Below are 57,792 nucleotides of genomic sequence, written 5' to 3' on the forward strand. Positions count from 1 at the left end.
AGATCAGTAATAGAGGAGCTTTCCAAAGCCACCCTGCCCCAGGCGCTCCCTCCCTCCTCACCACAAGGAGCAGCAGTGACCTGTGTTTTCAGGCTGGCCAGCACCTGCAGCGGTAGGTTTTCCCTCCTCCAGAGCAGATGATGATTTTACCGTTCCAGTATTCTTACCATTCACCGCAGCAACCTGGACTGTAACGGGGTGGTTGTGAGGCAGGGAAGTGCCCTGCAGCACAGCTGTGTGTGAGCCGCTGGCCTCTCTCCAGGGATCAGTGTAAATCCATGTGCCAGGAAGAGGCCAGAAGCGTAGCCAGAGCTTCCCCAGAAGCCGAGAGCAGAAGCCTTTCTTTACAGCACCATGCTGGGAAACCTCTAATTTGTGTGGAACCAAGGTGGTGCTCAAGAGGAACGGCCCTAAATCTCCACCTTTCCTGTGCTTAGCCTTTCCAAGAGTTTGCCCTCAAAAGAGTGCTTTCCTACTTTAGTTTCCCAAGTCCAGCCACCTACGTGGTGGGATATGTCCATCCCTTCCTGCCCTGCCCTGTCTGGGTCCCAGCCCGTCAGCACAGGGCCGTGAAGCCAAGCAAGGTGATGCTGAGTGTGGTTTGGGGGATAAAAGCTCACTCCTTACTCCAGCTCCTCATCTTCGCTTGGGAAGATGCAAGTATATATGTTTTAACTTTGTTCATAAGCTCACAGAACAGCCACATCCCTGCTGAATCTCTGGCGTGCTCACAGCCTCTTCACGTCCCCCTCTTGGGAGGAAATCACCGCTGTGTAAACTGCTGTATCAGACAAAGCCACCGCTCTCACCGCGCTGCCGCCGCTCCATCCCAAGCGCCTCCGCTTCCACCGACACCCCCGCGCAGCCGGCGGCTCCTTGGGGGCCGGGCCGGGCCGTGCCACCCCCGGCGGTGTCCCCCGGGGGCCAGGAGGGGTTTCCAGCCCTGAATTTCCGCGCCGGGCCCTCTGGAGGTCAGTGTTTGCCCGCGCTGCAGCGGACCTGTTGCACCGGCGGCTCACGCCGCGTCGCGGAGCCCCGCGGAGGCTCCGCGGGCAGGGCCGGGAGGGGCCGGGCAGGAGCCCGCCCGCTCGGAGCCTCCGCCAGCCCCCTCGGCGCGCAACCCCCGCGCGTTTCACCGGCCCGATCGGCCACGGGGCGCGCCGGGGCACCCCGCGCTGCCTGCGCGGCCGCGGAGCCGCCAGCGGGGCGCTGCCCTCCTCCCCGCCCGGGGCGGTTCCGCACCGCGGGGCGGGTCGCGGCGGGCGCGGGTGGAGCCGCGCGGCGGGAGGCGCCGTACGCGCCCCGCGGAGCGCCCCGCGGAAGATGGCGTACATCCAGGTGGGTGCGGAGCAGCAGCCCCCGGTGATCCGCGTCCCGGGGGAAAGGGGGACTCGGGGGGGGGGGAGATGTGGGGATGGCGTGTGGGGGGGACCCACTGCTCCGGCTGCGGGACGGGCGGCGGCCCCCCCCGTGCTCCTGGGCCGGTGCGGGTGCGCAAGTTCGGGTTAACTTCTGGGGAGGAGTTGGTGGGGGCGGTAGCAGCCCCCGGGCAGGGGGCAGGCGGGGCCGGGGCAGGTGCGGAGCTGGCAGCCCGCTGTTGGCGGGGCACCGGGGCAGGAGCGGGTCCCCACGGGGGACGGCGGGCAGCCCTCGGCCCTCTCTGACGGGGGGAGTGGGGGTCCCGGGTGCGGAGGCCGCATACGGACTTACTGGAGGGAGGAGGATGCTGAACCCCGCGGGCAGGCTGAGATGCGCTGGGGACTTAATCGGCCCCTCCAGCCTGGGCACAACCCGGCGGGGCGGGGGGCAACAGGCGCCCTGGGCGAGCCCCAGCCTTGGCCGTGATGGCTGGGACCAGCCGTGCGGGGCTGAATTGATTTGGGGGCTGGTTTAAGCCCCGAGTGATTTTCCCCTCCGGCCCTGCAGTTCCCAGCTGCTCGTTTTCCATCTGTAGCTCTGGGGGCTGTCGCCCAGTTTTAAGATGAACCCGAGCGGAGCATTTCCAGCTGTGCGGGGACCCCGGGCGCCGGGGCGTTGGTGGAGACACCCACTATCAACACCCCCCGTCACCCCTCCCCGGCCGCCCTGCCGTGCCCCCACGGCCCCCACCGACTCGGGCGCTCCCTGCGGGGGCTCCCGGGGCCCTTGGGCTCGGCGGGGATCTCGAGTGGGGCCGGGCGGGCCCCCCGGCAGCGTCACGGTCAGGGCCCCCGAGGCTGGGAGGAGGGCAGCAGGGACACACGCTGTGGTGCTGGTCACGTTGTGGTGGGAGGGGGGGCCACCCACGGGGTGTGGCTGGGGGTTCTGCGCTGTCCTAGGCTGTGGTGTCCGCTGGCGTGGGGCCTGTGAGCCTTCCCTGGGGGTGTAGCTGCGGGGACACAGCACAGGCTGTCACTGCGGGGGGCCCCACCCTGCTTCAGCATTCCCAGGAGACAGCAGTGTGGTGGGTTGTTGTAGCTGGTCTGTTGCCCAGGTTGTGGTTGGTGGCAGTGCTGACTCGGAGCAGTGACCACCCCCAGGGTAGTCCCAGGCAAACTGGGAGGACTGGGCCCCTGCAGCAGGGTAAGAAGTGGGGATGCAGCCCTGCCTCGCACCCAGCCCTGGGTGCTGGGACAGCTGCCTTTGGCCCTTGGTGAGGGTTCACTTGTGGCTGAAGGCTCCCAGTTGGGATGTGGCAGGGCATGATGGGGGTGCTGAGTACCTCTCAGCAGCTGTGCTCCCTGGGATCCCCCAGGCCTGCTGGCTTCTGTATCCTTCCCATAACCTCCACCCAGCCCTCCTCCCAGTGTGAGCGAGGGGGATGAACACAGCTGGTCATGTTTGCTTTCCTTTCATGGCCCCCTGCATTTAAGCAGTATGTGGCACTGGTTGCTTGTTTACCTCTTCTGCACTGTAATACTTAGTTCTTATTTCTGTCCTCCCGTTTCCTGGTGGAGATTTGTGGGTGGTCACGGCCTGACTTCACTGTGGGACCCTGCTGTGTGTGTGCCCTTGGGGCTGGTGGTACATAGTCGTGGTTTCACATCCCTGGTGCCCCATGGTGACCAGGAGGGCTGTTTGACACAAGCTGACCAAGTGTCCCTGTGGGACATTTGGAAATGCCCCTTCCTTCACCCAGCAGGTGCTGTGGTGTTGGATCGGGAGGCGCTGATCCAGCCGCTTTATTTTAGAGCCATTTAAATAGTCTTGTTGCAGCTTCTGCTGAACCACTGTAGCTTTGGCTGCTGGGCTTTGGCTGCAACTTTGCATTAATAAGGAATGATAAAGCCCTTTAAACCGTTTAGAATTTTCCTAAACACTTGGTCCATGGGTATCTGGTAATCACTGTCTTGTCACATTGCATTGCAGAATTTCCAGTCTCTTAATTTGTGCTTCTAACAAGTGGTGGCCTTTTCAGCAAGCACTGGTTTCTGAGAAGTTGAAAAGGGAGACTTGCAGCAAAAGGTGGTCCATGGGAGAGTTCTTGGAACTAAAAGCAACTTCAGTGTCCCAGCTTCTATATAAAAGGCTGCTCCTGTCCCTGTCATGACCATGAAGCTAGAGAACGATTTCTACGTGTGAAAGAGTAGAGCAGTGTTTTTTGGGGTGGGTTTTTTTTAGAGATTGCCCCTGTAGAAAGACAGCAAGGACAGCTGGGAAACTCTTAGGCATTATCAAGGGAAAGCAACAGGAAAGACATTTCAGCAGGCTTCTGAAATGCTACTAAGCCTCAACTTATAAAGGAAGTGATTTAACTATAATATTCCAAGGGTGGCCTTTTTTTTTCCACTGTGGCATCTAACTGGAAAATGTGGATAAGGCTTGCTGTCAGCAGCAAGTAGTTGCTGCAATTAGAGACAGGTTATTAAAGACAGTAAGTGGTTATGTGTGATGCCCCATTAGCAAGGGACAATAAACAGGATTTTCATGCTCCAGAATGGGTTTGGGAATTTTGGTCCTGGGGAAAGAGGAGCAGAGGGAGCTTGGTGGGGAAGGACTGGAAACAGCAGAAGCTGATGCCCAGTCAAGAGACATCTTCTTCTTCTAACCTCTACAAGGTACTATTGTCTTGCCAGAAATTTAAGCTCAGCCTAGGCCAGGGCATGTCATGGCAGAAAATTTAAAGTTATTTGAGCACTGCTAACCTGTTTTTGTCTTTTTAATTTTGTTCCCCTTTGCTTCATCATGGATGTCTAAAAGGACAGTTGGAACCAATAAATGAGGTGAGTTAATCTGATGATTCACTCTCTGCTCTGTCTCCTCGCTCCATCCTGAGGGGTTTGTCTTGTCTTTTCTGACTCTTTGCTGATGGCCTAGATATAAGTACTGCACCACATTTTGGGCTGGTAGGTTTTTTTATTATTATGATTTTTGCAGTGTTTTTGTTTATGGAAAAAAACTGTGTGTCTCATTGGAACAAAAAGAAACATTCCTGTGGAGTGTTTGCTGCAGATCTGCTTTCCTCAGAGGAAACCCCTTTGCATGGTGTGTTAGTGCCCTTGTATCTGCACACTTGTGAATACAACAAATGTCTCAAGTATTTTTGAGGAATATCTAGGGAGAAAATCTCACATGCTTTCAGCTTCTTAGGAACATTTCAAGGTCACATACAATTGTAAAGTGATTTGACCCTGATGTGCACATGCTGTGCTCCTGCAGCTGCATGTCTCTCCCCTGAGGCTACGGAGCAATGCCCTTTATTAGCAGTGTCCTTGTGCTGCTTAATGAGCCTTCTCATGAACTGCAGAAGTTGACACTGGTGTGGGTGGGAAATGGGCTAAGGTTTGGCTTTCTGCTCCTCTTGAAGCAAGCAGAACTTTCAAGTGGAGGGGAGGCTGGAGATGGCGTGGGAACAGGGCAGCAGCCTGTTGCCCTTCTGCTGGGTGCTTGCACCCCGTGGCTGTAGCAGCAGGGAGCACTGTTACAGGTGCTGCTGCCAGTGCCACCTTGGAAACCTAAGGAATGAAACACTTTTCTGGGTTAAGTAACTTCTTTGCAAGAAAATCACTGAAGATTCTTCATTATATTAATAGTCATAGCAGAGAGGAGGCATGTGGGTAGTGGGCTTCTGCTAATCCATTTTAGTGGCAAGTTTGTTGATGCTGTATGTGTATGGGTCATACAAATACTATATACTGATGCATCTGCAAGAAGAAAATGTGTTCACATTGCTGTGTTAATTAAATAGACCCATGCTGGATTAAATTGGAGCTTTCACTTACCTTCTGTTTTTAATTCCCTCTGTTCTACATTTGCCGATCTATTAATTTGTTGATGTGTGTGACAGAATAAGCATGTTTCCACTCTAGCATATTGCTGTGCAGTAGTGTTTTGTAAATCACCCTCTTGCCATTCTACATAATAATACATTGCATCTAGAGGGAAAATACCTGTGGTGAATGCTTATTTTCCTGCCTTGTTATGACATAGTGAAGTTGGGCTGGTAACTGCATAGCACTTTGTTGATATAGATAGAATAAATATAGTTCTTAGTGTTCTGTTGCAGAAATACAAACATAAATACAGCTGAATGTTATTTCTCTATAGCTATTGATGGGTTGTAATCTTGTACTTTGGTTTCCAATGGCTTCAGGGTCTACTCGCTAGAATCTCGGATCTCTTGCTGTGCCGGTGGACTTGTAGAAATTGTTGTCAGAAGTGTTTCGACTGTAGCTGTTGTCAAACAAATGAAGATGAAGTTGAAATCCTGGGACCTTTTCCTGCTCAGACTCCAGCCTGGCTGTAAGTTTAGATGCACAACTTGCTAGCTTCAACTGAGGAGTAGGGCTGCTCAGCTGTGATGGGAATACGGATACGAAATGGTGATACAGGGCATTTGGAGGGTGCCACATAGAAAGGAAAAACCTCCTGGTGAGTGTGGGAATGTGGGCTACTCAATTGCAAAGTGGAAAAGGGCAGCTCAACTACTAAGGTTAGTCTTTTGTCAAACACTTCTCTGATGGGTAAGACAGAAGGTACTTTGTAAGCTAGCACAGCAAGCTGGTAACTGTTTTAGCTGTGCATCCTTTTCTAAAGATGCTTTTTATCTTCCATCATAGAATCATAGAGTCATGGAATGGTTTGGGTTGGAAGGGACCTTAAAGATCATCTAGATCAAATCCCCCTGCATTGGCAGGGACATCTCCCACTAGGTTGCTCAGAGCCCCATTCAACCTGGCCTTGAACACTTCCAGGGATGGGGCCTCCACAACTTCCTTGGGCAACCTGTTCCAGTGTCTCACCACCCTCATAGTGAAGAATTTCATCCTTATGTCTAAGGGCAAGAAGGGGAGATGAACAGCCTCTGTTACACCCATTTCACAGGTGCAGAAGCAAAGCTGACTGAAGGGACCTGAGCAGTGCCAAAAGGCAACAAGGATAGGAGAAGGGACACAAGCAGCAACATCTGTCACTTTGGTCTCTCAACAAGCAACACCTATTTCCTCTTCAAATGGATCCATCCTTTGGAGCACTTCAACTTAGCTGAAATGCTGTGAGGTTGTTTTGAAAGATTTTCCTACCCTAGTGTGGAGGTGGTTATCATAAAAGCAGATGAAAGGTGTACCTTGTAAGTGCTCTAAAGGGGAAATTAATTTAAAGTTTAATTTAGCAAGACTTGATCTCCTGCATCATCTTAGTACTCTGCAAGATTTCCTCTTGAATCGTTAAACAGCAACAGTGACAGCACCAGGTTTTATCTGAGGCTTCGATTAGTGCATTTGTAAATCTGTTACAAAGAAAGTCAAAGAAATCTTCCCTGTTTAATTCTCTCTCGTTTGGGAATCTGCACCACAGAGATGACCCCATGGAGGCATTAGGAGGCATTAGCGAAACCAAGAAAGGAGCAGAGGTCTCTGTCTTTCAGTGGATGCTCTGTCAACTGGGTTGTCTGGCTGGGCAGATCATTTGATGGACACAGCTTCAGTGTATCCAGAAGCTGTGGTATAGGAGATGCCTATTTAGTGCATGCTGTGATGCTCAGAAGTTGGTACGTAGGCACTGAGACATTCAGTTAATTTTATCTACTCCTGTGAGTACCTGCTGGTGCTCTGTGCAAGGTCTGGAAGGTCCATGTCTTGGTGCTGCATGAAATAAATTGTCTCATGTTTAGGTCGCAGCCTTGTCTATATACTCTTTTGAATCCAGGCAGAATAGGATGGTAATTAATACTGAAGCAATAAAAATAGAGATGTTCAAGATGTGTTAGAGTGGTTTTTAAATGTGGAGCAGCATATTTAAGAGTCTGATATATGCCCAGAAATGGATTCACCTGCAATTAATGGGAAATGGAAACAAAATCAATGCTAAATAGGAAAGCATTGCACACAGGAGAACACAGGGATGAGGCTGCAGGATTGGATTTAGAACAATCACTTACTTGGGAACAAGGAGCTAGGCTTGTTAGGAGAGCATGCTTCAGAGTTCTCTGGTGTGCTGCAGAGCAGAAGGAACATCATGTGTATTTGGGAGCATGGGGTGATTGTCCCGTGGTGTAGTTTTTGACTACTGGATCCTTTTGTCTGGCTAAAGGGACATTGTGAGCATTGAAGCTCTGTTCTTTTGATCTCAAAACTCAGATGTATGGTGACTGCAGGTGAGCTGGACTTTGCCATGGGCAGAGAACATGGAGACCTTTGGACTCATGAAATGCTCTCTGCAGCCTGTATTGTTTTCCCCAAGTCCTGCTCCCTGTGAAAGCCTCCACAATTAACTTATTGGAATGGCCATAAGCAGAAGACAGTGCACTCTGGGGGAAAAAAAAGAAAGAAAAAAAGCCAAGTTCTTGAGCCATGTTGCTCTTCATGCTGCACTGCTGCAGCTACTCATGCTAGCAGCCCTGGGTAGGGTCCCCAGGACCCCAGTCTAGGTCAGGTACCCATCTTTCCTTCTGGTTTCAGATGATTTGGTGCAGTTAGTGTCTCCCTGTTCTGCTCTGGTGCTGAGAGAAGGTAAGTTCCCAGAGGTAGTGCCTGAGAGGGGCAGCAGGAAGCAAATAGAAAGATAGACAAGTGGACCAGCTTTCCTTTGCTAGGAGACATGGATGTTGCCATGCCTTGGGATCACTGAAAGCACCATCTGCTCTGGCATTGCTGCAAATACTGTGATCTCCAAGGACACCTGTTAACCACGTTGATGTGAAAGCTGGAGACCAGCCTTTGCTGGCTTGAAAAGGCAGTTGGCTCCTCTTCCTGAGCTGAGATGGGCCCAGGGCAGTGCCAGGGAAGATGGTGATGTTTTAAGGTTCCAGAGAGACTTTGTTGGAAAATGGTGAGGGACCCCAGAAATTAGTCAAGTGAGGAGGGCAAAGAGAGTAGAACCATCCTTTACAGCCTCTGTTGGCTCAGAATTCAGAAGCCAAAGAAGATTTATGTTTTCACTGCATCGATCTTACACTCTTAAACCTTCCTATGCATTTTTGGAGGTAGGAAACATCTGGAGTTAGATGTGTGAGCAGAGTAAGAGTTTGGAATTGCTCGCAGAATAAGGTGTTCAATGGGTGTGGTTTTAAGTGCTCAGAGATCTGTGTATGCCCATTGACTGCCTTGTCCTTTTTTTTACTTTAATTTTTGAAAAGCAGGATTTTGGATTCAGTGGAAACCACTGAAATGGAAGATGGATTTGACACCACCATATTCTGCATTTAGATACATGCATTGAATTTGTGAGCAAATCTGTTTAATGAATTCCCCGCTCACAGCTTGAATGTTTTTTAGAAGTAGATCTAGGTTTTCAGATGAGAACTTTCCATCTTGCCACTTCTTCATGGACCCAGGACACTGATGTAATGCAAAATTCAGTTTGCTTCTTCCTTACCACCCTCCCCCCCCAGGGGAGATCTGCTTCCTGTGTTCTTCATTGCCCTACTAGCAAACATCTGAATGTCTGTGCTTAATAATCCAGCCTTTATTTTTTGTCTGTAGGTTTTGCCTTTGGCAGCTCTGAGACACCTCATGGCCCTGGAAATTCAAGCAGGGACATTAAGCTGCAAGTTTAAGCCCTGACTCTTGGGAGACTTGATCCTCCTCATTTTCTGTATTTTTTACAGTGGCAACTTAGGAAAAAAAGTCTTACTGAAATGGGTCTAATTGTATTGACCTGAATGCAGGGCAGATTTTTGTTATTTCTTCAGGAGCCCTTGCATCCTGGCCTTTGCAGAAACAGGCTGGGAATGAGGGTGTGTGTTGGAGCTGTCCATTATGGAATATTCTACACAGACCCCAGAGATAAATGGTGCAAACTTGGTGAGATAGAATTGAAATGAGAATGTGATTCCTCTTCCCAAAGGTTTGGATTAAACAGAAACAGAGCTGCTCTAACCAGAGCCAAAGTTTATTTGAGGAAAAATTATTGTGGCTCAGCAGCGATTTCCTTACTAAAGGTCATCTGTGTGTTATTAACTCACTATTACGTTTACTCGTTGTAGAACATCCTTAATGCCTCTCTTCCTGATTCCCTTTTCCCCCTGCCTGCTCCTTACTCTGTGCATTTGCTGCTCAAACACAAGCATATCCAAATGCTACCTATGATTGTGTAGACCCACATTTAGGCACGAAAAAGCTATTTGTGTTCCCAGTACTGATTATATGTCAGACCACATGATTTGGACTCCCTTTAATGGGCTGCAGGGTTGAGCAAACATTGTGTGCCTCTTTTAGTGGAGGGCTTGGGTTTGATTGTTAACAGACCTTTATTTATTTTTTTTTTAATGTGGATGGGTTGTGTGACTGACTTGATGAGATTTGCATGGATCCTGGGTGAACTTTGTGGGTTTGGTTAAGAATTCCGTTTAAAAGCTATTTTATATTGGGGGGCCTTCTCTGTGAGTTTACTGCTTTTTGTAGAGTGTATTTATTGCTCAGCTCCAGTCATTGGTCACTAAAGCAAATGATTCAACGTATTTGGTTTATACCCAGCAGAGCCATGCATGTAGAAAGGGTGAATGAGGAGCCCCTTGGCTTCATTCATTTCACGATGACACTTTCCTTGTGAACTGCTGCTGTTTTTTAGAGCACTCTCTGGTGGATTAACCAAAAGGCTTGTTTTGCATGATGCACTCGTAGCACTGTGTGATTTCATTTCCAGCAGCAGCCGCTGCCCTCAACATGCAGTTGGAGACTTTATCTCCTGTAGTTATTACTGTCTGCTCTTGCTCTTCTCTCAGTCAAGGCTGGGATGTCTTGACTGCTGTGTGAGCCACTGCAGCTGTGACACATTGGAGTTTTTAACCAGAATGTTGGTTTATATGAAAACAATATATATATATATATATAACAAATAGAAATGAGAATTACACATGGACTTCTTTGTGATGCCAGTCTTCTGTTGAGTCTTGCCAAAGATGTTACAGCTCTCATGGAAACTTGCTTAGACCCTGCCAGCTTCTCTGCCCTCACTGAGATCCCTGGGCAGTAAAATGACTGTCTGGTGAGAATCACCTCTGGTTTATAGAAGTGGATAAAAAACAGCCAGTTATTTGAAAAGGCATGTCAATAAATAGCTCTTATTGAATTGTATTTATAAGATCAAGTTTTGAACTTAAGTGGCATACCTGCAAAGCAATATTTTACTGAGAGAGGTGTTTGATAGGTTTGAGATGTCTGAGCATGGTGGTTCCCATGCTGGTTTGTTCCTAGTGAAGTCCGTGCTTCCAAAGCGTAGCTGTGAAGTTACAGGAGTAATCTGCTGTTTGGGGGTTGTTTTTTTTTCCCTTTTTTTCTCAAATACAAATATAATACTTCTGATCAAGATCTGAGTCACCTGTGCCTGTGGTGGCCTGTGTCGTGCTCTAATACTGATATAACTGTTTGAAAGGCAGAAAGATAAAGAATCTGTTTTTTTACATAGATCCAAAGTCAGTTGCTCAGCCTTTTGCTTGCCAGATAGATCAGGAGATACTCTGCAGCATCCAGGGATGTGCTCCCAGGATTAGACCCAGAATACCAGAATGTCCTTTTATTCTGTGTGTACTCCTTTTACTGGCTTGAATCACCCAAAGATCTCTCCTTATAACAGGATAAGCAGCCAAAATGAGGACAAAGGTGGAGACTCTGATAATACAATCAGTGAGCTGCCTCCCACTCTTCAGGATGTTTCCCCTGACAGAAGGCGGTCGTCTTCAGATGCATCACGCTCCGCTTACAGCCTCACCAGGCGGATTTCAAGTAAGGTCGTCCTTCCAACATTAATGTAATTCTTCTGGGGGAGAAAATCAAACTGTAGTGCTTGCTCTTTCATCTTTTAGACAGGGAATCAAGTCAGGTTGAAGGTACATTGATTAAAATCCGGTTCTGCAGGAGCACAGTGGAAGGAGCCGGCCCTGTAGCTGTAGCTTATGCATGGTGGCTGCACGTGAAAATGGATGGGGTTGGGGCTGGAGTGTAGCTGAGCTTGGACTTCAGCATAACTAAGGATGCTATTAATTGTTGGTAATGTAGTGGTGAAAAGTCTCCCTGGGGAGCCTGCTGTGCTGGGCAGTGCACAGACACAGAATGGCTGTACCCGAAGAAGCACAAGTTGACTTGCACCTGTAATATCTTCAGCTGAGTTTCTAACAATTGTATTTTTTGCATTTCTTTTGTTTAGGCTTAGAGTCGAGGAGGCCAAGTTCTCCCTTAATTGACATTAAACCTATTGAGTTTGGAATAATAGGAGCTAAGAAAGAAATAGTTCAGCCAACTATCCTGCGAAAAACCTACACCCCAGATGACTATTTTAGAAAATTTGAACCAAGACTCTACTCTCTTGACTCGAATAGTGATGATATGGACTCCTTGACTGACGAGGAGATCTTGTCCAAGTACCAGCTGGGCATGCTGCATTTCAGCACGCAGTATGACCTGCTGCACAATTACCTAATAGTGCGGGTGATTGAGGCTAAAGATCTGCCGCCTCCCATTTCTTACGACGGCTCAAGGCAAGACATGGCTCACTCCAACCCCTACGTGAAGATCTGCCTTCTTCCTGACCAGAAGAACTCCAAGCAGACCGGAGTGAAACGCAAAACGCAGAGCCCGGTGTTTGAAGAGAGGTACACATTTGAAATCCCCTTTTTAGAAGCCCAGAGAAGAACTCTGCTTTTAACCGTAGTGGATTTTGACAAATTCTCACGGCATTGTGTTATTGGCAAAGTGTCAATGCCCTTGGGCGATGTAGACCTTGTGAAAGGAGGACACTGGTGGAAAGCCCTTGTGCCTAGTTCTCAGGTAACAATTTATCAGATTATTGCCACAGTTTTTCTCACTGTTTTTTTTTCTGTGCAATTCCTTTGGTTGTTGGCAAGTAATGTGGTTCCCAATTAGTCGCTGTCATCTTGTTAGTATGGCATCTGCTGGGTTGAAGTAATGTGGGCCTATAACTGGTCTTATTACTAGTACTGTGAGGTAGAGGAGCTTTCTTCCTTCGTATTAAAAGGTGGTGGCGTGACAAAAGATCCTGTGTCAGCTTTAATGAGAACAATTCCAGACTGCTTTGGAAATCTGAACCTTTTCCATGATCTTCCTTGTCACTGCAGTGACCTGCATCCCTGCCCAGACACTGCAGTGACATGGTCCCATCTGGGTCACTCCTGTGGTTGTTGACTCGGGGACTTGAAGGGAACCACTGGTGTCAGTTCAGCAATAATTTGATTCAGGAAAGAGTATAGAAAATAAAATCTCTACAGACTTGTGGCATCATGCATAAGCAAAACAGTGGCAAGGTGAATTTCTTGTCATCATGTCCCTGAAGGAAATAAACTTGCCATAGTTTTTTTTTCTGATGTAAGTGGCATGTTGCATGCATGCAAGTTTGAGCATGAATTTTGGGCTAGATTCAATGGTCCGATGGGATGGGGAGAGACTGTGCAGAGGGTCTGTGTGCTTCCATATCTGTTCTCAGGAAAGGACCCTGGTTGGTGCCACCTCCTTGTCAGCCAGGAAAAGAGCTGTTCAATGGGAAGGTCTAAGTTTTGCAACCAGGAATGGCCATTAGCTGCCAGAGTTGCTCCTAGCAGTGTCACCCACATTGCTACAGCCATGTACAAAGCCAAGCTGAGAGCATGGCATGAGCATCTCAAGCATTTTTGCTAAGGACAGGAGTACCACTCAAGGTTGGTAGAGCAGGGTTGCCTCTTCCAGTTCCTTGCCAGCTCTCAGACTGCAATTTCTAAGTTTAGAGCCTTTGATGAATGAAAACCGTGTGTGAACTTGGATGGTTCACATATTCTTTGATTTCTCTGTGCTCAGGGAAGGGTGGCATAGCCAGAGGTATTGGATGAGGTGAACAGAAAATCATTGTCCTCACTGCTGATTTGTGGTGTGGGTCCAAGAGTCTGATTCGGAGCGGAAACTTGTGATCAGACACTTGTGGAAGTAAAACCCACTGAGCAGTATTTATACATTAAGGGTCTGTGACTATGCTTTCCTCCCTCTCTGTGAGCTCTTCTACCTGTTGCTCAGGCCTTCTGTGGTGTGTGAGAGGGAAGGTCAAGTCTCCTGGTAACTGTGAGAGCAATTACTAGATGTGCTGTAATAGAAGTAGCAGCATTGTGGGATTAGCCTGAACAATGTCCAGGCAAAAAGGAAAGTTTTGAAAGTTGAATACAAGCCAAACTCATGGGGTCCCCGAGCATGTCTGTATGCAGGACATGTCTTTACAGCAGTGGGATCTGCTTTGCTCAGTAGAGTGGCTGTGGGGACTGAGGGGACAGCTGTGTTACCAAGTGGTTCATAAAGAAAATGAAGGAGGACAGATATTCATGGGCTTCCCTCACTGCCTGAGCCTTTCCCCTAATGCTTGTGTACAAATGCCTGTAACAATTATTTTTTTTTTGGTATTAGGGTTTCATCCTGGGCTCTGTGTTACCTGAGGCCAGGGCTCTCCTCTTAACATCCCCCTATCCTCCAGTGATTCACACCATGCAGCCTTGCTTTTTTTTATTCCCCTCTGCTTTTGCATGATAAATACTTCTTTGTATTATGTAGCTCTTTATTAGTAACGTGGATTCATTCCACAGCTAATACAGACCTTGATTAGACAAGATCATCTCTGCCTTTGTGTGCCAAGCTTAGAGCCAGCCCTTCCTCCCTCCTTCTCCAAAGTTTCACTGGAAGCTGCTTCTTTTTTCAGCAGTGCTTCACCAGGATTCAAGAGAAATTATTTATGCAGAAATTGGCATTTCTGACGTTTATAAAGGGAAGGAGAAAAAGAGAAAACTCCCTTTGAATGGGTAGGGCCTAACCTTACAAGCCTTTTGCATTTATCTGCTTGCTTATGGAAAATGGAAATTAAGCAAAAAGTCCTTCACACCTTGATTGCTGAAGTGCCTTGTTTTGGTTTTCTAATACATCTTTGTTCTTCTTGGCTGGGCCTTAGCTGCCAGACTGCAACTGCAAAGAAAAGCAGTACTTGGCCCCAGGACATCCAGGGAGGTCGTTTGGTATCATCTTCCCATGTTTTCTCAGTGATTAGATTTTTAAAGTTCATTGAATGAGGTGTTTTTTCTGTTAGCAGTGATTAAAATTAAATGCATTGAGCAAAAGGTTGAAGTAAGTCCTGGAAGAAGTAAAACAATAAAGATTATTACTTTGAAAAACCGCATTTTGATGTCTTTCAATAACAGTGATGCCTGTGCTAGAAATTTGTGAGGTTTTTTTCATAGCTAGTTGGAAGATTCTGCCTGTGGAATTACAGTTTTGGTGTGTTGACAATTTTTTTTTATACTTCTCACATTTTTGCTTGATTACTTGAGAGACAGAGACCCCTTATTATAGCTTATTGTTGGATTGAACCCGAGTCTGCTGAAGTGGACTTTGTTTTGTGAGATTGTCTTAGATGGGGATGAAAAAAATCTATGAGCAATAGCATTTTATTTTGCAGAAGGTGTCCTGGGATTCTGGAGGGGGATGCAAATCTGCCACGGCACAGTTCTAATTGTTAGTTGATGAAAATTTTCCAGGCTGGGTTGGCTGCCCTGGGGCTTTGACATGGAGCAGCAGCTGGCAGCAGCAACCCCCAGCGATAAAGATTGTGTTGGAGAAACTGCTGAAGCAGGTGCTTGGAAAATGAGTAACAGGAGGGAGAGAAAAATAGACAGTCATAGACGTGATATGTAAAGATGAAAGGCACAAAATACGTAGCTTGTTTTTTTTTTTTATTGGTATTTATAGACAGAAACATGATGGGCTGGAGAGACAGAGAAAAGTGAATCCAGATGGCAGGAGCTGTGGAGAAGGTTTTCTCTTCATACTAATGGGAGTGGAATTGGGCAAAGTTTATGGAAGAGCAGAAGTGGCCTAAATGGTACTGGCTAAGATGAACATCCATTTTGCACTTGCTGTATCCACCTGGAAGCTATTGCCATGGAGTGTGCTGATAAAGGCAGGTGCTGGATCCTTGTTCCGCTGCCATGCTGAGTCCTGTTAAGCCCAGAGCTGGGACACTGCCTCAGTACAGGACTGTGTCACACAAGGGAGCCTTGCTAAAAATGAAGGGAGATGCTGGCAATCTCGTGGTGTGTGTGGTGTAAGCAGGGACAGGTGGGTTTCTCCCAGTCTGAGACATAGTTCAGCTTCTGCAGCTGATGATGCCATTGACTCCTTGATAAGCTCCTTAGACCTGTGGGTGGGATGTACAGTTTCTTGGTGGGTGAAAGCCTGTCATCATAGCAGAATGTCTTTGTTACCATCTCATGGAGTTACTTGTTAACTAACAACTGAGAACTTGTCTTGGGTGTAAGGAGGTGGGCTGTGCAGCATTGCCATGCTGGTTACATCAGGAATGGGTCATCAGAGAACCCAAATATGGGTGAGTAGCATGTTGTCCTCTCAGCCTTGAGGGATCAGTGCAACAAACCACTTGATGCTGAGCATCAGGCCAAAGGCTGTACCTGTCCAGAAGTGCTTTTTTGTTTGGGTCATGCACTGAGCACTCAGAAGGATGGAGTCCAATGCAGAGGCACAGGGGAGCTGCCATCCAGTGTATCGTCAGAATCAGCAGCTGAGCAGAAGGACTTAACTCCTTGTAGAAGATGTCAGGGCAGGTAATGCCATATTCTTTATCCTTGGTAGTTTTGGAAGGCTTTTTCTTGCAGGGTAATTGATGTGTTTCTGAAGCACAGTAGCTGCTCATGGAGTGGCTCTTGAGTCCAGTCCCCATAGGAACACTCTGCACTCCTCAAATATTCCCTTAAATGTGTGTGGCTTTGCTTAATTACCATGCATGCAGTTGGCAGCCTTGCTGGAGCTGGGCTCAGATTCACACATTTCACTGTTAAGATTAATTCTGAAACACATGTTCAGGACCCCGAGTTTTATTGACATATGATTCATTTCTCTTTTGGCAGATTTGAGTGGGCAGGAATAAATGTTTTAGACCAGCAGTAATGAGAGTTTGGACATCATTCTGCAAAAGGAAAAAAAAAAAAGCCTGGTTGTGGTGAGAAAATGGCATAAAAATTCATTCTCCTCTCAAATTAAGTCATTTTTATACTAGAGGGAGTGTGTATTGCACTTGCCTTTTTAACTTTGTACCACGAGTGCAGTAAAAGGAGCTGTCAGCTTTGTATGTTCAAAATGGTACGTGCTCCACGGGTGGAGTGGCTTTGCTATGGCAGCTCTCTGCAATTTTTGATTCCCATCGCAGGGATAAGCCTGCAACATGGACTGCACTGTTGTTCCTACTGTGCTTTGGTTGGGAAGGAAAAGGGTGAAATGAGCCATGTTGGAGGGAACAGTGACAGGATCCTGTGCTGGGAGTTCATCCATCCTGCCGCCTTCCCGAGGAAGGTTCAGCAGCAGTGCAGCAGGCTCCTGGATTTTCACAATTCTTCCCCATGTGGCCTCGTCTCCTGACATTTTTTGCTCTTAACCTATGATTTGTTGTTGTATTTTGGCTTATGGCATTCTACCATCTTTCTTTCACTCTATATCTTTATTTTTTTTCCCAGGTCCATTTCAGTTGTGGGTTTTTTTTTCTTTCTTTCTTTTTCCAGTCTTTAAAGCTCCAACACTGATAAATTTTTCTTCTTGATAATTTTCTCTCCTTTATCCTTACCCTTCTCTTCTGCTTCCAGCTGTCATCTTGGTCACCTCATCCCTTATCCTCTGTGGTCTTCACTCCATGCCCTTTCTGCAGAAGACAGGGATGCTGTGGGGTTTATTTTGCTGAGGGTCTGTGAGCAGGATTTCCTGTGTGTAGGAATTCTTCTTCCCAAAGATCTTTGCACAGGAGAGACTTTCTCATGGCCATGCAAACTGATGCAAAGCCAGTTAGCTTTAGAAGGGATTTTTTTACTCTTTTTCACCTATACATCTACTTGGTGACTGTTATGTAGGTAATACTGTTCTTATCCAGTGGTAAGTATATATTTTTTTCAGGTTTTGGTCCTTAATAGCTCAGCTTTCCTGCAAAGATTTCTGTGTGCCACAGGATGCTGTAGAGAGCCTGTTAGAGCAAACTGTTCTGAACCATCAGTTTTCTAATGTGCCTGGAGGTACCATCACAGATAACCTTGAGGAGGAAAATCAGTCTGAAACTTCATTAGGAGCATTGCATAGATGTCTGTGCTACTGTAATGGGCTCTGCTTCCCATCGGGAAGGGTTTCAGCTGCACAATTTTGCTGATGTTGTAGCACTGCACAAGGAACAGTCTTGTGGGGGGGCTGCGAGGAAAGAACTGCCCTGATCCAAACAAGATGTGCAGATGGCATTCATTAAAACCTCCTCTTTCCTTGAGATAGCCTCTGTATTTCAGAGATGGCAGACAGGAGAAAAACTTCTTAGGTGTGTCTGGTTCAACCCTAAGGGTGGCTGCAGAAGGTTCTGGATGGCAGGCGAGCCCAGACGGCTGGCTGTGTCATACAGCTGCAGCGAGGAACAGCCAGGAGTGAAATGTTAATCAGACCTTCAGGAGAGCCTCAGACCTCCCGGACTTGGTGTCACTCCGGCACCTCATCAAACAGGAAATTGCTTTTCCAGGGTCATCTGGGATCTGAGCACAAATCAGCACATCATCAGCATAATAATGGCAACTAAAATGATGCCTTTGCATGGCAGTGCCAAGGGGCACCTTCTGTGAGCAAACTATTCCAGGCAAAACCAACAGCATTTTAGTTTCCTGACAAGAAGACCTAGGAAAAGTAAGGTTGAGGCACTTCCTTTCCCTATGGTGAACAACAGGGCAATGACATCTCTTGTGCAGAAGCCTCCTTGCACAGAATGTTCCAGGGTGCAGGTGAGCTCAGTGGGGCTGGAGGAGCACCTGGGCAGCCCTGCTGGCTCCTCTTTGGCCACTTGTCCCTTCCAGAGCCAAGTCTCCTGTCTGACCTGTAATGAGAAGGGTCACATTTCTCTTTCTCACAGTGCACCCCTCTGTGCTCCCTCTTTACCTCTGCTTTTTCTGCTGAGCCAGCAAGTCCACTGAGCCCCAGCTCTGTCTGCCCTGCCTTTGTCATCTCTGGCACAAACTGTGCCACCAGCAAGACTGTCAGACCAGCAGAGGGACAGTGAGGAGTGCCTGATGGCTGCTGGCCACTGGTGGCCACTGGTGCGTTTTCTCGAGTGCTTGACATCCCTTTGGGCACCGTGGCAGGAGCTGAAGCATGTTCCCTAGATGCTGGTGGCTAAGCTAGCAAGAATGCATATATAAGATCAGAGGCAGTTCAGTGCTGGGGTTAAGGGCATTGAAAAGGCTGAGTCACTTGTACAGGGAGGGGAACTATCCTGGGGTCTGGATTTCCTTCTGAAAACATCTTTTGTTGATCCTGCTGGTGCTCGGCCTTCAGCGGGGCTGCTGCTTTCTTGCTGGCTTTGAGCACACGTGTCCTGTCACGGCCTCTGTGAGTTGGATTCTATGTGCCTGCTTTTAAAATAATTAACAGAAATCAGGGCATGCTTGAAAAGCATTATGAGGCAAAAGGTGCTATTGAAATTTAGGAAGTTAGGCCTGGTCTGTGGCTCATTAAAGCAGGTGGTATTTTGTCTTCTGACTAGTGGATCACACTCAGAGTGGAACATTTGATGTCTCACCTCACTCCAATTTAAGCCCAGTTAGTAAAAAAGGTTTTTCTAGAGGTGCCAGTATCCCTGTGATGTTAGGTCCTATGGAAAATCAGGGATGCAGCTTTACTTTTACCTGTTGAAGGCTTGTGGGTTAGACAGCTCCTTCAATAACCTCTGCAGGGGTTACGGGATGTGGTGCCAGGAGGGTTCAGGTGGGGGCAGATGCCTGGCTCTCCTGCCTGTGCCTCTCAGGGTGTTACATACCCAGTCTGATATTGTCAGTGTGCAACGTGGGAAATTTTTTCTTTTAATGGAGCATAAATGTAAATGTGTCAGAAGCAGGGAGATCTGCCTTCCTTTGCTGAGCTTCCCTGCTCCTCCCTGACCCAGGGAAGCCCCTTTAATTCCTGCAGGTCTTGGATAAGGTCGACAGGTTCTACCAAGGGATGAATCCAGAACAAGTTACCCCAAATCTTAATGTGGATTTTTAGCACTCTAAGCTTGAGGTGTCTTGCAACATCCTAAATCCCTGCCCAGTGCCATCCTGTCTCCTGGTTGTGCCAGTTGTTTGGTATTTGCAGCTGGAGCTGTTTGATTGTCTCTTCCCAGCAGGTAATAACATCACTAATTAGTTTCCTAGTTTGTGCTGGCTAAATGTACCTGAATTTCTAGGAACTAAAAGCCTGCATGGAACCTGATGCAGCAGCAATTCCGAGTGGAAGTAGGACTGGTTATGTTAAAAATGTTGTTGATAAGTTATAAAAAATTATCTGGGGTCTAGGGGCACCTCGGGTGGATCCTGCTCTGGGTAGCACCATGGGTGCTGGGTTGCTTTGTTACTGTCCTGGTAATGGATTTAGAAGTCACTGACAGTTCCCAATGATAAAAGTATCTCCAGGCTGTTCCAGCCATAGACCCTGGGGGAGCAGTTTTGGGGAAAATCAAACCAAAGATGGTTATTTAAATTATATAGGTGTCATTTAAGTCACCATGGATATGAGAGACTCTTAGATACTTACATCGTTTAACCATTGGGCACAATGGTGCATGTAGATATGGCTTGACTTTGCAAGAGTCATGAGCATCATGTGCACATTGGGTCAGATTTGAGTTGGGAAATGCCTTTCTGGTGGAAAGAATGCTAAATACCTTGTATTGAATGGAGCTGGAGTGTGGGAGTTTGCAAAGCTTGACAGAAGAGGGGTGCCTCCTAAGTGAAGCAAAAATACTGTAACAACAGAAGAAAATGCAGGTGGTGAACGTGAGTGTTTGCTTTGTAATCACATACTGCCACAGCCCCAAGAGATGCTGTGAGTTTGAGGTGAGATGTTGGATGCTCTTTCTCACAGGGAAGAGGAGCTGTGGGCAAGGTCAGGCAGAAGTTGGGTCAGCTGGTGGTGGATGCTGCCAGGTTGGCTCTGGAGCTGGCCCCTGGGGTGACAGACCAAGTGAGGAGGGTACAGGGGTTTGCCTTAGGATCTGTGATGTAGATCCACACTTTTCACCCATGGGCTGAGTCAGGATGCAGCTGTGCTTGCAGCCTTCTCCCTGGTGCATGTATTTGCAGCCTTTGTGTGTGGTACTTGCCTCAGCCTTTGCTCATTAAATGTGCAGGGTTAAGCACACAGAGGCTGCTTTGCCAGCTCTTGAAACACAGAGACCTTAGATGTGAAACTGGGCAGCCTGTTGCCATATTTTCTGCAGAAAGCCAAAAAAAAGGATATTTGATTAAACTGAATTGTATTATGTAGCAACAGAGGTGCAGGACTTCCTCAGCCTGCCACCTGCTCCTGCATGCCAGGCACGTCCTGCTGCCTTCGGGAGTAGTTGACAGGAACGGGAGAGGAGACAAAGTGCCTCAGGGAGAACTTTAATGCCATTTCCTGACGTCAGCTTCAGTGCTGGCTCATGGGGTGAGGAGGCCAGTGCTGCCCTTGGCAGGAGATGCTCTCTCTGCCAGCTGGGCAAGAGCTGCTGTGCTGCTCCTGGCAGAGGGATGGGACTTGTCCCTCGGTGTCTCCTGGAGCTTGATCTGAGCCCTCTGGTTCTGCACTTGGTGGAAATGGTGCTTTTCTATTTGCAGCTGAATGGTTGTGAACTGGTTGGTTTTTCTGGCAGTCCTGGGCTCAGTTTCCCCAGCACCACTCGAAGCTTTGCTGGGAATGGTGCCTGGTACACTGGCCTGGCTGCTGATGAACCTGGTTCCTTGGTTTGATTCAGGCTGTGATGCTGTCTCAGAGCTTTTTGCTTTATTGTCTTCCCAGTCCTGTAGTCTCTTGTTTCTGTAATCTAGTATTTGGGGCATCAGTAAAGATATTTAAGCCTTTTTACTATGATTGCAATACTGCTGCAGCTCCTTTTCCTTTTGGGAATGGGCTGTGACCGACCCATCTAGGCTTGGTTTGGAACTGTTGCCTGTTGAGGATGAAGAACTAGCTCTGCACTCCTGCATGGACCTGAGACGAGGCAGATGGATTGATGCCCTTCCCAGGCTGGTGTGTTTTCAGTCTCCAGATTGTTGTTTCATTGCATGTATTTTGCATATGAGAATAAGCATCTCAGAGCCAGGTCATGCTTGGGGGGAGAGGTTATTTTAAGCTGTCACGTCTGAGGAGCAGTGATGTCAGTTCTCTTTAATTACTAGTTTTCAGCATCGTTAAGTAGAAGGAAAAGAAGTAATGATTGGACAGCTATATTGCTGTGGAGCTGTGGCTGAGGTGCAGCTGGGTGAACTGCAAGGGTACAGTTAAGCTGCAGTTTCTGAGTCGGACAGGCTGGATTCAGAGGGAATGTCTCCTCTGAATTGCCCTCCTGTGACCTGGATGCATTTACCATCTCGTGCCTGAGCTTCCCAAGTGGTTGATGAGGTCACTGGGGGCTGGGTAGAAAAGAGGATGTCTTCTCCAAAGGGTCTGTGTTTTGGATGTGAGATTGGCAAGATCAGAACCACGTGGAACTGTTCAAAATGGAGCAGGTGGAAATTGCTGACCTTGTATTCATTCCTCCCTACAGGTCCTCTTTGCACGACTACTGAAAGGCTGGTGAAGGATCAGCAATTAAAGAGTGATCTTACCTGGGGACAGTTCTTTCTTGTTCCTGCTCAGCAGGAGTTACCACCAGATGGTTCTTGGTTGCAGTTTAGAGCGTGACTAAAAATTATTTTTCAGGCACTTAGACAAATGAGATTTATTTAATTTCTCTTCCTGCTCTTCCCTTCCCCTCTGAGCTCTGTTCTGAATTTCCACACTCCCTTTTCCCTGCAGAACGAAGTGGAGCTGGGAGAGCTGCTGTTGTCACTGAACTACCTACCGAGTGCAGGGAGGCTGAATGTGGACATCATTAGAGCAAAACAGCTTCTTCAGACAGACATGAGCCAAGGTTCAGGTAAAGGGCAGTGCATTTCTCACATTACTCATGCACAGTTTATGTGTGTTTTTAAAGTACATCAGTAGTGAGGCTGCAATTTATGGGGGACCCAGGGGGTTTGGATGCTCAGTTCTTGTTAATACAAGGCTCTGGATATTCCTTTTATATATATATATAGCCAACAGTAACAGAAGTATTTGAAACACTTACCCTGAGATAAAATGGAGGGTGTGAATACCTTTGTCATATTTAAAGTAAAAATTTCTGGACCGAGGTGAAGTGGGGACCCAGGAGCTGGGTGGGGCAGCCCCTTGGGGGCTGTGCTGTGTTCTGCAGATGCTGCCTGTGCTGCTCGAGTGTTCCTGTTGCAGTGGTTCCACTCATGATATCTAGCTGCTCTGTGGATGGGGTGAAGTTTTTCCAGTGCCCGTGCATTGCTCCCTGCTGTTGCTGGGTGTGCAGGCTGGTAATTGCTTCACATGGATGTCTTCAGGTGTTTTTCCCATGTTCCCTGCCCCAGCCACTGCTGCTGCCAGATTATTGGCATTTTTCAGAAAGAACAGTATGCCTGGCCTCTGTCAAGGCTGCCATTAATTGGGGTTTTGGCAGGGAATGTTTTTAATTTGGCTGCCAAACTCTTGTCTCCTCTGCCAATCCCTGGGAGTGGCATGTCAGTCCCAGTCATTTCCAAACACCATTTTCCAGCATGGTCCATCCCTGAGGTCCCAACCTTCACAGGGTGGAATACTGACTCGGGACAGCTGCAATGCAGAGCTTGTGTTTTGTCTTTCTTCTCAGATCCCTTTGTGAAAATTCAGCTTGTTCATGGATTAAAATTAACAAAAACTAAGAAGACCTCCTGCATGCGGGGGACGATAGATCCCTTCTACAATGAGTCCTTCAGCTTCAAGGTTCCACAGGAAGAACTGGAGAATGCCAGCCTTGTGTTCACAGGTAAATGTGGTGGTGTTACCAGCTGTTCAAGGTTGTGGTTTCCTCCAAGGTGAACAAAGAAGCAGTTGTGGGTGTGCAGACAAGCCTGTGCAGGACTGTGCCTGTCCCAGTAGCCGCCCTGCAAGGGGTGACCATCACTGGGGTCTCCAAAGAAGTTTCATTAGCGCTCTGACCTCCGCAGAGGCTGTTCCCAGCGTTGCCACATGATGGCTGGAGCTGGCTGGGAGCACACCTCATCAGTCCCGTGCTTAACTGGTGCCATTGGGAACGCTTTTGTGTGGAGGAGGAGACATTAATTGCACTTCTCAGCAGCAACCAACTTGGGCATAAAGTCAAAAATTAGAAGAATGAAGGGGAAGTATTAAACGATCCCAGAGCCCAAGCACTGGCAAAGGTAACTTCTGGTACTTGACATACTTTGCTGGTGAGGTGGTGCAGCTATAGGTGTTGGACACTGATGTCACCTGTTCTGTGGGCAGGTTTATTCATGCCTGTGTTTCCATAGGGCTGGGTGCCAAGGCCTGCATGGCACAGCCAAGAAAGACCACAAGACAGACCATGCGGGCTGCAGGCCAGGAGTCCCACAGCTAACCCAGCTTGAGAACTTTGTCAGTGCTGGAGATACTTGGCTGGGGTAGGAGTTCTTCTTTTTGAACCATTTCTGAACCTCCTGTTTTTGTTCCCTGCATGGCAGCAGCCAGCAGGAGCTGGGAGCTGGGCGTGCTGCTGGGAGCAGGGCAGCAGAGCCTGGGATGGGTCCTGGCCGTGCTCTCGCAGCGCTGGGGCTGAGCTGAGGCCATGCACCTGCTGTGCTCATGGCTTTTTCTGCTGTTCCATGGCATGGAGGTCTTGGGCAGGGCTTGTAGGGACCCTGAGGAAGTGGTGGGGTTCCCTCCTATGCCATGGCTTGCCCCAGTCTGTGTGTGCTGTGGAGCTCCTGGTCCTCAGGCACTGTGAGGAGCTGGGTCAGACCTTCGTGCCCTCTGCAAGGGCAGAGGGGCTGGGCAGTGGGACCCACGCTCTTCTGCCTCACTGGGCTCTCATGCTTCCCGTTTTTTGGCAACTTTCCACCCATTACTCACAGTCTTTCAATGAAGAGAAGGGAATCTGCATCCAAAAGAACATATTGTGAAGTATTTTTAAATTTTATTTCTTACATGGCAGATACAGGTGTCAAAGCTGGTACAAGGAGCCTAATTCCAACCCATTCATTTGTTTCCAAACATGTTACAACAAAAGTGGTGCTGATGAGCAATTTAGATTTTGCCCTTCATGCTCAGAAATTTCCAAAGCAAAAAGTCTCTAATTGATCCCTGCTTTGCATTCACGTCACCGTGACTGTACCTTGCATGTGCAGTGATGAATTTGTTCTTGGAAGCTTCCGTCAGGTGATCTTGTGGCAGGAGTGAAAGACTCTTGTTTTCCCCTGTTCCCCATAGAAGAAGGAAAGACAAGCAGAGCAGCAGCTGACAAGGGTGAGGGGAACAGGCTGCTCCTCACTGCGGCTGTTAAAGTTAGTGTTAATGACTGGATGTCTGATTATGTTCTTCTGTGCAAAGGGATGTATTCTCATGTCAGTCAGTGAGAAGTTACCTGATTCATAATCATATGTAGTGCAGTCAGATTTCAATGGTGTGCCTTTTAAGTGTCAGAAATGTCACCTGCAGCTCCAAAGCTTGTTGCAAGGACCTTTGAATCAGGGCTCCTGCGTAGGCATCTCTAGTGTCACCAGAGTGAGGTGGCTCAGGGGATGTAGTGGTGGTGGTGAAGATGCTGAGCCATGTTTTGTGTTCACCTCAGTGATAGAGATGCTCTGGGTGCTGGTGGAAGCGTGTTTCCAGCAGGGAGTGCAGCACCAGCTGCTTCTTGTGTGCATCTGTGAGGTTTTAATAGAATTATTATCAGTGTGCAGCTTGGCTGAAGTTCTGGGCTGGGGATGGTGGCATTCCCCAGTAGCTGCCTTCCTGGATTGTTAGAATATTGCACAGCTTAAAAGCTTGTAAAGGGTTTTGGGATATTCTATTAAAAGATGAGAAAGAGCAAATGGTTGCCAGCATGGAGGAGCTATACCTAGCAACATGAGCATTTTTAAATTATTTTGCATCTTCACAAAGCAGGAGCATAAGCCACTTTTTTTTTTTTTTTAAATCTGCTTTTTTTGTTTAACTTGGAGTTTTTTTGGCTACAATGGTGGTTCCTTCTGTTGTGTGTTTTGTGAGAGTTGGTTTATTTTTTTTTTTTTTCAATCCACAGCTCTAGTCCATTAGGTCAGTTAATTAAATTTGTTGTTGAGTCAAAGTCCAAATGAAAAGGAAAATAATCCTGCTTGAAAGATGGGTGATGATACTTTACTTGGAGAGAGAGCTGTAAAAGCAGTCATGGGAGCCAGAAGTGAGTGTTATCTTCAATAATTTAAAGGAACCTTATTTGTGGCTTCATATTTTGGGCCCAGTCTGCAGCTGTCTTTACATTGGCCTGGCTTCACTGGAAAGCAGTGGAGTGGTGCCAGTCCCTATCAACTGAGGCTCCCGGCTCCCTCTGGGTGGCTGGTACACACTGCAGAGTGAGGCACTGTCTAGGCAAAGTAAGATTAAATTTTTTTTTTTTTTCCCTCTGTGTTTTTTGCTCCTGTGCACCTCGGATCCAGCTGCCTGGGTTCAGTGCACTGTGGTAAGACGTCATGCAGCATTTGCTGTGACTTTAGCAAGGGCTGTGTCTGGAAACCCTGCAAATGGACAGTGTAATGTCCAGTTCTGTTCCCTGCTTTCCTGGTGGTGCCCTGGAGAGCTGGACTTTGGACCAAATGCAGGGTTGAAGTGCAGCTGGACCAGGAGAGGGGCAGTGGATGCCTCCAAGATGAGGTGCACAGGCTGAGCTCTGTGTTAGCCAAGATATGGGGCGTTTGGGCTGGTTCTTAGATCTTTCCTCCATCTTAGTCATACTAGGATTCAACACTGTACATTACTGGCATTTACAGACCTAAATGCTTCTCCTTCCATATTGGTGCAGGACACCTGGTACAAGCTGTCTTTTGCATCCCCCTCTGTTCTTGCCTCAGATGCTTATTGGAGCTGTCACTAACTCACATGTCTCAGGTTAGTGCCTACAATAAGGTAGGATGAGCTCAGGTGGAGGTGTGCTCACCAGGAGGAGTCATCCAGGGTCAGGATCACTGCTGCAAGTATTGTCTGTCCACAGCTTCTCACCAAAAGAGGATAAATCAGGAAAGCAGCAGACACTCATAACAAGTCAAATGTCCCAACTGAAAAAAGATGGTGGGTGAGTGTGGGAAACTGTTCTTTTCTTCCCCACATAGTGGGGAAGTGAGGAAACAAAGAAGATGTCTGATTTTCATTTACTCCAACAAACGTGTTGGAGTTATTCATATACATATGGAAACAGGAATACTCCTTTTGTTGGCTCTTTTTTCCACTTTTTGTTTTTTAGCAACTTGACATGCATCCCCCCTGTGCCATCTCCTGCTCCAGTGCAAGCAAGTCCTGCGTTCACCTCTCGCAGAGAAATGGGGCAGGCTTTAAAAGACAATATGTTCTCCTAACCACATACACCTATGAACAAAAGTGTTAATTATTCTTTGTCCCATGGTCAGGGGAAGGTGGAGTTTGGCCCTGGCAACAGGGCTGTCAGCCACTGCCTGAGGTAATTTCCAAGCAGAAAAAAAGTGTATTTGAGGTGCAACCACAGCTTCTCTAGGTGGGAGGGCTGGGTGCAGGGCACCTGGGGACACTGTGCTCTCCTGCTGGTGGATCTTGGGCAGGCTGTCCTCTAAATCCCAGCTTCAGAAAGCCTGGGCTGCACAGCACGAGGGGAGGTGACACCTGAAATCCGAGCACTCTGGTATTTTGTTAATGATTATAATGTTGTTAATAACAATCCCTGGTAATGCTGTTTGCGTTGCAGTAAAGCCCAGATGGCCCAATAAAAAACATCAGAACTCCAGAGCAAACCACATCTTGGTGACTCGTTAACATATTTTGTTCACTTACCATAAAAAATAAAATTTTCAGTGCTCATAGTTAGGGAATATGTCTCCCCATGGTCCTGTGGTGACTGTGTATGTCTCCTCCATCTAAATAAACTCTTGTGTGTGTTTACATGACAGGATTTTTAGGGCTTGTGAAGCAAGCAGGGTCCCCAAAGAAGGAGGAATCCTTTTGATGCTCTGGGTACCATCTGTGCAAAGGGATGCCCAGCTGGAGCTTGGACAGTCATGAGGGCTGATGGAGTTTGATGGGGAGCAGTGGTGGGGTTTGTCTCACCACACTGTTCCCTGTGAACAGTGGCGATGGCTCCAGCAGGACAGGATGATCTGCCTAGGGAAAGGAAGGGGGCTGGGGCAGGGTTTGCTTGCTGATGGAGAGATTGGCCTCAGTACATGCATGACAGCTGGTGAGATCTTCACCAGAAGTACTGGCTGAGGACACAGCTCACTGGCACTCTCTTCTGAACCATTTGTAGGATTTTATATGATTCTCTTAACTTTTCAGTATGTTTTAAAAATGGGCCCTGTCTCTGTTTTCTGTAGAGATGTAGGACCAATTTTTTAATATTATTGCTTTCTTTTTTTAAGTATTTGAGTTCCTGGGGGAGCTGAACAGTGAGACTTTGCACACCCACACCTGTGGCTGCACTGGCTGCAGCAGAGGGACAGTGCCAGTGCTATCAGGTGTCTCCATGCGCCCTGTGCTGTGATAGTGCATGTCTTCAGACCCCTGGATTGTTTTGATACTTTATCCCAGGGCTCTGATTAACTTCCAGATTATTTGATTAAAATAACAGATTGCTGTTCAATAGCAATATACCTGGTTCCTCTGTTGGCTCGTTTTCCCTTTCCCTTGGCCTTTGGGAGAATTTAAGGACCATTTAATAACGTTTGAATTTTTAGAGAGGGAAAGACATAATAGCTGGTGTGTGCTGCTAGTGGTGCAGTTCTGGGTAGTTTAGGTTGGTTTGCTTTCACTGAAATACTTTCTTTTTGAAGAAATGCTGCCTGTTTGAGCATATTCATTCCTTTAGTAGCATTACAGCTTGAGAGGAGAGGAACTGGGTCTTCCTTGAAATCCTGAATTCATGTTGGAGGTGGATGTTTCAGGATCTTTCTGTACCTGGGATAAATGGTCACTAATGGCACAGGCAGCCTTGGTGAGCACAGCTCTGGCCTGTTATCACCCTTCACTCCCAGGTATGTTGTAGATGCTCTGGTGCAGACCAGGTTGGTTTTGTATCTTGTCTAAAGAGATTTCTTGGATGTTCAATAGAAAATGTTTTGGGGTGCTCTTGATTCTTATGACAGAGTTTCTGGGGCAGCTGGTGGTGGTGGAGACTGGGGGGAGGAGAGCAGCCCTGACCTGGCAGAATAGGCTGTTTGGAGATGGGCCAAAGCTGAAGGTGGCCATCAACTCCAGACCTGGCCTTCCAGGTGAGTCCCAGAGGGACAAACTGTTGAGCCAACAGCTTATAGCTTACAGACCCACACTTACCCATTGCAGCTGGAAATAAAACTTACTAGGATTCATTCTGGGTGAGTCTTAAAGTTGAGCCTCCAGGTACTTGAGTTCTGGTTGAGTATAAGATGGCTGAAACTCCTTAGAACTCTTTGTTTTCCCCCTGTCAGCTCCTGTGGCCAGACTTCTGTGGTATAGACACTGGAGACAAGGTGATGCTTTTGGTATTTGCTTTTGTACTACAGGAGATTTATAAGAGTCCCATGAATGGGATGTAGTGATGGTGAGGCTTTTCAATTTTATTCTTTTAATTAACAGGCGGATTTCCACATGTCCCAATTAGCTGAGCAGGTCGAAGGCTGGTAATGATTTTGTCCTCAGGCTTCTCCAGAAATACACCTGAATTTTGATTTGCCTGGCTGTGTGAAAGCATGACCTTCAGATGCATGCATCATCTTCAGGTGCCTGTTTGCAGGGATGGGGTCATTTTGACGTGCTGCTTTAGGTGCTCATCCCTCCTTTCTCCTATTGGTATTTCTTTCCCCCAAACGATATTCAGGCAGTTTGTCTTTTGCACACATACATGAGGAAAAAATATGTGAGGCAAATGAAACTGTTTGTTTTTTTTTTCCCCCTCCTGGAACACAGGAGAAAAAAGTGATTTCTGTTTTGAAATGCTATCATATTGGGCACTGTAACATCTCTTAGAGGGATAGATAATTAGGCAACTTGGTGCTAGAAAATTGTTTCTTGTTGTCTATTAGATGTGTGTTTTTGAAGCATTGGCCTGTCTGTATATTCCATGTATCTGGAGCTCAGAAGCAGAATCTAATCTCTGCTTAAACCTGTGTAATCCTATCTTAGCCAAAGGGGAAAAAAAGAAAAAAACATTGATGTCAGCACTGGGTTTTCTGGGGATTTATACCTGTTTAATTTAGATCAGAATTTGGCCTTTGTGTCTGGCATTATAAAATATTTCATGTATTTATGCACCAGACACCATATGGTCTGTGCTTGGGTCTGGGGAGAGCAGAGTGCTCCTGACCTCTGCTCCTGCCATCCCTGCTGCTTTGCTCCGGGTCCTGTGGCCACGTGAGGTGACCCAGCAGGTCTTGTAAGGACATCTCCAGCTCTTGGGGTGCTGGGAGAGGCATCTGGGGAGATGTGCTGGCAGCAGGAGACCTTGACCTCCTGGAGACTACCCTGCCTGGCAGAGACTCTCTGCAAGGTGTAGGCTGCACAGGCTTCCAAAGCCTTCTGAGAAGAGGAAGGTCTCCATTGCTTTCCATCTTCCAGGTCCCTGTCTGTGGCTTCCCGGTCCCCACAACAGGTGCTGTTTGTCAGCCTGGAGCAGTGGCAGCAGAGCAGGCAGTGAGGGTGGGTTGGAGATGCCGAGGAGGGTCCTGCAGACCCAGCCTGGCTCAGGGTCCCTCAGGGAAGATGCTCTGGGATGGATTTGGCTTTTTGCGGCAGACTTGCTGCTTTAACAAGGAGGAGTGAACGCTGTTAGTCCTGGTGAGAGCAACAAGATGCTGATGCTTCCTGAGCCAATCTGTTGCTTGCTTAGAAGGCAAAATTAGATTCTTCAAGTGGACTGACTTAGATAATGATCATACCTCAATGCAGACATGGCAGAAACTGCTTGTCCTGGAGCTCTCTGGAATTTTTGGGCATCTTTTTCTCCTAGAGAAAGGAGCAAACTCTGCTCTCTCCACGCTGATTGTCAGTCCTTGCTCATTTTGCCAAGCCCATTAATTTAAGCAGTGTCATGCCTCTCTCGACCTTGGAGGTTCATCTTGTCTGGCTCATGCTGTGGTGAAAGAAATTGTTCAAACGTCTCACAAAACCATAATCTTTCTGTGCATCAAATGAGGAAAAACCTCGGTGACAGTCGCCGCTCTGGGTGGTGGAGCAGTGTCTGGAGATGAAATGCCTGTGCCTGGCCCTGTGGTTGTTGGAGGACACGTGTGAACGTGCCTGTAGAGGCTGCCTGTACCTGTAGGGGCTGCCTGTCCCAGGCAGGCTACCTGTCCCACGGTGCCCTCTCTGTCCTCCTGTGCCTGCACTGCATGGCGTTGGGATTGAAGTCTGTTCCTGTGGGATGTATGAATGGGCACGGAGCCCTTCATGTGCTTTGTTGGATCTGGGGTTCACAGCGTGGAGAATTGAGATGAAATTTAAAAAAGGAAAAAAGAGAGGAATTAGTTATGGGAAAAGCTGCAGGTTCTTTTCAGTATCTGCTAGGCTGTTGCAGTAGGTGCATCCAGTCGCTATTCCAGTTCTTCCTGATGAGATAATTTCATGAGGTGGCCTCCCTGTGTGTCCTCAAGGCCTCTCCAAAACACCCTTGTGCATTTGTGTTTCCTCTTCTTTCTCCTACAGGACTTTCCCTGTCTGAGGCCAGATCCCAGTCAGCCAAATGCCCAGCACCAGGTGTATCCACAAGGTCCCCAGCCCAGTCTGCCTCAGCCAGAGCACAGGGGCTGCCCTGGTGGGAGGTGCTGGAGGGAAAATGCTTTTCCAAAGACAATTTCCTTGGTGAGGTGGCATTCTCCCACGTGGGGCAGCAGCAGGGTGCTGGAGCATGGCAGGGCTGTGCATGGCCAGGATGTGACCATGTGCACAAGTGATTCCGGTTCCCTCTGGAGCTGGGCAGGCTCAGACACTTCAGGGAGCAACCTCATGGAGGAGATGCTGGGAAGTGAATTTTATGTGCACATCAGAGCCTGATGGAGATTAAATTGATAAAAGTGAAACCACTGCATCTTCTTCCGTGCTTTTGTGTCCTCTCTACTTAATATTACAGGCCGCACTCAAGGAGCAAGGGGCAGAATTTGATCCATTCCTGTGACCTTTGCAGCATACATCATTAGTCCTGCTGCTGCCTGCTCCGAGCAGCACCCTCTTTGTGCTAAACAGCTTTTTAATATTGATGTCAAGCAGTTCAGAAGTAGTTCTCAGACCTGCTTAACCTGGCAGTTCAGCCCCACTGGCTGGTGGCTGAGCTCAGCAGCCAGCACAGAAAGGCTGGGCACTGGTTTCTACCCGCAAAGGATGGGGGACAATGTGTTGCCTGCCTCAGTGGTGCAAGTAGGGGCAATTGGGCAGTTTTGGAGACCTGGGGCTAAAGTGGGGAAGTGCAGGGTCAGTACTACCAGGATTGTGGTTCCTGCCAGACCCCATGGTCTCATGAGACCTGTGCCCCCAGGGACGCTCTGCTGCTCAGTGGTGCAGCCCTGGACACGTGTTTGCCTTTTCTCCCTTTTCCCCTGGTTTGGCTGTAACCCGAGGATGCATCTGGGCATGGTGTGCAGTGTGGCAGCAGGAGCAGGAGCTGATGGCTGAAGGTTTCTGGGTAGGGGTTTTGCAGCTCACAGCACAATGTGTGGCTGCAGGGGTACAGGGGCATCTCTGGGCCACCGGGCCAGGTGTGCTGGCTGTCAGGTGGAACTTTTACAGACTGTGGCAACAGCAACTGCAGGTGTATAATAGTGGGTGGGATTTTTTAAAATTACTTTCATGTTTGATGATTGACCCAGGCAGCCAATATTCTCCCCTTAGCCAAGCTATAAAAAGTCAGCAGTATTTTTGCTCTCTAGTATTGAGGATTGAACAGCTTTATTCTGTAGTGGAAAGGAAAAGGGCAAGGCCCTCTAATTCCTTGGGGGTTTCTTCCACTGGTGGCTGAGCTGGGCAGTGCCCCTGCAGGCTCTGTGATGGTGCTGGCTGGCTCATTGTGCTGCAGGAGGGGTGCAGGTGTGCACCAAGGGGTGCTCCATTATTGAAGACCTTGTCAAATATGCGGGATGCAACCAACTTGCATTAAAACAAAACAAAACAAACCACAAAACAAACCAAAAACAAAATGAAAAAACCCCCAAACAACCACAAACAACCAAAAAACCCACCATAATTTTGGTGGCAGTTTGTTGGAGGAGGGGTGGTGGTGTGCTGTAAATAAGCTAATGGCAAACTAGTATAAACCGGGGGCAGATGTTTCTGCTTGCTGTCTGGCCTGAGTAAGAAGGCAAATGAAAAACAGAGGCACATTCCTGCTTGTTATTTTTCTTCTCTCAGAGTTAAATGATTTTAATTGCATTGCCTATAACTGATGTAGGTGACTGGCAAAGAGTTAAATGATTTGTGTTGGAGTTCCCACCCACTCCAGTGGCTGAGATTTCTCTGCTGGTGATGGGGAAGCTGCAGGAGAAGCAAAACTGCTCCGGGTGCTGCAGGCGGCAGCAGAGGTGCAGCGTGGCCCTGACTGCTGGACACATCTGGCAGAAGGTTTACAGGAGATGCAGGGGGTTTGAGACCCCAGCTGAGCAGGGTGGTTCAATGTAAAGCTTTGTCCCCCATTGCATAAACGGTACTGATAGCCTTGAAATTAGCTTAAGGAAACTTGCTGGATTAGTGCTCCTTCCTGGTCCCTTCAAAGCTGCTCATATGTTCAAAGGTTGAATTAATATTTGAAGTGCCAGCTTAAATTCTACTATTGCACGTAAATCATAACTCAGGAATACTTTGCAGTCATGCTCTTCACAGGCACTTGGCTTGCAAGTCTCAGTGGAGAGGCAAAGGGAAGATAACCAGCATTTTGGCTGGATCTGGGACCAGGGCTGTTGCCTCCCAGGCAACCTCATGGATCAGAGGCAAGTGCCAGATTATGTAGCGACAGGCAGAACTTTCAGGTGGTAAAAAGGAGTTCCACATGACTGAGGTTGGCAGAAGACATGGGAAAGCTCAGGCTGGAGTTGCATCTGGAGCCAAACATTGGAGCAGCAAGTCCCATCCCCTCCCCTGCAATCACTGCGCCCGAGGTGCAGCTCTGGGCTCTGCAGTGCCTGGAATCAGCCCCCCGGGGTGCCACTCAGCCACCCCTCCTGTGCAGGAGCCCTGCACTGGGCATGGAAACACTAAAGAAGTTTTGTGTAGCACTCAGGCCCCCATCAGTTTGATAATAATAATTTAGGAGCGATGCATCAATAAGTATATAATATAAAAGGGTTTTATTTATGTCACATTGCTTGTCCTCAAGAATTCAGTCCTTTTAATGGACATGAGCAAAACAAATTTTCTTCCGTATTTCTACATTTCTATTATAAAGAGTTGTGGTTTTTTTCAAGCAGCCTTTCTGTTTCCAAATGCAGCCCTCAGTAAAGAGCAGCTGTAGAAGGAATTGGTCTGACCTCTGCTTCCTTAATAGCTTTTTGCTCTATGTTGGCCTGGAAATGGATGTTGCTATTGTGTAAATTACTGCAATGGTGGAAAAGAGATAATGAGATCAGGTGTGTAAAGTTGTCAGGTAAATAGGTTTCTTAAATGGAAATCAGTGTCTACCTGTCCATAACCAGAGTCTGTGTCGGTTTGAAAACCCCAAATTACAATTACCTCATTTTCTTCTTCTGAGCAGCTCCACAGAGCTGTTTTGTGTGGCCAAGAGTAGATTTAATCTAAAATTTGCTGTGAGCTCCTTTCAGACTCTGGAAGAGCATGCTCAGACATGGGGTGACACAGCTCTGTCCACCTGTACTGTAACCTGGGCTCAGCGTGGTGCAGTGCCCAGCTGCTGTCTGATGGACTGGGCTATGGGGGCTTCTCCACCTCTGCCTCTTGTGGAAGAAGCTGAAAGGGGAGAGCAGGAGCTTTTTTTCTCCTGAGGCTGAAGTCACGAGCGAGTGTGGAGTTGGCCCCGCTGCAGGTGGGCCTAGAGCTATGGTACGTGGGTCGCTGCACTGCTTGTGTATGCAAAAAGCTGAGGAAATGATTCCTCACCTGTAGGAGAAGAGATGTGGTCGCTGCAGCAGAGGAAGGGACAGGGGGAGGTGCTTCCCCTCCCCGTGCCAGGATGGGGCCACGGAGCAGAAGGGCTCCAGCCGGTGCAGCCAGAGCCAGCAGCACAGCCAGCCTTTGCTTCCAGCTTCTCACCACCGCCTGTGGGCTCCTACAGCTTTCCTTTCCCAGTTGTTCTTGGAAGAGCTGGTGATGACAACAGGGAACACTGCACTCCTGAATGTGAGGAAAGAAAAGGGCTTATTTTCACAACACTAACTTCGTCTTCTCCTGCGTCAGGCAAATGCAACATCTCCCTGCACCTCAACCATCAGCAAATTTGCTCAGCAAATATTGGCCATTTAAAGAGCAGAACAAAGCAATTAGCCTCCGAGAAAGGTATATCCTTGAGTTTTAAGGGCTTGTGGACTGATGAGTGAAGCTGAATTGTTGGCACACAAAGATCTCTCATCTTTTGAGAAAGCTGCTGTTGTTAAGCTGCGAGTTTGTAAACCTGAGTTGGAATCTAGTGCCACCTCTTATTTTCTGTGTGGGAGTAAGCATTTGGCCTTGGAAAATGTACTCCCTGTTCTTCAGCAATAGGTCTACCTGTGTGCTATCTAAACCAGTTAATAATGATAGAAAAAACAACACTTGTATAATTAGCCCATTAATGCCCTAAAGAAATCAACATGCTAATTACTCAACACAATGAGATTAGCAGGATGCTTTGTAAGAATTCAAAATAATCAGATCAACAGCAAAATTACAGGTCTGCTTAGTTAGCACACCTACTCAGCTTACAATTCTGACATGGGTTATTTTTTAAAAATTGGTATGCCTGGGGTACTTCCCCACTGTTAATTTATGCTATGATTAATTGGTGACCTTTAAGACTTACGGGTTTAAATTACTTGCTATTGTCTCCCAGGATTAGGCTTTATCTTCTTTCATTCTTGACAGAAAGAATGGGGAAAAATGGAAAAAAGTAGTCCTCCAAAAAATTAGGGAGACATTTGGTTTGGGGTTACTTTTATATGATTTTATCACAATATTTGTTTTCTGTAGGATAATAAGTCATAGCAGGACACGTAGCACAGCCATGCTAGCTACACTTGTGATCCATTGCCTTGTAGGAGAACTTGTTAATAACTCTGTCAGGCTGTGTACTAGTTGGAGATGGATGGTTTAAAATTCTTCACTGCATCCTCAAAAGGTGGCCTTTCCAAATAACACCAGCCTGGCCTCTTGACAGGAGCACTTCCTCGGCAGCACATTGCAGAGAGTTGATGGCATCACCCCTAGATGAGTGATGGCATGGAGCAGGAGGGATGCAGTCTTCCTAACAGGGAAACGTACCCCCAATTCATTTTAAACTGTAGTTTCAAGCTAGATGTGCAGTGCTCTGAGCTGCTGTGTAATTTTTTTATAGTGCAATTGTTTGGAGAAATGATAGGGACGTTTGAAGGTTTGCTGTTACCAAAAATAGCCCTAGGTGATTTGATGTGGACAAGTATCTCTGCCCATAAACTGTGTGTGTCAGAGCTGTCAGAAGGTATAAAATGAGTTGTAACCTTGTGCAGCTTTATTTTGGGACCTTGCTGGCAGGTGGCACCTGAGTCACCCAGAGCAAAACGCGGTGGTGGTGCAGCAGGTAGGAACCAGCCTCTGCAGAGCAGATGGTGGAGATACTGAGTAGCATGTTAAAATAATAGTAATCAGTCACTGGGTATATTATAATAGGAAATACAGAGCCTTGACTAAGATGTGTGGCTAAAAGGGAGGATTCCCAGCAGGCCGGGGGGGGGTGGTGCTGCTGGCTGGTTGGTGGTGGCAGCGCCCGGCCCCGTGCCAGGCTGTGCCCCTTTGAACCTGCTCTTGCTGCACAAGCCTGGGTGGATTTGGATCTCCTGCAGCCATTTGTCCTTAAAAATCCTCCTCTTTCATGAGGAAATGTTTTTTAATCCTTAATATTCTACCCAGTCCCTGTGGATACCTTGGCTTCAGCATGCACACACAGACTTCTTGTTCAACTTTCTAATGAGCTGAGGCAGGGCTTCAGTTTGCAGAACACAAAGTGCCTTTGCTCCTGTCTGGTGGGAGCCTGTGGCCTTTCCCAGGATCAGGCCCATCATTAGAGTTTGCTGCTGTCTGCAATCTTTTGTTCCAGGAGACTGGACTAATCCAAAGGATGGAGTGTTGGGTTGATGTCTCTCCCTCGGTTGCTTTCCTGGACTTCTAACAAGCAGCTGCAGCGATAATTATGGAAAATTGTTTCTGTATAAACACTCCAGTGAGCCTGTACATGTGTGATTCCTGTCTCTGAGTTGGGAAGGCTATTGATCAGCACAGGAATGGTTCATCACACTCTGTTTGGAAGAGGACAGTTTAAGATGCTGCTTCTTCATTTACCCAGGCATGGGCTGCTTGTCTGCTTACATCATTTCATGGTCCCCAGGCAGAACTTTTGGTGTTTCTTTACACAATGTAATTCTTCTTTAAGGGCAGGTTGGATGGGGCTTGGAGCAACCTGGTCTAGTGGGAGGTGTCCCTGCCTGTGGCAGGGGGGTTGGAACTAGATGACTAGATGAGCTTTAATGTCTCTTCCAACCCAAACCATTCTGTGATTCTAAGAGTCGACTTTGCCTGTTCTTGCTAAATATCATGATAACTGTGGGTTTGTGTCCTGTTTATTTGAATTGTATTTCAATTTGTAGTACAATTTTATTCCTTCCAAACTCCTGATTTGGTCTCATAACATTTTTGGGGTGCTGAGTTACAGACTAAAACCATTCGTGTCCAGCCTGGGGACATCGGCAGGATGTTTGGCTCTGCAGGGGCAGGGCTCTGGGTGGATGAGTGACGCTTATTGCCTTGACCAGTGTCTGTTTCTGCTCTCCCCAGTGTACGGGCACAACGTGAAGAGCAGCAACGACTTCATCGGGAGGATCGTGATCGGGCAGTACTCGACGGGCGCCCCCGAGTCCAACCACTGGCGCCGGATGCTCAGCGCGCACCGCACGGCCGTGGAGCAGTGGCACAGCCTGCGGTCCCGGGAGGAGTGCGACCGTGTCTCTCCAGCGTCCCTGGAGGTCACATGAGGTGTGGGACCAACAGCAGCCAGACCAAGCAGGTGGGCGAGGAAGAAAAAACAAACCACCTACCGAAACCACCCCACCACACACCCTACACGCACCCCACAGCAGCTCCGTTGGATTGAAGCGGCTGCCGGCGCCCAACTGGACATGCTGGCCTCTGTGAACCATGTCCCACCACGTCCCGGCTGTTCCCCTGGGGCCACTGGTGTCCTGGCTGGCCAGACCTCTGGCTGTTGGCATCCGGTGCGGTGGAGCCCGTGGGCTGTGCACGGAGCTGCCACGGGACATGCTGAGCTGGTGGAAGAGTTGGGAGTTGCCTCCACTGTCCTTCCAGTCCAAATCCATGGCTCATCCTCTCGGAGATATAAGTACCCGTGTGCTCTCGTTGGTGAACGTGGTAATTAGGCTAGAATATCTTTTTAAATGGTAGAGGCTGTGGTGAAATCAATTCTGACTCCAGTTTTGTCCTTGTACTAGTTTTAACAGAATTAAGCTCCTGTTAGTACGTACGTGTGCGTTTGTGTGCCGGGGCACACGCCTGCCTATGGCTGTGCAGCCTGTGTCAAACAGACCCTGTGTCATGGCAGTGCTGAGACCTGCCGCCCTCGATAGCAGTCTGTGTGTGTCCCGTAGATTCCGTGGTGATAGAGCAAAGTAAACCTTGCCAGTAGCATTTGTACTGGGAAAGCCAGCTCCTGCCCTTTCAAACCTGTGCTGTAAAAGGAACCTGCTGCGGGGACTTTTGCAGGTGAGAAGGCCCAGGATAAACAACTTCAGTTCTCTCGCAGGCTGCAGTGGCTCTTTCTGTGTGTTGTGTGTGTTAACCCAGGTAGTTTTCCAGGTCACCAGGTGAACTTAGCTACGGTCAAGCTGTCCTGTTGGTTGCTTCTGTACATTTTATTTTTTAACAGCATATTGTCTGGTATGATGCAGATTGTATATTTATTGAAAATAAAATTCTATTTAATTGTGCCATGGAGAACAGGGGTGATACTTGTTAGCAGAATTCAGCTTTGTGTTGAGTTCCATCATTTATGTTTATGGCACAAAAAAAGCCAAAATGTTGGTGTTTAGCCCCTTGTTACTCACTGCAGATGTACCAGGAGTAATTCTGGAGAAGCTGGGGACCTGCTGATGAAGATGGGTCAGGAGAGCCGAGTGTGTTGGTCTGCCTGTGCGTGCTTCCCATCCAGCAGACAGACACTCTTATGTACTGGGGTTGTCAGTCTGTGCACTGGGCTCTGGGTCTTGTTGGACCCAAAGTTACTAGTTTTGGTTTATTTTCTTTATTTATCAGCTTTGAGACTAGATAAAAATCTGTGTCTTGCCTACAGCCCGTTCAAGAAATCGAATAAAGGTGTTGTCCTGAAGAGCTGGGCCTGGCCCATGACTTACTGTCTTTCCATGCCTCTATTTTGGAGAAGGAAGCATCTGTTCTGTCTTCAGCAGTGTTTATCTGTCAGGCAGGAAAGCTTTGGGGTTTTATGGTTGGCTGGGCTCTGCTGCTGTGCTGCTGTATTCAGAGAGACACCTCTCAGTGTCTGGGGGAAGGACAGCACAGACCCTGCTCCCAGGCAGAGCACGGCATGGCCTTGGATCGAGGATGGTGAGAAAAACTTCAGTGACCTTATCCAGTTGCTGTGGCTGGGGGTGAATACAGGTAGGGGCTCAGCCTTGGTGTAGGTGAACACCCTTGCTTCTTACTGACCACTGCATGGACCTCCCTGCTGCTCTCCAGCACAGCTGGGGTGTGTTGGCAGCACAAAGCACCGGGTTCAGTGGTTGCTGCAGGGCTGTCCATGGGCATCCTCTTTCTGAGCACGTTGTGGATGGTGGGTTTCAATTCTAACCTGCTTCTCTGCAAGGTGAAATTCCTCCTCTGTCCTGCAGCAAGGTCAATAGCAAGTGTCTGTTCTCTGGCTTTCCTCCCTGTTGATCTCATCAATAAATCATGGTGGAGAGGGAGCCCACGGGGTGTCCTGGTCAAACACGGACTGTGGGAGGCTGACCTCTTCCTGTAACTCAAAAAGGCTCACACCAAAGGGTGGTGGTTTCAGCACTTGCTGCCATCAGCATTCATATTCTTCCATGTGGGGTCCGTGGGCAGCAGCGCAAGCTCCAGGCATCTACAGAAGCTGAGACCTGCCATGTGCTTTGCTCGGGCACTCAGGATGAAATACCAACAGAAGGCCCTCTGGTCTGTCAATCTGTCTGTGGAGCCATGAGGTCACTGCTTCACAGGAAAGGGGTGTCATGTCCATACACTGCCAAAAATTGGTGAACGAACCCCAAGGAAAGGTCAATAAAAGCGGGACTGAAGCACACTGAGGAGCTCCTGACCTGGAGGGCAATCAGAAAACAGCTTGGGGAGGGAGAGGAGCAGAAGGGTAGAACAAACAAGACATGACTGTGCTGTGGGGCTGCATCCAGCAGGTAAAACACATCAGACATTTTTGGAAATCAGAAGGTAACGCGAAGTGCAGCTGCAAGCCCAGCTGGCTCTGCCTGCACGACGTGCTTGTACTTTCCCAGTGCTGGGAGCAAAGCTGGTGCCCAGCTGCTGTGCTGGGCATAGGGCTGCCAGCTCGGGGGGCAGCACGGGGGGCTCTGTGCTCCTGCCCATGCTGGTGGGGAGATGCTGCTGCCATGGGGCTGTCATTAGGATTAAAATTATTCTGGATCTCTGCTCCCTGTAAGCATCAACGTTTGTGCTTTGGGAGTAGATTAACATGCTGAAGGAGTTTTGTTCCATAGTTTGCTGCTAATTGCTTGTAGTGCTGGCTTTATCTGGGGGTGGCACAGTTAAGCCAGGAGACATGCCTTGGCTTCTCATACTCTGAATGCCTTCATTTTTAGTAGTCTGATCTCTGAATAAGCTTTTCCTTCAGCCACGTAGTTTCAGATCAGTGTATGGAACTGCAAATGGGAAGGGTAGAATTTTCTTTAAAGTTTTTATTTAATGCAAAGAAAATGTAAGAGATGAGAGTTGATTCAATGAGTTACTGTCTCTGGAGTAAGTCTGGGATGCTTTACTATACTGAGAGCTTTGTATCCCTCCAAATTGTTGCTGCTCGAGTCTTGGTTCATCCCAAGTGAAGTTCAAGAAAATGCTCCAAGTTTTAATCCGTAGTTAAGAATAAAAAGGGAATAGCATTGATTGTATTCCTGAGCAGTTAATGGAATGCTGATTTAAGGCATAAAGTCCAAGTGGAGCAGGATTAGTACTTGTGCCTACACTGTCCCACTTAGGCAACAGCTAGAGAAGGACTTGATGCAGTATTTTTAAAAATAAGAAGTTTATTTAAAAAAAAAAAAAAAAAGTTGACCACAGAAAGGAGACACGCGAGATAATGTTGACTGTTCATAGTCCTGACTGATGCTGGAGGTTTTCTGCTGTTACAGGGCTGCACGGACCTGGCACGGAGCCAGCAGACGGGCACGGCGTGAGCTCCTAAGGCAGCCCCGGACCCCCTGGCACCGCGGGGGGGTTTTCCCTTCCAGGCTGTCCTAGCGGCCCTGCCCTGCTTTAATAAAATAACGTCTCAGGAAGCAACTTGGGGGGGTAGGTGAGGGATCGATTGCCTCGCTCACCTGCAGCCTCCGGCGGGTGGCAAAGGCTCTCCGGGCAGAGAGGGGAGCCCCCCGAGCCGCACGGTGGGCTCGGGTCCCTCGGGGTGGGATGCGATGAGCCGGGGCGGGTGGGAGGCGGGTGTGGGGGAGGGAGCAGCCCGGCCCCTATATCAGCCCCCGCGCCGGCAGCCGCCCCGCCAGAGCCGGGAGAGCCTGGGCGGGCCGAGCCCAGAGCCCCGCACCCGGGAGCCCCGCACCCGGGAGCCCCCCGTGCCCCGCGCCGGCCATGGGCTCCCGGCGGGCGCTGTGGGCGCTGCTGGGCGCGCTGCTGGGCGCGCAGGCTTTTCCCCAGACTAACATCAAGATCAGCCAAGGTGAGTCCGTGCAGCGCGCTGGTTGCGGCTGGAGTGAAGGTAACAAACGGCTCCTGCAAGCTCAGCTGCCGGCTTTTCCCTCCTTCTGCCTGCTCCAGGAATCTCTGCCTTTCCTTCAAATCTTCTTCGCTGGGAGCACGTTCCAAGAGCAGCCCCGGATACTGAGGCTGGCTCTGTTCTGGCTTTGTTTCTGCCCCCCTCAGCCACACGGGCTGGCATGGCACGGTGCCGTGGGCCTCCAGCTGTCCCCGCGTGGGTCTGGCGTGGGTGGCAGGGACAGTGGGCAAAAATGCCTGCAAGGGGCACACGTGTGACTGCAGCCACACAGCCCGGCAGGGCAGGTGCCGGGACCACCGTGGCTCCCAGTTTACACATTCCCACTTCTTGCATGTGAAAAGTGGCCACGAGTACAAGATTTGCCCTTTTTCCTCCTTTTTTTCTAAGATCTGGGTGATGGCTACTTTATGTGACTGAAGGTTTTTGCAGACTTCTGCACAGAGCTGGCCTGAGTGCTCCGAGTTTGTTCCCCCCTGTTAGATTTGTATGGGAATGTGAGCAGAAAGGGACTCCTTAAATGCTGTTGAGTGAGTTAGCAAGAAAAAGGATCAATACAGCCCGACTTTCCTGCCAGACACCTAATCCGTGGGAGCTTTGCCATAGCTAATTAAGGAGGGGGAGAGAAAAAATAGCCAGATAACTCCTGTTTATGAGTGCTGGTTGCAGGAGGGGTGCTGCTGGTGGCTGCTGCAGCCTCATGACTCCAAATGTATGTGGTAGGAGATTTGAAACTGTAAATGCAGGTTGGTTTTGTTACAGGATATAGAAGAACAGAGCCCTCTGAAAGGATCTTACTTCCAACAGGCTTCAACTGGTGTTTAAAATCTTGCTTGGAAATTTGTAGCGCACACTTTAAAAAATACTTCAGAGTGTAAAATATTGCCCAGTTATTAAATGATCTTTGTGTCCACCAGTGGATACCATCCCCTCCAGCTCCATACATCCCCCCAGACACACAGAGACTGAAAACCTTCCCAGAATCTGCTTGTTTTGAAGGCGAATGCCAAGAATGAGACTTTTTCATCTGTTAATGCAAGATAAATACTGCAAATCACAGGAAGGTGGGATTGCTTGTAATGACTGTGGTATAAGGGATTAAGGATGTGCTCCTAAAGCCATGGGTGACGTGCACAGTAGCACTGTCTTAGCCTCTGCTGCACACTCCTGCCCAAAAAGTGTCCCTCTCTAATGCTTATTCCTTGGGTTTGTTCAATAACGAGGGTGTGGGATGATGGATGTGTCAAGGCTGTGGTGGGATGGAGGTCTGGCTCAGCTGGCACTTTGAACCTGGGAGGGGTCACAGGGCTCCCCTGTCCCATCTCTGTTGTCTCACCCATGCTAGCCCTCCCCATGGCCCTGAGCTGGTCAGAGGTGACTCAGTGTTGGTGAGGTCCAGGATGCTTGTCCTGAGTCCCAGCTCCAGCCGTCAGCTGGGGAACACCCCTGGTTCCTCACTTTTGGCCTGGCAGCCCTCAGGTATCAGCACAGGAACTCCACAGGCAGCTTTGCCCTGGGGAGCATTCAGCTCTGCATACAATGGGGATCTCCTCAGCTCTTCTCTGTTGGCATCAACTTCAGACAAGCCTCCTGGATGTTGATGGATGCCCTACAAACCCAGCTGCTTGCCAAGAGCTGAAGAGCTTGGATGTGCCAAGGGGGGTGTGTGTGTTTCAAGACCATGCCTTTCAGTGAGGTGTCTCCTAACATCTCTAAGCTTTTGGTAAGTCATCATCTGTTGATGGAACAGAGCCCTGCATTGCTATGCAACAAGAAGAGTGTCTGATGCCAGCACTGATCTGATCTGATTTGCTTTGCTATCCAAAACCCTTTGATGGAGCTCCAGCCACCCCAGGAGTCTTCCTTGCATGGGCATATCTTGCCAGCCTTATCCTAGCCCCAAACTTTATATCTCAAATCTGCAGATGGCTGGAAGTGAGGCACTACTGCCATCTTGGGATGAAGCTATTCAGGAAAAAACCTGCTGCCCCCTGGCTGAGGCAGTGAGAGTCACGCAGTTGATGTTTTATCTTTTTTAGTGGCATCCTGGAATAAAAAAAGCCTTGCAAAGCTGGCTGGGGTTTTCTTAATTGATTATTTCTAGTTGGAAAGTGGCCACTTGGGGAAGTGAAAGTTTTTGGCAGAGCACTGCTAGCTTTTGCAAGACTTTGACAGGCAGTTCTTAAGTGGATCTCACCTAGCAAATAAATAAAAAGGCTCCAGTTCTGTTGGGACAGAAACAATTCCAGAGAGTGCAAAACTCTCTTTCTGACCCAAAATTCTTCTTTTGCAGCTTTTCTGAGTTAGTAACATCTCCTTGATATGAATCTTCTTGTTAACCATGTATTTTGCTGGTGCTGTGTTAAAACACAATCCTGACCTTCCATCTGCTGCACTGCAAATAAGCAAAGGGAGGCAGGATCCTTGCCATCGTTTTTCACCAGGAATTTGGGGACAAACGGATGAACTGACTTGGGATCAGCAGAGCACTCATCCCACAGGCAGTGGGTGTGCTGCTCTTGTCCTGTGCAGAGGAGGTGGTGCTGCTGGGGGTGATGTGCTGGGCTACTTAAAACTGAGAATCTGGTCTAAATAGCCCCCAAATGCTTCCCCTTTTAGGTCAAAATATGATCAACAGCTGCTGGTTTGGGTTATGAGGTTTTCCTACAGAGCCAGGAGTGGGCTAGTATGCTCACAATCATACATGCAGTTTCTTATGGCTTTTCTACTAAAAATAGCCCCCAAAGACCCCAGATAAAACAGCACCCCCAGACATTCCTGCCTATAAAACTGGGAGTAATAGTTTTCCTCCAAAGAGACAGCCAAACCTTCTGATCCTGATCTAACAGAAAAGGTGCTAATTAAATGCTGACCTCCACTATTTTCCTTTTCAGTATATTTAACCTTAAATTCCTTCAGGCACCTCTGATTTGCTGAAGCTCATCAAATTAATGCTACCTAATGGGAAGCAGTAAGGAACAACAAAGAAGGACTGTGTCCACCTCCGACTTGGTTTTGGCTGCTCTGAACAAAACAAGAGTGATTTCCTTGGGCAATCAAGGTGCTGATTGGCCCAGCTTGGAGCCAGGGCACTGGGACACCCGCTGCAATTAGCACTTGGGAGTGAAGGGCCCCATTTGCCAGGGATGCTGCTGGGTTAAGCCCTGTGAATTTTGGCACTGTGCTGCTAGGGGTGAAGAATTCAGCACTTCACAGCCTCTCTAATAAAGCCCTAGTTGCTGGGGGAGCTGATGGTGCCCGTCTGCTGCAGAGCCCCGTGAGACCCTCTGGCAGGAGAGAGCAGCAGCAACCTGGAGTTTCCATGAGCTGGGACCCTCTCCCAGCCCTGTCCTGGAACGGGGGGACGTGCCTCATCCATGACCCAGTGTCATTCCCCTGCAGTGCTGGAGGCCCTGTAGCACCACCCTGACCGCTCTGGGCTTGAGCCTGTTACCTGCTTGGATAGTTTGATGGCATCTGATGTCTGCTATAACCCCCTGCTCCCCTTGCCCTGCCCACCTGCCTGCTCGCTCTGACAGCAGCCCTGACCCCTAACCAGGACCCCACGGGGATGCAGGAACTGGCTGTGGGGCAGCTGGCAGTTCCCCAACGCTCAAAAACTGGCAGGTGAGAGAGTCATGTCACAGGATTTGTGGGTTCCACGTGCATTTGTGTCAAGGTGTGTTGTGCAAGTGCTGCATCCTCCCCAGGCGCGATGGGGGAGCGTGGCGCAGGGTGCAGAGGGGCATGTTCACACAGCAGCAGCAGCAAAGGCTCCAGAAATGCGTCCTGCCCCCCGAAAGCAGCCTTTTTGGGGTGACTCCCCTGCTGTGCCGAGAAGTGGTGATGGAGGAGGAGAAACCCCAGCTCTTATCTGGCAGCAGGAGGCAGATGGGCCGGCACCGCTCCCCCCACGCGCCCCTTGCCCAGCTATTTATGGAGCCAAAACCCAATGTGTGTGTACGTGCAGGGCTGTGTCCAGGCCCGGGGACACGGGGTGGTGAGGGGATTGTCTGGAGGGAGGAGGTGCAAGTTAGCCCTGCTGGAGGTGAGAACAGGAGGGCAGAGTGTGGCCATAACCCTGCACCCTGGCTGTCAGCTCCCATCCCAGCACGCAGGCGCCAGCAGTGCCTGATGGAGGTGAGAGGAGCCCTTATCTCAGTTTCCCAAGTAGCACCACTCAGTGCCTTTATTTTAAGCACCCTCTGCCAAAAATGGTGTTAAACTGGCTTGAAAAGCTCCCCCCGATTTAGGCAGATGATAAATTCAAGAAACCCACAGCTTTTGAGACCCGAGTTTTGGGGTTTGTAAACTTTTGCATGGCATCTGCAACAGTTGTTTTTTTCCATGCATTTGTTGAGTCGTTATTTGCCTGGCTGAGATGAGGGGAGCAGGGCTGGGCAGCACTGCCTCTGCTGCCTGCTGGGCCTCACTGCTTTGCCCCCAGCTGCTGGATGTCCTCTGCTCTGCCCCCAGCCATGCCGGAGCCTGTCCATGCCTACTCCTGCCCACTCTTCTGGACAGAGTACGAAGGTCATTGCTACCGGTACTTCCCCGTCAACAAAACCTGGGCTGAAGCTGACCTCTATTGTGCTGAGTTCTCCATTGGCATCAGATCAGCCAAGCTGGCCTCCATCCACAGGTGAGGAGCTCAGGAAATCATTATCGCACTCTGGTGCAATCTGGGGAAGAAGGAAAATGAGGACAAAGTCCCATTCCCACAGCAGAACCTCTGTGCCAGCTGCAGGCTCATGTCCCAGCCTGAGCATCCCTCTGCAGCAGTGACCAGGGCAGGTCTGATGCACTGGGCACACAAAGGCAATGGCAGGAAAATGGAGGCTGTGTTCCCTCAATTCCCTAAAAGTGCATTGAAAAAAAAAAAAAAAAGGATAGAAATAGAAAATGTTCACACAGGCTTTTTCCCCTGCTCCCTCACCCCCAGCTCTCACTCACGCTCCACACCTCTTGCACAGACCTGGGAAGTAATCAGCAGCAATTAGAGCAGGGGGACCCATTTGGCCATGCCAGAGGGTGAGTCCTTAGGGACATGCCTGACCATTTGCCCTCAGTGGCTCTGTATTCCTCTTTTGCCAGCTGGGAAGAAAATGTCTTTGTGTACGACCTGGTGAACAGCCGCGTGCCCGGCATCCCTACCGACATCTGGATGGGGCTCAACGACCTGCGGCAGGTGAGAGCTGCCCAGAATCATGTGGGAAATGGCTTGGAAAAATTCACCTCTCTGTGTTTTCCTTCTGCAAAGCCACTTGGTTTTCTTCTTCACTCCAAATAGACCCATTAACTGGGTGGTGGCGCAGGGTCTGCTGTCCCACGCATGGGGGAGAGTTTTCATTTCATCCCCTCCAGTCTACTTTCAAAAGAAAAGTCTTACTATAATTAATAAATTAGTAACTACTCGTTTTTCACATATTTTATTAATGGCTTAATAGAAAGAGTATTGTACTGCTGGCCAAGACAAGCAAGGTTTCGTTGCTTTCCTGTGATACTTGGCCATTTTTCAAAGCTGACACGTTGGGAATGTATAGTTTAATAAACTGTAACAAAGAAAAATTGAGACCATCGGAGAACAGTCCCATGCCAGTAAATTTCTTGTAGATATTGGGAAAAGAATGGAAAAGAAAAAGGAGCACAGAATTGGGTGGGCGTGTTCAAAAATATATGGGTTTTATTTCTGGGCTTCCCCTGGTGAATGATGGTGCTTTCCAGGGTAAGTTTCCAGTTGTACAACCCAAAGGAGCTGTTTGGCCTCTGCTGAGGGGTGACAGTCTCTCCCACTGTCCCTGGGTGGTGTGGCACTGGGGGTGGGGGCTGCAGGGGAGCGGGAGACAATCTTTCAGCTCTGTGATTGCCTCCTTTCTCCACTCACCCCGTGCCAGGAGGGTCACTTTGAGTGGACAGATGGCTCCTCCTACGACTACCACTACTGGGATGGCAGTCAGCCTGATGACGGGATCCACTCCATCCCAGAGGAGGAGGACTGTGTCCAGATCTGGTACCGACACAGCAGCGGTGAGTGCTGTGCTGGGTGTCCGGGACACCTTAGGTCTTATCTGCATGTCAATTCAATTTACTGTGGCTGGTCCTTTTCTGAAGATGAGGCAGGCTGAGGATTTGCATTTTGATTATTTTGCATTAATATTTTCATTTTTCTTTGCAGAGAAGGGATGTGTTTTCTCTTTCATCGTGTACATGAGCACACACCACACTCACTTTCCCTCTGCTCACAGCCCATCTCCTTCTCCCATAGCAGTGGCAGGAGGGGAGCATATCCCTCTTTGAAAAATGTCTGAATTTAGCCAAAGGTCAATATTTCTGCTTTCCCCTCCCACAAACAGTCTGTGGAAACACCTCTTGGTTTGCCCGCTTTTCCCTCCCTCACTAAGGCCAGGAGCATCTCACTGAAGCAAGGCAAGGCCCTCTGCTTGTTCAAAAATCCCACTTCACACCCTCATTTCCAGTAAGACCAGTTAGGTGTATCCAGACCTCGTAGACACAATTAAATGCCCCATCCATGTGTAACCTGGTGATACTTTGTAGGGTATGGGGCTGTGATTGCAGCTGCCTCCTTGCTCCCATGTTCGAGCTGGGGCCAGGCATCCTCCCCAGCATCCTCAGGACAGGGATGTGGATGCTGGGAGGGGGCACGATTTGGAGCAGCCTAAATGGGAGGACTTCCAGGGAAAGCCTCCCACAGTGGCAAAAGGTCTCAAAGGGTGATTCCTGGTTACCTCCTGTGCCTTGTTTTTTGGCTAACACCTTGGTTTTTCCGGGGGTAGCGCTGCGCTCCTGGAACGACAACGCCTGTGGCAGAGCCTTCCCCTTCGTCTGCAAGATCCCCTCGCTGGCCCTGGACTGAGGCTGCCGGCCCTGCCCGTGTCCCCCTCGTCATGCATCACCCCTCCAGCCATGCCAAGGAAGAGCTGCTGGGACATGGCACAGGAAGTCAGAGCTGAGGAGCTGCTCAGCATCCCCAGCCAGACCCCGGCTGCGAAAATCCCTCCTGGGAGTGCCCTGGGGATGAGCCCAGTACTCACCCTCCCTGTGGGCAACCAGCCATGGGAGCTGTATAAAACACTGAAGGAGCCCCCAAGCTTGAGATTTGGGTTTGGTTTTCAGATCAACTATTGCAGCCTATTACAGGACACCTGTGATTTTACCAATACACCCAACTGTTAGCACCAAAAAAGAGCCATATGTTATTTTGCCCGTTGGTCCATGAAGAATGGAGGAGAAGTGTTATTTTCTGTTAAGTTATGCAAAATGCCTCTTGTGCACGTTACTTTTCTCTCTGCTACAATAAAAGGCAAAAAGCAGATGGAGGCTCCCCTGTCTTTCTAATGCTGGAGTGGCAGCACCTCCCTGGGGAAGTGGGGTCTTGTGCAAAGGGAGCTGGTTTGGCCTCAGGCTGCTCTGTGTTAAAAAGGTGTTCTGGGGGAAGTGGATCCCTGGGAATGTTTATTTTATTGACCCTAGCTGTTCCTTGGAGTCCCTGGGATAGCCTGTGTGCACACCCTGCCCTTCACCTGTTCCCCGTCAGGGGGTTTGGCCCTGGCAGCTTCAGGCTGCTCAAATCACAAGGAAGGTGGGTGCCAGGTTGATGGGCACCAGGTGGGGGGCAGCCCACCCTCCCAAACCTTTTCTGGGTGGGCAGGGCACACAGCTCTTGCTGCAGCCCTGTTCCTAGTGGGATGATGCTCTTTCCTGCAGCTACTCCTGATGCTTCCTCTTTGATGCTGGCACTACAGATGTTCTTTTAACTACAAGGTAAATAATTCTGAGGGAGGAGTGTGTGGTTGTGGCAGACACAGTGTGCCTTGTTTGGGATGCTTGGTGGGGGATGAGACTGTCTTTCTTGCATGTGGGTGAATTTGCAGGGCTTGGGTGCAAGGGGGGCTGTGGTGGTGCCCAGGCCCAAGAGAAGGGCAGTGCTATTGAGGCAAAACCACGTTTCTCCTTCAGGACCCAGTCAAATGCAATTAATCCAGTGCTGCCTGGAGGGCTGCTGCAGTGGGATCTTCCATCCCACACAGCCCTGTGGCACCCAGGTGGCTTTACAAGAAGCCTCATGTAGAGGAGGCTGCCTCCCCTCCAGCCTCTTGCCCTCCCCTGGGAGCAATGGGTCCTGTTTGCCCTTGCTCTGGCAGAGCCCCAGGGTCTCACTGCACCCAAATGGCTGACACCCCTGGGCTGCCCCATCTTGGCCACTGCCTGCAAAGATGACAAAAAGCATCCTCATAAAATTGTTTGGCCTCCATCAGAGGGACATCAACTTTGAAAACTAAGACTTTCCAGAGTCATTACACGGGATACAATGAGGTAAATAACCCAGGCTCCACTGGGAGTGTTTAACAACTTCCTTGGGTGTCATCTCAGCTTTCAGTTTAAATACATTTCACTTGGAGAGAAACTGCAAAACTTGGTGGGGGTAGTGGTGGTGTTGTAAGTGGATCATGTGTGTTGAAGCAGGTTTCTAAAATAAGGAGACACTGTCATTTCTTACGATGTATTTTGTATTTATAAGTATATATATATCAATGAGTAACACATATAAATAAAAATATAGTATTTTAAATGGATTATATATATATGTACACATACATACACTATCCATATATTTATATGGAAAGCAGGCAAGTTGCATGATTTTCAGTCCTTGTGTCATCTGAAACCCGTGAATTATATACAGATAAAAACAGGATGTAAAGGAATCAGCTGTAAAAAACTAAACTGTTCTTGGAGCTGCCAAGCTAACCAAGTGTTGATGTGGCAGCAAAAGGGCTTGAGGAACCCTTCTGGTTGCTGCCCTAGAACAGCCCCTGGGTGGGTCCTGTGCCCACTGCTGGCCCCAGGCAGCAGGGTCAGGCATCCCTGTGGCACAGGATGTGTCTGAGTGACCAAACCCTGGTGCTGCAGTGTGGTCTTGTCTCGGTGGTGGAGCTCAGCTGCTGTGCAGGACCTTGCTTGGCCCAGCAGGAAGGGTTGGGGTGCCAGAGGGGTGGCTGCCCCACAGGGTGATGCTGCTGCTCTGTGCCAGGCTCTGTTCCAGGCCCAGGGCTGCCTTTCCCCTGGTTCTTTTCCCCTTTCTTCTCATGCCCCCTGTTCAGAGGAGGTGGGAGTTTGTCACAACTAGTGCTCAGTGCACCTTGAGCCAAAACCCCCTTATTTTTTCCCTGCAAGTGGCATGAGATGTTTCAGGAGAAAGGTTAAAACCTTCCCTTGGGAAAGCATTTGAAGACTTGGTTCCTACTGTGGCTAAAAATATTGCTAATGGGGAAACCTCTGAAAGCTGTCAGCTCCAATTAACATCTTCATTTCCAGGTAAAAAGAACTGAATATGCACAGCCTGAAAGTCAGGACCAAAGTTAAGAGGGGCTTTGTTTTGCAACCCCCCAGCTTTCTCCTCAGACTCCAGGATCTTTATTGAAAAAACAACCCTTGCTAGTGTCTTCTCTTTCACAGTAATCAAATAAAACTCAGAAATCAACAATTTTAATCTCCTACTGAACTTCTAGTGGATCTGGTGAGGTCAGTGGTCAGTGAAAGATGTGGCATGGTTGGTCCTGGGCTTTGAGTGGCCAGATGGAGATGCAGCTGTTCAGGCTGAACTTTCTAGTTTTATTTTTCAGTACTCCTGGTCCCATGGCCCCTAACTCTCCTGTTACCTTGAATTTCTCCATCCTGCCTTGCCATACGGTCCAGGCAGTGGGAAACCTGGCAGTGGCAGGACTCTCCTGCACACCACTTGCAAGTGACTGATGCTGGAGGGCCCTTTTATGTCTCTGAGGTTTGTTGTATTTTTATTTTTTTTTTTTAGGAGCTGAATATTTTCCTTTGTAAGGCATAAAAGAGGGGTAAGTGTGAACAGTATGTGAGGTAGCCTGGGAATGAACAAAAAGAATTGTCTCCTGGTGACAAATGTCTTCACCCTCCTATACCCCATTTCACAGTCTATAGAGATAACTTTGCCCCCAGGCCTGGGTGGAGAGATGGGCCTGTCTGGAGCATTTGCCTTTTGATTCTTTTTGGGTTTTTTCCTATTAGTATTCTTTATTTTCTGAAATTTGCTGCTGGGTGTGTAGGGCAGGGAGCTGTGCTGTTGCAGCTCACTGGTGTGCCAGCCAGCAGCAGCCTGCCCAGCACAAACAGCCCAGCCAGGATTTTCCTCCCTGATTGCTAATCTGGACTGTTCAGATGGCTGGCTGGGCTGGGCTGAGCTTTCCTCTCCTCTGGTAATTCAGGAAGCCTTTTTTCCCCTGAAAATTGCTGAGAGGATAAGGCCTGCATGGCTGAATTGTGAGCTTTGTCTTGTGCATCTCCTTTCCCTGCCCCTGGTTTCCCTTGGTTTTAATTGCCTGTCTAGTGGAGCAGCTCCTGCCCCGGAGGGAGATGCTGCAGAGCAGTTCCCTTTGACAGGGAACAAAAATATCTCAAGGCCAAAAAAAAAGGCTTCCAGCAGCTCAGTGAATAAATTATAGATATTTACTAGCTGTGGCAGTGAGGCTCATCACCAAAAAAACCCACCCCAAGCCACAAAATCTCATGATGAGTGATGTTACCTATCCGTGTGATGGTGTAAGCATTAAACTCCCCAGCTTTGATGCATCCCAAGTGTGCACCACAGGGGGAGACAAAGCAGCAGGGCACAAGTAAGGTGAGCAGGGTTTGGACCCGTGCTGTGTGGGTCCCAGTGGATATTGGTGTAACCAAGGTGTTCCTCCTGTTCTTTCAGGGGGAGTTCCCATCCCACCTTGCACCAGCTGCTCCCTGCTGCTGCTGGGGAATGACTGGGATGGCAGGGGCCAGCAGGGACAAACCTGCTGGGCAATGGAGATGTTCTGGGCACAGCTGAGCCCAGCCACCTGTGGATGGGCAGGGGGCTCAGTTGAGGTGGAGAGGGAAGGGTCAGATACACGATGGAAGGTGGATTTATAAACTGTGCAAGCTGCTGGTGTGTGATGGCACCTGAAATACTTGCAAAAGCTGAGTGAAGTTTCAAATGGGGCCAGTTTTCCTCCAGGAGAGGCTTGTTGCTGCCAGGGGATGCTCCAGCCTGGGGAAACCCAGGATGAGGCTGGCCCAGCACAGACACTGCCTCCTGCCAGCACCAGGTCCCATTTTGCTGTTGATTGCTCCTTACTGGTACCCCTGAAGCCTTCCTGTCTTTTGTGGTTGAGGATTTCCAGGCTTCCTGCAAAAACTGCCTTGATGGGCAGTGGTGGTCCATGGGTCAGCAGCACTGTCCCCCTTTTGGTGTGGGGCTCTGTGGCACAGCCACCTGAAAAGGATGGAGAAGGTCTGCGTTAACTGGTGTGTTTGGAAGGGGCTTGGTAACTTGGCTGGACATTCTTGTTCCTGGGCACAAATTGTTAGAGCTGCTGTTGATCAGATGTAAGGCACAGATTTAACAGGACAGCAATTCCTGCTGCAGTTCCTGGTTGTAAAACCAGTCAGCCTTGGAGGCCACAGCCAGGACACAGGTGACAGGAGAGAGAAATGAATCACAACTGGCACCGTGAATGTGCATCCCCTGGAGTCAGTTAGGGAGGGTGGAGGGTTTTGGGGCAGGTTGTCCAAAGAGCTGATGCTCCTCAGCAGTAGCTGGTTTCTGGCCTCGAGTGAGGTCCTGGGTGCCTCACTCCTGCTGCCTTGGCACAACGTAGCTGTGGTTGGTAATCTGCCAAAAAAAAAAAAAAGTCTAGTCCAGCTCTTGAAGTTACCATGGCAACTAGATATTTGCTCATTTGTATTTCTTGAAAATTATACTGGGCTCTTGATTGCATCGTTTGTGAAGCTCTTTGTCAGGAGGCCAATAGATGGCTGTTTGTCAGGGCTGTATGGGAGTGACTGCTGCTGCTATTAAGCAGATTTCCAAACGGGAGCTTTGCTGTAGTGTGGTGTGTGTCATGACTGCATCCCTCCTGCAGAAACCCAGTAACACCTCCCCAGCCTAGGGAGTGTCTGCTTGCTTTGCTCATCCCCTCTGACATCCATCTGTATTTGTGCATTTGCTTGGGATGACACAAAATCTGAGTGACTTGCTATGGGAGACCTTGCTAAGGATGGGGCAGAGGAGGCTTGCAGGAGCTGCTTTCTGCTTGAGCCTCTGTAATGTGGAGAGGACTCAAATAAAATATCCTCCTTTGGCTGCACTCTGGAATCTGCCATGGGATAGGCAGGAAAGGAGGTTTAGCTCATAGGTTGTTTGAGTATTGCAAAGCTGGCACTCGCTGCAAAGCACTGGGAAAGGATGGTGCTGCAGGGCTGGCTTGAATTTTCAGAGGTGGCTGTAGAAGAGGATGGGAAGGCTTCTTTTTTATTTTATTTTTTATACTTTATTCTGAATACAAAATTAGTTTTATTTGGCCACTATTTAGACACAATGGCAATGGATTCCCAAAAGTCAATTGACCCACAGTCCAGCAGTGGTATAAGAGCTCAGTGTTCTTCTCAAATATTTGTTTAATGGCAAAAATCCACTTGCCACTAATCCAGTAATTCTTCTTTTATCTTATTGAGATAATTAAATTAGGAGGCAGGACATTGTGGCAGGTCTGCAGATAGAAGTTGCTTTGTGCAGCTTGTCTGTGTGAGGACGTAACAGCTTTATGGGCTCCTGATCTGCTCACTGGTGCTGGCATTGGTGCCTGTGGACTTTGTCTCCCCCATCATGGTCAACCTGCTCCATCCTCTCACCACCAGCCTTGAGTTGCACCCAGCAGACACCAGACATGAAGGTCACAGGCAGAGGGAGGGGAAGGAAGTGGCAAAAGTCAAGTTACAGCAATTAAATGTGGTATTTTATCAGTGTGGAGGGCAAGTGCTAGCAGGGATAGGCCACGGCCTTTATTAATCTTCAAATCAGCCCATGGCATCATGGGGCCAAGCCAGAGCTGAACTAATGTAAATGACAAACAGTTTCATCTAATATGGGCAGTTACCCTGGATTTAGCTGGGTTGTGAAAGCCATTCTAATTTGGTAATAGCAATAAGATTAACAGGGCTAATGAATTCTTAAATGCCAGCTTTGTAACCTGCCCTTCATCTGCAGTGACTCCATCGAGTTCCCTGCTGTAGCTGTCCAGGGGGCTGCGTGTTGCTTTGCACGGGGCCCCTCTGGTTCTCCCATGCACACTTGGCCTGACTGGGATTTTGGCCTTATTTACTACCCTGTGCCCCAGAACCACACAGGGAACACAGAGCTGCTCCCACTCTGGCAATCCCACAGGGCCCTGCTTGGATTTGACATTTTTGGTGTATCCTGCATCTACAGCAAACTCACCCTCAGTTGCACATTATGCTGGTCCCCTGGGTGCTCCCTGCTGCAGGGTTGTCCCATGTGGAGACACTGCCAGGGAAACAGCCATCAGGCTCCCAAAGCATCCCAGCACTTGTGGGCTTGGTCCCTTAACCCTATATACGCCCAGGATATGACTTTTGGGGAAGGACTGGTGAGTTTGTAGCTTTGGGTGGAGCAGGGTAAGGCAGTGGTGAAGGATGCTTGCGGTTTCTTCTACTCCTGGTTTTAACATGCAACCATACAAGGCACAAAATGCCTGTCAGGGTGGAGTTTTTAACTTTAAAATGCCAGTACAGACTCACTGTTTATATTGTCTGGCAGCTACAGCCCCACATCATCTCTCTCATTACTTTCTCCATTTTTTTGGTTTAAACTGAACAAACCCAAAAAAAGCTGCTGTTTTGCTGAGATGGCTCAGTGCAGTGAATAACCCATTTTTCTTCTTGACTGAGTCATGAATCCTCCTCTGAAAGATCTCATTATTAATATGCCATTTGGGGAATATGTCTGAATTTTCCAGCAGTGGATGTAGCCTCGTCTGTGCTCACCAAGGGAACCTACACAATGAATGGTATGTGCCAAAAGGCTGCACCCTAGTGTAATGGATTTAGTATCTGTGTTTTTATAGGGTAGCTTGCTATTTTATGGGCACATATATATATATTTACATATTGCATTGCTATTATATCATAACTATTTTATGTACATGCACGCATCCTCTGCGTATCCCACATCTCGCTCTCTCTTTCTCCCACCCTGTGCAGAGTAACCCACACTAATGTCCCACCCATGGACATTCTTTCTGCAGAAGTGCCCAACTACATAATTTCGAAGCTTTGAGTGACGTATTTTGTAAGATTTACATTAAATCCTGATCTCGGGCTGGTTATATATATACCACAGGAAGTTGCAGAGCGCATTGCCTGATTAGCTGCTGAGCTGACAGGCCAGGGCTCTGAGCTCTGCTGAGAATGGCTTATAGAAAAAAAGGCCCAATAGTCAATAAGCTTTTTGGCAGCACTGAGTATATTGACTGGTTTGTAGGTAATTCCATTTACGGGGATTTTGGGATGAGCCAGGTGTGGGGACCAGCCCTGTAGCTAAGCAGCTATTTGTGTGGCTCAGCTCTGCTGGGAGACAGACATCCCCCTGATTAGATTAGTTTTGCACACTGAGCACTATCCCCCCACTCCCCATCCCCCCAGCCTCCAGTCCCATGCCTGCTATTGCAGATCTGTTGAAAATAACAAGTCTTTGCTAATTTTGGAGCTGGGCCTTGTGTGGGGGCAGAGCCTGGCCAGGTCTGTGCCCTCCCCTTGTCATAGCCAAGCATTTGAGTGTGCAGAGCTCCCATGCATGCAGAGATTGTGCGTGGGAGCTGGGGCCACACGATGTAAATTATTTTAACCTGTAGCTCAGGCACTTACTTTAATTTTAAATGGAGCCTTTAGATGTGTGCCTGTCTGCCCTGAGGCTCTGAATGTGTGCTTGAAGCTCTAGATTGAGTGGACAAGCATCCATTTAGTGGATTTAGCGATGGTGTTTATTCGAGCTCCCCGAGACTGCACCAAGCAGCTTGAGCCTGCTGGGGATTCTGACCCATATTGTGATGTGGGGGGAGCTATGGGATGGCAGCATTGCCTGAGTTGGGCAAGAGGTTTCTAAACAAACAGGTGAGGAGGAAGCCAAGCACAGAGCTCTGGGACCAGGGCAGTAAGCACCCACCTGGGAGCACGCTGAGGTCTGTGGCTTCAGCCCTGTTCCAGCTCAGCACTTCATCACTTCTCAAAACTCAAGGATCCGCTTTACGGGGCAGCTTGTGTTGGTCACTGGTCTCTTGTATCCCCTGTAATATGCTAAAGGTCTTTCCCATGCTCACCTATCCCAGAAAGCAAAGCAGAGGTGAGCTCATGTGTAGATTCATCAGACAGAAACCAAGGTCAGATTTGATTAAAAGATGGGAAAGAAACTGAGAAATAAATTAACTTCTATGGCACTTCCTGTTCTGGGAAAAGTAGCCCTGGGAGTTTGCACCCAGGCAATCCCAGGCAGAGCTGCAGAGCAGGTTTTACATCATGTGCTTTGGGGATTGGCTTTTGGACCAATAAACTGGAAATCCAATCTGCCCTATCTCTGCTTGGGCAGTTTCTCTGGGCTGTGCTTCAGGTGAGAGCTGTGCTGGGTCAGGGGGCTTGGCTGCTTGCTCTGTGGGGTCTTGGCTGTCACAAGGCTGAGTCTCCTCCCTGGAAAGGCTATGGCTGTTGTAGGTCATTGTATTGCCTGTTATTGTCACACAGACAGGGCAGCACATCTCTGCTGCATCCCTGGCATCTCTGGTTTGCTATGACTTCTTCTGGCTGCTTTTTGAAATGGAATTTCCCCCAGCCTGATGGTCTTGTGTTGGTGTTGTATTGGAGCTCACCTGGGTGCTGCAGTGGTGGCTGGGACCTGGAACCATGTGTGTTGCAAACGCAGCCTCCAGAAGAAGCCACTGAGATTTGTAACAAAGGTTGGTTGTTCTTGAATTAAAAAAAAAAAAAAAAAAAAAAAAAAGATATAAATAAATAATAATAATAAAAAAATATGTTGATAACTGACCTGTCCCTGCCTGTGTCCTGGGCCAGGTTCTCATTTCCAGCATGCTGGAATGAATCCAGAACAACACTTTTAATGAGAATGAAATTACTTCTAGACTTACGTTTTGGGGTTGAAATCAAATTCCATCTGTAACTTGGGCTAATGTTGCCTGTCACTGGTTCAGGAGGAGGAGCCATCCAAATACCTTTGCAAGGGGGAATCTGTTCTCTTTTAATTTACCAAAAGACAGTCAGTTTGCTGTGAGTATCTTCTGGTGTGGATTCACCATG

General features: G+C 48.6%; 2 protein-coding genes across 2 annotated transcripts; both read left to right on the plus strand.

Annotated features, from left to right (window-relative positions):
• The first annotated feature begins 1,270 nt into the window (after positions 1-1,270).
• SYT17 (synaptotagmin 17) lies at positions 1,271-38,584 on the plus strand. Its single transcript, XM_051631701.1, has 8 exons — positions 1,271-1,338; positions 4,185-4,202; positions 5,573-5,721; positions 10,993-11,141; positions 11,563-12,182; positions 22,221-22,341; positions 23,122-23,277; positions 37,419-38,584. Exons 1-8 carry the CDS (start codon positions 1,324-1,326, stop codon positions 37,613-37,615), a joined length of 1,425 nt encoding a protein of 474 aa, XP_051487661.1. The 5' UTR covers positions 1,271-1,323; the 3' UTR covers positions 37,616-38,584.
• A 2,884-nt stretch (positions 38,585-41,468) lies between these two features.
• Positions 41,469-48,927, plus strand: CLEC19A (C-type lectin domain containing 19A). Its single transcript, XM_051631702.1, has 5 exons — positions 41,469-41,556; positions 46,087-46,252; positions 46,705-46,798; positions 47,505-47,637; positions 48,405-48,927. Exons 1-5 carry the CDS (start codon positions 41,469-41,471, stop codon positions 48,482-48,484), a joined length of 561 nt encoding a protein of 186 aa, XP_051487662.1. The 3' UTR covers positions 48,485-48,927.
• Positions 48,928-57,792: the final 8,865 nt, after the last annotated feature.

Source organism: Apus apus, chromosome 14, assembly GCF_020740795.1.
Source record: "Apus apus isolate bApuApu2 chromosome 14, bApuApu2.pri.cur, whole genome shotgun sequence".
Taxonomy (NCBI): domain Eukaryota; kingdom Metazoa; phylum Chordata; class Aves; order Apodiformes; family Apodidae; genus Apus; species Apus apus.

What these genes read in the sequence shown, in the direction of transcription:
- CLEC19A (XM_051631702.1), top strand. Translation starts at nt 41,469, where the DNA reads ATGGGCTCCCGGCGGGCGCTGTGGGCGCTGCTGGGCGCGCTGCTGGGC. An exon ending in AAGCTGGCCTCCATCCACAG is followed by an intron (nt 46,253 to 46,704) that starts GTGAGGAGCTCA and finishes CTCTTTTGCCAG; the next exon opens with CTGGGAAGAAAATGTCTTTG. An exon ending in GGCTCAACGACCTGCGGCAG is followed by an intron (nt 46,799 to 47,504) that starts GTGAGAGCTGCC and finishes ACCCCGTGCCAG; the next exon opens with GAGGGTCACTTTGAGTGGAC.
- SYT17 (XM_051631701.1), top strand. An exon ending in GCTCAGACTCCAGCCTGGCT is followed by an intron (nt 5,722 to 10,992) that starts GTAAGTTTAGAT and finishes TCCTTATAACAG; the next exon opens with GATAAGCAGCCAAAATGAGG. An exon ending in AGACATGAGCCAAGGTTCAG is followed by an intron (nt 22,342 to 23,121) that starts GTAAAGGGCAGT and finishes CTTTCTTCTCAG; the next exon opens with ATCCCTTTGTGAAAATTCAG.